General features: G+C 54.2%; 1 protein-coding gene across 2 annotated transcripts; it reads left to right on the plus strand.

Annotated features, from left to right (window-relative positions):
- Positions 1 to 3,489: 3,489 nt before the first annotated feature.
- On the plus strand, positions 3,490 to 56,696 carry PCDH1 (protocadherin 1). 2 transcript variants are annotated; one of them, XM_074883925.1, is made up of 6 exons: positions 3,490 to 3,789; positions 9,587 to 10,401; positions 12,006 to 14,198; positions 31,078 to 31,297; positions 53,750 to 53,792; positions 55,749 to 55,877. In XM_074883925.1, exons 1-5 carry the CDS (start codon positions 3,726 to 3,728, stop codon positions 53,773 to 53,775), a joined length of 3,318 nt encoding a protein of 1,105 aa, XP_074740026.1. In that variant the 5' UTR covers positions 3,490 to 3,725; the 3' UTR covers positions 53,776 to 53,792; positions 55,749 to 55,877. The 2 variants fall into 2 exon arrangements, with proteins under 2 accessions (XP_074740026.1, XP_074740025.1); XM_074883924.1 differs by lacking the exon at positions 53,750 to 53,792 and having other exon boundaries at positions 55,749 to 56,696.
- Positions 56,697 to 69,880: the final 13,184 nt, after the last annotated feature.

Here is a 69,880-nt window from a genome sequence, read left to right on the forward strand (position 1 = left end):
CGTGTTTCCTCCTCATTTGCAGTGATATTTTGGGTATGGTGGACCCTGAGGAAGGGGATGAGCTTACAAGGCTGGACGAGGAGGCCTGTGATGCTCAGCCCCAAGGGTCAGTCCCAGGAGGAGCTTTCAGCGTGGCAATGGTGGAGTCCATGTGGCCCCGAGATGCGAGATGGGCTGAGTGCCGTGGGAGGACAAGAGCTCAGGGGCTTCCCCGGCTTGCAGGATCTTTCATCCTCCGTCACCACAAAGCCGGGCCAGATCTGCTTTTGCAGCAGCCCACAGAAGCTGCCTCTGTTGTCTTATTTTTGTTATTTTTGAGAGGATATTTTAGCGCTGAGCACATTCCCTCCTGTTGCCATGGCAGCCGTGACAGGGGTTATATACCGTGAGAAAAATACCAAAATTAATGAGTGAGTGAAAGTGCAGTCGAGAGAAAAACAAGGTTAAAAAAAGAGTTAAAACAGTAATAAAAACAATCTCCCAATAATTCGGCAGCAAGCGTCCCACAGACAAGACAGGCAGTGACCAACCGAGTTGTTCAGCCCCTCCATCAATCCCGGCGCAAGGGTCGGCCACCCACACCCCGTGGCCAGCGCATCTCCTGGCCGCGCTCCCCAGCACGGCACAGTGCGAGGGATGCGCCTCTCCCGCAGCATCCTGCTTACGCTCCGGATCGGGCTGAAACCGCCCAGCCCCTTCCCCCGCAAAACTGCAGCCCTTCATTACTCGGTAGGCATGTGGAGAAGTTCTTTAAAGTGCTCATTTCCTTGCATTTGGGTTTTGAGGATCTTTTTGTTTTTAATTGTAGAAACAAGCGAATTGTCAGAACATCTGTGTTATTAGCATTTGCTGCCCAAATCCGCGCTACTGCTTCTCCTGTGGAGCCCAGAACTGATGAGAGAGAGAACAGAAGAGCCTTTGAACTCCTTGCAGCAGACGGCAGCCAGGTTGCTGCGTGTGTGTGTTGGGGAGGGGGTATTTATTGTCTTGTAAGGTTCATTTGCTCTCCGTGTTTCCCTTTCTTCTTGCTTTCCCAGAGATTTAGCTGGATGCTCTTCCCTCGCAGGCTTTGTTCTTCTGACAAGGCCCCACCGGCACCACGAAGCAGCTGTCTCTGCATGACGCCAGAGCATCCCAGCACGGGGTACCTGCTGCGCAGGGCAAGCCAGCGCCTCCAGCAGCATCTCCAGGCTCGGTGGCACTGCCAGAACTGGGGCAGGTGGGTGGGAAGGATCTGGAGGGTCTCACGAAATAACTCAGCAGCCAAAGCTGCAGTTTGGTGGTTTCCCTGCTTTCTGGGAAATGGTAGACACAAGGTAAGGACCGGTGACTCATACTATAACGCCCAAGCAAAGAGAGGACAGGGAACGGCAATGCCAGCATTAGGCTTTCCTTGGTGTCAGAGGGCTAGGAGCACTCCATGAGGAGCCCGGCCGCTTTCACAGGCAGTGGGCAGAGGAGGAAGGTGGACAGACAAATCACCGCTGCGATGCCAGGCCTCCGGTGGCCTGGACATGGTGTCCTGGACATGGTGTCCCGCCAGCTGCCCTGGCCATCAGGTGCTGCAGCACTGCAGCTTTGCCAGGCAGCTCCTCTGGGCTGCAGAGGGGTGGCTCCTGCGGCTGGGGCATTTTTCCCCTCCACGCTCTTAGAGCCTGGACCTGCCTCTCAGAGACGTGCCTGAGCAGAGGCTGCAGATGGCAGGCACCCGTCGCCCCCAGATAGGTGGCATCTCGTACAGTGCGTGCATGCACAGCTTCCCTGGCTGCTCCCTGCGCTGCCTATCGACTCCCTGTGCCTCTTGCGAAATGGAAACCTTTGGTCACCAGTGAGCTCTTAAGTTTGCCTTCACCTTGGATCCACGGGGTCACTTCCTCCCTTGCTCCCTTTGCCTCAGCTCTCCAGCCCTCCAAGGAGGGCTGCCAGTGACTAATTAAATCTCACGTCGTCTCCAGAGGGTTTAATTCCCTCTCTCTGCCCAGATCTCCGGCTCACACTGTATCAGCAGGGTAAACCCTGACAAACCCCACAGCTCCCTTCCCTGCCCTTCCACGGTGGGCTTTGACCTTCCCTGGGTTCTCACTTCACATCCTCTGCTAAATTGGCTTCATGAGAATTGACACCTAGAAAAAAAACCCCAACACACAGCCGTAGAGAAGCCGACATCTCTGCACGAGCGGCGATGGCCCTGCTACAGGGAAATCTCGGAGGAGAGCGGGGTTTTTCGCCCAGAGGGGATGACTCTCCAGCCCTTTTCTCCTGCCCAGCAGGAAGAAGCGCTGCCAGGGGCTGAGCTGCCTTTTTACGGGGGAAAAGCGGGGCGATTTGGACTGAGCCGGGGCCGGGGCTCCCCCGAGCCGGCCGCCGCAGCCTCTAGATGGTGCAGTCAGCGCAGCCGAGCCCAGCCTGTGCGGCGGGGGCTGCGCAACAGGTCTGCGTGGCTCCGCGCTCCCGTCCGCACGCCGCGGCCGAGCAGAAAGGACTTTCCAGCATCCTGGCGAGGAAGGTGCACTACAACCGGCCGGGAAGGCGAGTGCTGCTTGGTGAGGGGCCCTGCAGCCCCATGGGGTGCCCGGTCCTTGGCGGGGTGTCGGGAGCCACCCCGGCATCTCCATCTGAGAGAGCCTTTGGCAGAAGCCATCGAGGGAAGGGGCACCCCTGGAGCACGCTGTCCCCAGGCCCCCTGGGACTTGCACTCGCCCTGTCTGAGCTCCCATGGGGGCCAGCGGGCGAGTTGAGGACCCAGCTGAGGTAGCCCAGCTTGCGAAGGCATCGCCAGCACAGCCGGGAGCTCGCAAGTTGCTCTCTGCTCCCGAGTCCCGACACCCAGCAATAAAATCGTGATTCACCAAGGTGTGACGGGAGGGGACAGTTGCTTTTCCAGGCCCCACCACCTCACCCGGGCAGGGCTGCAGGAGCCATTACTTCCAGCCTGCCGGGAGCCCTGCTCGGCTGGGGGGATCCGAGGAGGGGTGGGCACAGCCCCCCCGGTAGGCTCGCTCCCACGGAGGGGCCCTCTCCTTAGCACAGGGGGTGCACTGCCAGCCGGGGCCCCTTTCCCCACGCAGCGGGGCTGCGGGGGTGTGAAGCGCCGGCTGGAAAAATAAACGAGTGAATTAATAAATAAGAGCACCGAGAGGAGAACGAAAGGCGAGAGCCGTCCCACACGTGTGCGGGCGAGGAGTGGAGGCGTCCCCGGGGTGAGGGGGTCCCGGGGGGGTGTGCGGGAACCCACCCCCTTCTCCACCGACGCGGGGCTTGGCGCCGTGCCTGCAGCCCGGAGCCGGGCGGTGCGACAGGAGGGCGGCTCTGCCCGGCAGCCGCTGCCCGCTCGTCCCGGCCCGGCTGGGCTCGGGATCTGATAAGGAGCCGGAGCTCCACCTCCCCGTGGTGGCGGAGAGAGGCGGAGGCAGCGGGGGGGGGGGGGGAAGGGGCCGTGCCTGCGCTGCGCTTCCCTTGCACATCCTCACACACACCGAGGGACGGAGGCGGGCACGGACGGAGCTGCCCACCGGGGCTGCCGCCAGCCCTGCCGCCGCCGCTCCGCCGGAGGAGCCGCAGCCCCGGCCGGGGGAGGGGGGCGGTTCCCACGGGACATTTTTTCTTTTGCCCCCCCTCCTTTTTTTCTTTTCTTTTTTTTTTTTTAAATTTGGTTTCCATCCGTGGATAACGATCGAGAGGAGCCGGGGGGGTGGGGGGAGCCGGGTCCCGGCGGGGAGGAGGCGATGCAGACGCCGCTGGATCAGCGCGCAAGGGGCCGGCACGGAGCGCAGCGCTGTCCGCATCCAAGTAAGAGCTGCGGCAGGGCCGGGAGCCCCCGCCCGCGGCCGCGGAGAGCTGCGGAGCGGTGAGGGATGCCCCGGGCGGGAGCTTGCCGCTGTGCGGGAGCGGGGGGCCGGGCGGCGGCGGGAGCGGCGCTGGCGAGCATCCCGCTCCCCTCCGCGCCTCTCCGCGCCGGGGGGCGCGGACGGCGGCACCGGGGCGCGGGGCTCCGCGGGCAGCGGCGGCGGGCGGCTCCCGGTTGCCGGTCCCGCCCGGCGCTGCCACTTGTTGTGCGGCGCGGAGCGGGGCCAGCCCCGGCCCGGGCAGGGTGGGTGCCGTGGGGTGGCTGTGGGTGCGCGGCTGTGTCGGGGTGAGCGCGTGTGGGTTTTTTTTCCCGTCGGGGGTGGCCGTGGGGGGGTGTGTGTGTCCCCCCCTTCCACCCCTGGGTGTGTGCGCCCGGGGGGTGAGCGCGGCTCGGGGTGCGCTGGTGCGTGGGAACGAGAGAAGTTGCGGGTGAGGCGGGAGCCGGCTGGGAGCGGGGCTGAGCGTGTGCGGGTGGGTGCGGGAGGAGCGGGCTGAAGAGCTCTGGTGGGCGCGCACGCCCGTGGCCGTGACGGGGTGTCTCTGCGTGTGTGTGTGCGTGTGCCACTGGGGTGTGGGATACAGGCGTGGTGTGCGTGTCGAGGAACCGGCTGCGTTCGTGTGCGGGGAGCGGGGGGTGTGTTGGTGTGTCTAAGAGGAGCGGGGGGTGTGTGCGTGTGAGTGTGTCAGCGGGGTGTGCTTGCCTGCGCCTTAGAACCCCCCCCCATTTCCCTGCCTGTACGTGAGGCTGAGTGTGAAGCCGGTGCCAGCAGAGCGGCTCCCGTGTGTGTTTTCCGCGGGTGTCTGCGTGTGTGTGTGTGCGGGGCTGGCGGGAGGCGCCCCGTTCATCCCGCGGGGCTCGCCGGGGAGCGGCGGAGCGGGGCGCTCCGTGCCCGGAGCCGGCGCTACCGGCCGCGGGAGCCTCCGCCCGGGCAGCCCCGCCGAGGGCCGGGGAGCCGCGGCCGCAGCGGCCGGGCAGCGCAGCCCAGCCTCCGTCCTCCCTCCCAGCCGGCGGGGGCCGGGAGCCACGGCTCCCCCCGGCACCCTGCGGGGTAGGGGGGTCCCGTCTCCCCCCTCCCCGAGGCCTCCCCAGCCCCTCCGGGCTGCAGTCCTGGAGGAGAGCCGCTCCCGCCGCTGCCGGCTCCCTGCGGCCCTGCCGGGGTGTTTCAGGCCCGCGACATTTTTGGCTCCCCCCAGGACCCCCCTCCAGGCCGGGATGGCGAGCGGGATGGTGGCAGGGAGGGACAGAAGCCCGCAGGAGCCCGGAGGGGCTGTGGGGGACCCCCGGGGTGGGAGGATGGGTGCTGCCGCCCAGGGGAGGCTCTGACAGGTCTCTGCCTCGCTGGCTGCCGGAGTTGGAAAGGATGTGGAAGAAGGAGGCAGGAGGAGGGAGGGCCCCGGGCTTCACCCTCCTTTCATCACTGTGCAGCTCCTAAGAGATGATTTTGGGGTAAAGCTGTTCACAAGCAAGTGGGGTTCCTCGTCGCGGGGTGCTCCGGCTCGGGGTGCTTGGGCCCAGCCTGCATAAATGCTGAGCAGCCGCAGTGGCAGCCGGAGCCTGAGGAAACCGTGGGACGTGCCACAGAATGCCCAGGGTTCAGCCCATCCGTGCCTTCGATGCAGGACTGAACACCCGCGGCCGTTTTTTGGGCGATGTGGTCCTGGATCCCAGCCCCTCGCGCGCGGTGGAGCCAGTGGAGCCGTGCTTAACATTTGCTGCTTGCTCGGATGTTGCTCCAGCTCCGAGCGTCAGAACAGAGCTTGAGGCGGGGGGTGGGGGATTAGGACTTGTGTGCTCAGTGCAGGGTTTGGATAGACTTGCAAGCATGGCTCCGAGCCACGCAATCAGCCGTTGGGAGCAATAAGAGGGTGGACTTTGGTGCCCGTTCCCGGAGCGGTGCTGCCTTCTGTGGAACAGGGCCAAGGGGCTGTGGGAATCACAGGGAGCACAGGCTTGTTCAAGCAGTTGCTTAAAATCTCGGCGCTTTATAACCTCTCTCTCATTAAAGCTTGCTTTTTTTGGGGGGGGGGGGGGGAATGGCTGGATTCTGTAGGATTTTGCATGCCACTGTCCTCCGAGAGCTTCCCAGTCATGCATTAAGCAGCATGACTAACACCTCTCTCATGTGGTTCAGTCTCTCTCACACTCTCCCCGTAGGGAGAATTGTGTGTGCGGAGGAATAGTTGTTTTGGGAGGGGTTTTTATTTTTAAGTGCTCTGTGCTCTGCCAGCAGGTCGGAAAAAGGTGCCTGGCACCAGAGAAGAAAGTGTGGGATGGTCCTTAGATCCCATGGGAAAATAGCCCGATGCCTTGTACTGGCCCCTGGGAAGCCTCTGTCTCCTGCACAGACGTGCTTTTCCCCGGTGGTGGAGTCTTCCTCCTCCTCCTCCTCCTCACGCCCAGCTCTGGGCTCTCACGTCTGCGCTGTGTCATTCGCACCCCTGGTCGCCAAGCAGGATTCCTTACCCCGGCCAACCCAGGGCCTCTCATGCCCGCCGGCAGTCCCTTGCGGGGTGATGGTCCCGCTCGGTCCCCGGCCCCTCTCTCCCTCCAGCCTCACCGCTTTGGAGGTTTCCTTCACCTGTGGGAATGGGGCTTGGGTTCAGGCTCCAGCCTCCTTTTTGGAGCAGAAAGCGTGGGTGCTGAGCACCCTTGAGTGACTCCCTTCCTCCTCCAGGCTGGCACAGAGCTCCAGACGATGCCAGCTCCCAGGGCCCTCCCTCCCGGCTCAGTCAGGGCCATGTGAGGCATCACCCCGCACTGGAACTATCACCTTTACCTGTGATCTTCCACCTCACACCAAGGCTTAGTCAGGATGGCGCTATGTCATCGGCAGTCACAGCCCAGCCTAGTGCAAACAGGCTTGTGCAAACAGTGGGCTCAGGTGCCTCTCCCGGCCCGGGCATCCTCCGGGAGCCGCTTCCCAGCAGCTGGGGCTGCCCATCTTCCCCTTCTCCCTGTCCTCACCGCACAGCCATTTCCGAAGGGAGCACAGGGCAACAGCGTGGTGAAGCTCAGTGTGGGTTCGGACACCCCGTGAAGCCAGCTGGACACATGGGGGGGTCTGGTGTGAGTGCACATGCATGCTGCGGGCGGACAGATGTGTGACCCATCTGGGGCGTGCACACATACGGTGCAAGTGCCCCCGCACAGGGTGACATCACACAAATGCACAGCCGGTGGCGACGGGGCGTGCTCACATGCTCCCCCCGCGCAGGCAAACGCGTTGCCCAGTGCACACACACGAGTGCTCGGTGCAGGAACGCAAACTTGTGTCTGGTGCACAGGCTGTCCCGGTGCAGGCACGGCTGTGCTCCTCGCATGGTGTGCACACGTGTGGCATGCCTGCGCGCCCTGCTACTGCATGCGTGTGCACATGTATGCTTTTTCCTACGGACACGCAGTCGTGCTCTGAGCAGCTGCCCATACACCCAATGCTCACAGTGCACACACAGGGACGCGCACCCTCAGTGCAGACACACACGTGTGCACGTACAGGCATTGCTGGGTTTTGCCTGTGTTGATGCAGAGATGCGTTGTGCTTCTGCTCAGCTTCTTACCTCCTCCATCCTCATCCCTGTGCAGGGATCGAAGAAGTCTTGTTTGCCCGTTCCCTTCCTCCTGGGGACATACATCTCAGAGGTGTCTGCACACAGCGCCGGTCTGGACAGTTATGCATGCCCTCAGCAAGGTGGAAATGCCTCTTCTCTGCATGAAGGATGCTTGCAGGAGAAGGGAGGCAGAGTCAAGCAAGGCTTCAGGACCATAGTTTCGTCTCCAGAAACAGAGATGTATGTTCACCTGCGGAGGGAGAGCTCCTCTTCCATGCCACAGATGAGGCGCTTGTCCGTGGGGAGGCGAAGGGGTGGAGGAACTGGGAGCTGCTGCCTTGCAGGAAGTACAGCTCACAGGTGGACAGTGCACAATGCTCCACTTGTTGAGGATCTGTACAATGCTGGGGTAACCAGGAATTAGGCACTTGCTCCGTGGCACTGTGGAGGGGAGATGGTGGAGGAGCTCTCATCCATCCCACAGGCTGGGTGCAGAGTATGGAGAGAGGGAGCGATGGGAGTGGCGAGAGAGGGTTGCTGCTGTGGGCCCATGGCAGATGCTTGTGCCTGTTGATTTTAGGGCATCCAACCACTGGGATTTCTGGGTGCTGGTGAGCTGGGCTGCACCCCTTCACGCTCATGGCTCAGCAGAAGCTGTGTGGGTGCACCTGGACCCTGGAGGAGGAAGGTGTGTTCCCAGAACAGAAAGCGGGGGACAGGAAAGCTGGTGGCCAAGCACAGCACCAGGCAGGGGCATGGTGACAGGGCATGTGGGCAGCGCAGAAGGGGAAAGTCTCTATGGGGCTGGCGGTGCACCTGGCACTGCCTCTGCAGTGTGTGCATACTGGGAGGAGGTTTCCAGTGGCTGGGTGCCTGCGGTGCAGCGCGTGCAGTGTGCGTCTCTGCAATGCAGGGGGGCAGTACTCGTGTCACTGCCTCTGCAGCGGGATGGGTGGACGTTGGCACTGGGTGGGCAGCGTGGGGCTGCCCCTGTGGGGCAGGGTAGGCACCCAGTGGGTGCGTGCAGTGTCCCAGTCTGGAGTGGGAGGGAATGGGAAGGAACAGTGTGTCTGCAGTGAGCGAAGGGAACAGTATTTGCTGGCGCAGGGTGTGGGGTTGCCTAGTGACTGTGCAGCCGAGGGGAGATGCTGTGCCTACCATTGCAGTGTGCTGGGGCTGTGCAGTGCCGCTGCTCTGTGGGGAGGCACAGGGTCTGCCCCGTGGGGGAGGTCTGCGCTGCAGTGCAGCGTGGGCAGTGAGCCCGTGTCCCTCCAACACAGTGGTGGGCAGTGCCCCTCTTTCTGCGAGGGGCACAGGTGGATGGCAGTGCCCCGCGTGCAGTGCAGGATGGATGATGCACGGGGCTCCTGCATCCCTGCAGTGCTGGGTGGGTGGTGCCTTCATCCCTCGCAGTGCGAGGCTGGCAGTGCTGCTGGGTCGGCAGTGCAGGGAGGGCAGTGCTGCTCTGTCCCTGCTGTGGCAGTGCCCTGGGTCCCTGCAGCGATGGATGGGAGGTAGCTCTGTGTCGGGGCAGCGCCCCATGTCCCTGCAGTGCCGGATGGGTGGCAGCCCTGCACCCCTGCAGAGCAGGCAGAGCCCCTGCCCCCCTTTTGGTGCTCCTGTTTCTGCAGGGCTGGCAGATGCATGCAGTGCCTCTGTGTCCCCGCCGTGCGTGGCAGGCAGTGCCCCTGCAGTGCGTGGCACACAATGCTCCTGTGTTTCTGTGGTGAGAAGCTGTCTCTGAGCCTGGCCGGCTCCCATCGGGTTGCTGGCAGCAGGCTGCGTGCCGTCCACCCTGTTAGTGTGCCTCGTTGGGTCTAATTACAGTTTGCGTGGTGACGAAGAGGGTGGACAGTGGCAGGAGTGGCTTCCTGCAAGTGACAGGAAGCCAGGGCTGAGGTTTCAATGACTGGGTCGCTCCCTTGAGCAGGGTGTTGCAGGAACTTTGCAAGCCAGGACCAGTCCTCCTGGGCACTTGCTTGCGGAGGCTGCCAAGAGGCCATGGCCAGGGCCAGCTCTGCCTGGCAAGACCCTGAAGCCCCTTCCTTTCGGGGGGCTGCTTTGGGACCATGTGCAGTCCTGCATGGCACGGGGGGTGCACCCAAAAGCATACACCGGGGAGGTGGACTGAGGCGGAGTGGTCCCAGGGGCCTGGGGCTGCCTAACCTCTGCTGTCTGTGTCTCCTTGCAGCTCCCCTGCAGCGCAGGATGAAACTGCTGGCATCCTGCCTGGGCCTGTGGCTCCTCTTCCAGCTCCCTACCCTGGTCTCTGGGACGCGTGTGGTCTACAAAGTGCAGGAGGAACAACCCCCCAACACCCTCATAGGGAGCCTGGCCTCTGACTATGGCTTCCCAGATGTGGGACACCTCTACAAGCTGGAAGTGGGGGCTCCGTACCTACGTGTGGACGGCAAGACTGGGGACATCTACACCACAGAGACCTCCATCGACCGGGAGAGCTTGCGTGAGTGCCAGCACCTCCTGCCCGGACAGCCCTGCTTCCTGGAGTTCGAAGTGTCCATCACTGACCTGATCTTGAACAGCAGCCCACGCCTGCTCGAAGGGCAGATAGAGGTGCTCGATATCAATGACAACACCCCCAACTTTGCCTCGCCTGTTCTCACCCTCTCCATCCCCGAAAACACCAACATTGGGACACTCTTCCCCATCCCCCTGGCCATGGACCGGGACTCAGGCCCCAATGGCGTTGCCTCCTACGAGCTGACGGCTGGTCCGGAGGCGCAGGAGCTCTTTGGGCTGCAGGTGGCGGAGGATCAGGATGAGAAGCAGCCACAGCTGATCGTCATGGGAAACCTGGACCGGGAGCAGTGGGACTCCTATGATCTGACCATCAAGGTGCAGGATGGAGGCAACCCGCCACGGGCAAGCAGCGCCCTGCTTCGCATCACCATCCTGGACATGAATGACAACGCACCCAAGTTCGAGAAGGCCCTGTATGAGGCAGAGCTCTCCGAAAACAGCCCTGTGGGGCACTCTGTCCTCCAGGTGAGTGCAGGGGCTTTCTTCTCCTCCCCAGCCCCCTTCTGCCTGGCTGCAGGAGGGACAACCCGGGGAGCATTTGTATGACAGCTTGCTGCCATGGTTCCTCAAGGGAGGAGGGAGCCTAGAAGGGTTGCAAGCCCTAAAAGCCCACAGTGTCACCCAGGGCCAGCGGGCAGGCAGGTCCCTGGCATGTCACATCTCCTCAAACAAGGTTGGAAAGGATGTGCGGGAAGGTGCAGCCAGAGCTGGGGCTGCAGGACACGACTGAGGGGCAGCAGCAGGACTGGCGGGTATGTGGGAGCAAGGCTCCGGGTTACAGGGAGGGCTGGGACCTGAGGTCCATGGGGAGTCTGGCTTCGTGCCAGACCAGTCTCAATGCTGCCCACAGACAAGACATAGACCCTTTCATAAGTTGCATTCCCATGGCTGCTCCATGGAAACTCGGGCTCACACAGGAGATGGGGGGCCTGCAGCATCCCTGCTGCCTGTCTAGGAGGGCTGCCCGTGACTCCAGGGGTGCCTTGCTGTCTGCAGGAGACAGGGGCTCTGCCCCGTCTCAGCCAGCGATGCAAACCAGCCTGGGGAGCCCGAGGGGGTGGATCTCGGTGGATTTGGCTTGGAGGGGGCATTGAGATGATAGTAGCCGACATCTGTTTATCTGCAGCTGCCATCTTAATAAGCGGAGCTCGGCCAGCTCTCATCTGCTTGCTAATTCTGATGTGAATTTTTTAAGAATTCATTTTTCACTGTTAAGAGAATGGAAGTTGGAAGCAGATAAGGGAGCCGCACGGCCAGGAGGAGAATGGGCTGAGACGCCGCTGCTGCCATTGCTCAGCTTTTATCTTTCAGGGGGAAAATGACTTCCGCCTTTTTTGTGAGTGGAGGTAAAAGGTGGAATTTACATTTAACAACTTTCGTTCTCCATCCAAATCTGCTGAGCAAGATAACGGCGGAGCAGCAAATGGTGCAGAGAAGAGGCTGCTCGGAGAGCCGATTAGGGAGGCAAATGTTAGACAAACCTCATCTTCTTTAGAAAGCAAATAATAGGCGTAGAGGCAGGTTTATGTGAATGCAGAGCTCCTGACGGGCGGGCAGGGACAACTGGTGCCGTGCAGAGCTTAGGCAACCCCAGTCCCCGCTTGGCTGCATCCCTGAATGCCAGCATGGAGCTGCTGCAGCATCGCACACCCTCGCTTCCCTCCTCCTCATCCTCACCTCGGCCAGGCAGCTGCTCAGACCCCTCTTTGGGGAGGATTTTGCGGAGCGGGCACAGCTGGAGACATCACTCCATGCAGCATGTCTCCCCGCAGCAGCATGGGTTCCTGGAGGATTCCCTGCGTGCCGGAGCTGGCCGGGAGGGGAGCATGGCCAACCGGCCCAGCCGGTTTTGCTGGAAGAGCAAGGAAAAGCCTCTGTGCTGGAGGGCCGCTCCCAGCTGCTCTGCCGGTCCCAGGCTCTTTGCCCCATTGTCCTTGGCCCCAGAAGAGGAAATCCTGGTTTTTCCCCCCCAGCAGTCCCCAGAGGAGGCCGCAGCAGGCAGCATGGCAGTGGTGGAGGGGTTCATGCCACCTTGCCATCCTGCTCACTGTTTGTCCCTCATCCTGCAGGTGAAAGCCAACGACTCGGACCAGGGCGCCAACGCCGAAATCGACTACTCCTTCCACCAAGCCTCAGACATGGTGCGCCGGCTGCTGCGCCTGGACCGCGCCACAGGGCTCATCACCGTGCAGGGGCCCATAGACCGTGAGGATGTCAACATCCTCAAGTTCTCCGTCATGGCCAAGGACAAGGGGGCCAACCCCAAGAGCGCCCGCACCCAGGTGGTGGTCACCATCAAGGACATGAATGACAACGCGCCCTCCATAGAGATCCGGGGCATTGGGCTCGTCACCCACCAGGATGGCATGGCAAATATCTCGGAGGACGTGCCAGTAGAGACAGCAGTGGCTTTGGTGCAGGTGTCCGACCGAGATGAGGGTGAAAATGCCGTGGTGACCTGTGTGGTGGCTGGTGATGTCCCATTCCAGCTGCGGCAGGCTAGTGAAACAGGGAGCGACAGCAAGAAGAAATATTTCCTACAGACCACCACGCCACTGGACTACGAGTCGGTGAAGGATTACACTATTGAGATTGTGGCAGTGGACTCGGGGAACCCGCCCCTCTCCAGCACCAACTCTTTGAAGGTGCAGGTGGTGGATGTGAATGACAATGCTCCTGTCTTCAGCCAGAGCTTCACCGAGGTGGCCTTCCCCGAGAACAATGAGCCCGATGACCTGGTGATGGAGGTGAGTGCCAGTGATGCTGACAGTGGCTCCAACGCCAAGCTGGTTTACTCCCTGGTAACGGACCCCTCTTCCAAGGGCTCCTTCACCATTGACCCCGACTCCGGGGAGATCCGGGTGAAGGCGGTGCTGGACCGAGAGCAGCGGGAGCGCTACGAGTTCTTGGTGGTGGCGGCAGACAAGGGCAGCCCCAGCCTCAAGGGCACAGCGTCTGTGGCCATCAATGTCATGGACAGGAATGACAACGACCCCAAGTTCATGCTGAGCGGCTACAACTTCTCAGTGATGGAGAACATGCCGCCCCTCAGCCCTGTGGGCATGGTGACGGTGATTGATGCTGACAAAGGAGAAAACGCTCGCATCCAGTTGTCGGTGGAGCAAGACAACGGGGATTTTGTCATCCAGAATGGCACTGGCACCATCCTCTCCAGCATCTCTTTTGACCGGGAGCAGCAGAGCACGTACACTTTCCGACTCAAGGCGGTGGATGGTGGGGATCCTCCCAGGTCTGCCTACGTGGGGGTGACCATCAACGTCTTGGATGAGAATGATAATGCCCCCTTCATCACTTCACCCTCCAATGCCACCTACAAACACATCCTGCCCCACACCAGCCCTGGTCAGCAGGTGAGCAAGGTCAAGGCAGAGGACATTGACTCTGGTGTCAATGCAGAGCTGACCTACAGCATCACAGGCGGCAACCCCTTCGAGCTCTTCCAGATCTCCCCACACAGTGGAGATATCACCCTGGAGAAGGAGATCCTGCGCAAACACCATGGCCTGCACCGCTTGGTAGTGCGTGTCAATGACAAGGGCAAGCCCTCGCGGCATGGCACGGCGCTGGTGCACTTCTACGTCAACGAGACACTGGCCAACCGCACGCTGCTGGACACGCTGGTGGGGCACAGCCTGGACACACCGCTCGACATAGACATCGCTGGAGACCCCGAATACGAGCGCAGCAAGCAGCGAAGCAACATCCTTTTCGGTGTCATCGCCGGCATCGTGGCTGTCACTCTGGTCATTGTGCTGGTCGTCCTGGTGCGCTACTGCCGGCAGCGGGAAGCCAAGAGTGGCTACCAGGCAGGCAAGAAGGAAACCAAGGACCTGTATGCACCCAAGCAGGCCAGCAAGAGTAGTAAGAGCAAGAGCAAGGTGAAGAAGAGCAAGTCTCCGAAGCCACCGAAGCCCACGGAGGATGAAGAGGAGACAGGGCTGCAGAAATCGCTCAAGTTCAACCTCATGAACGACTCTGTCAGCGACAGCCCCCGAATCCATCTGCCCCTCAACTACCCGCCGGGCAGCCCAGACCTGGGTCGCCACTACCGCTCCAACTCGCCGCTGCCCTCCATCCAGCTGCAGCCTCAGTCACCCTCTGCCTCCAAGAAGCACCAAGTGGTGCAGGACCTGCCAGCCACCAACACCTTTGTTGGCACCGGGGACAACAACTCGACGGGCTCCGAGCAGTACTCGGACTACAGCTACCGCACCAATCCCCAGAAATACACCAACAAGCAGGTAGGAGAGCTCATCCTGAGGCCGGCAGCGGCCCCCCCCCTTCACCGGGGAGCCATCTGGACAGAGGTGTGGGAATGAGCGTGGACTGGCCCCAAGCCCTGCATGCGTGGCCTTGGGGGGCTGGCAGAGGACTACCCCGGAGCCGAGCCATGGAGCCTGGTCATGGGGTGGGGAGGGGATGGGGTGGTGGGGGAGGGGGGAGGCCAAAAACTGTCAAAGCCCTTGTCAGAGTGCCCGGGGCTGGGTCCTGGTGGCGCTCCCTGGGTGATGGTGATGTGAAGGGCGCTGCATGCGTGTGCCTCTGCATGTGGAGCTCCAGGGAGGGAATCCCACCTGCCTGGCTCCCCTTTGGGGACTGGCTCTACGGGCACCGAGGAGGGCAATGCCCACCCTCCCATCTATCCCTCCACTTGGGCTGACTCGTGGGGAGGAGAGACTGGTCCTGGTCCTGCTCCTGCCACAGCTCTGGACATCCAGTTTCCAGCCCTGCCCCTGTCCAGGGAGCAGTGGGGAAGGCTGTTGCCAGCCCAGCTCTGCTGGTATGGCTGAACCTTTCACCATTCCTGCGCAAAGCCGCCTGAAAGGGAGTTCTGCACCCGCTGTGGCTGCCCAGGCAGGTGGGGCTGGGTGGAGGAGAAAAGCTCTGCCTTTTTCCCAGGATCAGGCGCTGGCTTCCCCCAGGCTTGGGCCCTCTGCCATAGCCGGTGCGGTGAAAACCGGGCTTCCCTTAGCACGAGCATCAGGCCCGGAGCTACGGCTCTGCGGGAGCCGTGCTGCAGCCACTGCAGAGGGGGAGAGTGGATCCGGCAGCCAGGGCTCTTCCTCCAGGCAGCCTGGGTCCAGCCGCGTGCCGGGGCTGGGTCTCGTGTTCGGGGCTGGAGGAGAGGGGCACTGGGGTCTCTGCTGCGTGCTGCGGTCGGGTCACTGCTCTTGGTCTAGCTGGGGGTTTCTGCTGCCTGTGGGGCAGGGTGGAGGTAGGTCTTGGCTGCTGACTGGGAGAGGCTGCTTGCTGGTGTGCACTGGAGCTTGGAGCTGTCCCAGGAGGTTGTGGGATGAGCCCGGAGCTTGCAGGACCCTCTTTCCTCTGGCTGTCTGGCCAGTTAGCTTGCACCACGTTTCTGCTTTGGCGCCCGTCGGGTCTATCCTTTACTAGCTAGGGAGGGAGAGGGGGGATGAGTGCCTGTGGCTTTGCCTTCTTCCTGGGGCCCCGTGGGTGAGGACCACCCACTCCCCCACCGTGCTGTACCCTCTGTGCCCTGTGGAGACTCCTGCTCCCTTTGTATCCCGGTGAGCGGCAGGCTGGGCTCCTGCCGTGGGGCTGAGCTCAGCTGCCCTGTTGGATTTGACTTCAATAAAGTTTTCTATTTTTGACCAGTTGTGCCTTATTTTCCCTGCTGCCCCTGAAGATGCTCTTGCTCCCAGCAGTTTCCCAGGCATATTTTCCACCTCCTTGGCCACCAGAGCACCCAGGCCCCACAGCTCCCAGAAGTGATGCTCCTGTGGGCCAGCCATCTCCACAAGCCCTCTACCGTGCCCCAGTGTGGCCAGTCCAGAGGCTTCATGGTACTGACCCCGCTCTCTAAATTGACATCTCCCATCTCCAGTCACTGCCTGGCCCTCTAAGGAGACAGCTTCCTCAGGGACATGGTTCACAACACACGCATGTGCATACACACACACGTGTACGTGTGTGGATGTGGAGGCAGTCTGACCAGCCAGCCTGGCTTTCTTCTACCCCAACATCTCCCTGCATAGCTTCTCCTGGTACATCCCCCTGTCCTTTTGAGACCGACTCAGGTCCCAAAGCCAGAGCATGGAGGAACAGATCCCTGCCGCACAGTGCCTGGCTAGCATGACCCAAATCCTGTCAGCGAGGGCTGGAAGATGCCTGCCTCTCACCCGCTACAGTGCTGGAATGAGGACGCGGTTGCAGATGGAGCCTCGATGTGTCAGCAGCAGTGGGGGGAAGCACACGAAGGAAGGTGCTCCCCCCACCCCGGGATGCAGTGGGCACCTTTGCAGTGAAGGAGAGGTCCTCCAAGGCAGGCTGGTGGCAGCAGGGCTGCGGGATGGCGATGGAGCCAGGCGGCCACGCTCCCCATAAAGATGGCTCTGCCCCTCCTGTCGGGCAGGTTGGGGGCGATGCTGCTGCTCTGGGTCTTGCTCAGGCTCTTGTTTCTAGTGGGCTGGAGAGAGGATGGATCCTGGTAGGCAGGAGTAGCACAGCGCCCCTTCCCCAGGCCCTGGATGAGGCCGTCCTACACCCCCTTCCCTCCAGCCAAGCATCACATCTCAGGGACCCCCTTCCTGGCCACCCCTTCCTCTTTCTCATGGTTTTTCTTTCAAACTGGGGCAGATATCCCTGCGCCCATCGCACCAGCTTCACCTCTTTCCCAGAGGCTCCAACTGGCCACACCAGACTGCTGGAGAAGAGGAGCTCTGGCGCTGGGAGAGATTAGATCATCCGGGGAAACCAGTGGTTCTGGCTTCGGTGGTTTCAGCCCTGTGCCAGCCTTGGCTCTCACAGCCTCCTAGTTTGTTTTGCTAACAGCATAAGGTTTTATCTTGAACCGTCCAGGAAGTGTCTGGGCCTCCTAGGCAGGCAGGGCTGGGACCTGCGGGGAGATGCGATGGCTGCAGAGATGGAAAGGAGACACCAGCAACCACCTAAATAACTAGTCCCTGCAGGGCTGGGCAGGGCAGTCTGGGGGCTTGGCTCAGCATTGCTATCTGCTTCCCTTTGGGAACTTTCTGAGAGAAGTTTCCCTTCCTTTCTTGTCCTTGGCAGCTCTTTGATGAACCTGGGGTGAGAATGCAGCCTCTCAGATGCTGACGTGGGGAGCATCTCTTTCTTCTGCCGTCTCCCAGGCTCCATCCTTTGGGGGTTTTTTATACTGGGGGGGCGGGGAGAAATGCTACATCCTTTCCTGGCTGCATAAGCGTAAGACTGCCTCGGGTCCTTGCAGTCCCCCACCATCTGAGAAACTGGCTGGAGTGGTGTTAACTTCAGCGTGCTACTGTGAGCTCAGCAGAGGTGCCTGCACCTGCCTGCAGGCTCAGGAGCACCGTGCAGTATTAATTACTCTCTGCGGGGGGGGGATAAGAGGAATATTGTACCTGTAATGGATAAAAATGAAATTGTCTTGTTTTAGAATTTTGCTTAGAGTCTCCATAAATTGCAGGTTTAGGTGTCGGCAGATGTCTGGGAAAGTCTCTTACTGTCCTGGGTCAGTGGATTTTCTCAAGGTCGTTCACGTGGAATGAGCTGATAAATGGATCCAGCAAGGAGCTGCAGATGGAGCTGAGGGTTCATGGGGGACCTGCCCTGTTTTTCCCCAGTTTCAGAAAGACACTATGCTGGCAGCAGTTCCCAGGCACTGCAAATCAGCTCCTGCTCCTGGGATCAATTGCATTTGGTTCAGATTTGGCTCCGGCATGCAGAGACCAAATGAGGGAGCATGTCAGTGAGGTCCCGGGGGCCGCAGGGTCGGGGCTGAGCCCTGGCTGTGCTGGGGAGAGTGGCTGGGCTCTGCAAAACAACTATGAATGTAGGGTGGCTTGTGAGCATCAATGGGGTGCTTGAGGGAGCTGGGGGGAGGGGGCAAGGGGTGGGTCATACACCGTGATGGCTTCTGGAGAGTTGGTGAGGATGCTGAGACCCCCATGAGCAAGGCAGGAATGTGCAGTGATTCCTGGCAGGTCTGTGCTGGGGGACTTGGGTTTATGGCAGGGAGGGGTGCCTATGCCTGGGAGAGCAACATGGGGCATTCGGGACCTCAAAATGAAGAGCTTCAGCCACAGGAGATGAGCAACCCCGCGGTACAGCCTGGCCTGTACAGCCAGAGACAGCGTGGGTGTGCGCAGGCTGTGCTGCAGGGGGAGGTGACAGCGGGGTGTACTCAGCCTGCTCTCCGCGTGTGGGAGGTGACAGCAGGGTGCTCACAGCCTGTACCCCACGCAGGGGTGGCACGGAGGGGTGTGTGGTCTCTGTGGCAGGGGGTGGCGGAGGCACGTGTCCGGGCTGTGCGGCAGTGGTAGGTGATGTGAGGGGGTGCAGCCAGTCTGTCCTTCACGAAGAGGTGGCACAGGGAGGGGTACAACCCCTGTCCCCAGAGGAGGTGGCAGTGGGGTACATGCAGCCTGTACTGCAGTGGGGTGAGGCACAGAGGGGTTACACACCACGGGGAGAGGTGGCACAGGGTTATGTGCATGCTGTGCTGTGCGGAGCGGTGGCAGTGGGGTGTACACAGCCTGTACGCGGCGGGAGGTGACAGCGGGGTGTACATAGCGTGCAGCCTTGGGTAGGTGATGACTCCTCTGTAAGCAGCATGTCTGCAAGGAGGCGGTGGCACTCACTGCCCTGATCCCATCGAGGAGAGCATTGGCTCTCCTGCCTGACAGTCCCTGGCCACACCAGCGCTTGGGACCTCATCCTTTGCTTCCTTGAAGGCTCACCCAGCCTGTGCTACCTGCCTGGGGCTCCTCACATGGGGCTGGGCTGCCTGGGTGGCTTGCAGCTCTGGCTAGTTCCCCTTTTTCCAGCCTGCTGAGCCAGATGCTGCTTCTTCGTCCCTGCCCTCCTCTTCATCTTGCTTCTCAGACCCTCAAGCTTTCCCTGCCTGATGCCCTTGGAGCCAGCGTTGGTCTGTGGTGAACATGGGTGCTTTCCTAGCTTGGATCTGGTGGACTTCTTCCCCCCCCCCCCTCCTCTTTTCTTTCACAATAATATCTGCTCCTCTCCATCCCTCTTTCCCCATCTCTCCCCCTGCTCTGCTTGGGCAGTGACCTCGCCCTTCCTTGTTGCTTCCTTTCCCCATCAGTCTGTCCTGACCGGCTGTCTGCTGGCCCCAGCACAGAGAGATGCTGAGCCCTCTGCAGCACAGGGCTGAGTCCCCGGCTGGCTTCAACAGCCGAGCTGTGGATCCTCTGTGCGATGAAAGCGCTGGCTGTGTGGGCAGCCGCCCAGTCCAAGCCGCGCTGATTGATATTCCCAGCACTGCTCTGCCCGCTCGGCCGGGCTCTCAGCTGCAGTGCTGTTCCCTGCCCGCACAGACCAGCCTGGAGTGGGGCCCAGCCCTGCAGCCTGTTAAATCTGTCACCCAAGCCTGGGGCAAAACCTGATGCTGCACTGGGGTGTGTCCTCCGGCACTTTGTGGGCCCTCCACCCAAAGAGCAACCAGGAGGCCATGGATGGGATAAAGGGCGGAGGGAGGGGGATGCAGCCGGTGGGGGTGGAGGGTGGGGTGCTCCCGGGTGAGGACAGAGATGGGATGTTCTGGGACGGGATGGAGAGGGGGCTGGGGTAATGAGAGGGTGCTTGATGTAGGTCAGGATGGGGTGGGGTGTTGCGGGGGAGAGCAAGGGCTAAAGGATGGGTGGAACAAAGGGACACCGAACGGCTCTGTCCCTGGGAACCATGTCAGCCCAAGGTGGGGAGGGCAGTCCTGGTGGGGTGTGAGACAGCGGTGAAGAGGTGGATGGCGTGCACTTGTGTCCCTGGAGCTGGTGTCCACCCCGGAGCCCCGGTGTGAATTGTGTGCAAGAGCTGTGCAACTGTGCACAGGCTGACTCACATGGAGCTGTGCTGGGGTGGGTCACAAAGAGCAGGAGCTCCCCTTCATGGGTTGTGGGGTCTTGGACATCCAGCCCCCATGGTACCCTGCCAAATCTCTCTCTTGCTGGAATGTTCTTTTGAACGCTGCCCCTGCAGCTGAGTCCTGTGCCAATCCCAAAGCACCTTCCTCCCCTCCACCCTCCATCCCCATGCATACCTGTCGTGTGAGAACACCTGCCCATGAAACCCCAGGCACAGCCCATCTCCATGGGAGAGCTGTGCTCCTACCTACTGCCCTGCAAGCCGGTCCATCCAAGCTGCAGTTACACAACCCAGGCTCTGCCCTTGGGAGAAACCAAGATGGTCAATGGAGATTACTCCAAAAGGGACTCTTCCCACAATCCCCTCCTCCTTCAGTGCCCCAGGAAGCACATAGTCTACTTGGCTGAGGCAGAGAACATGGGTGAGAAGGAGCCTGGCTGCTCGGGCACAGGCCACCTCTGGCACCTTGGTCCCCCCCTTCTTGTCACCACTGATGCTAGCTGCAGTGTCCATCAGTCTGACCTGGGTGGAGCTTGGTCTTGGTTTCACCTCTGGGAGCCAGGGTCACCTGCGACTCAGACCCACTCAGCCTCCCCCAGTAGGTCCCCCGTTGACCTTGTCTTCTGTCTTTCTGGACTTTTCTGGAGGTCTGTCTGCACCCTTGAGGACCTGCTTTCCATATCCCACCAGCAGTATGTTTCTTTTTCTAGTGGGGTTCCCGACTCAACCCTGTGGTTGAGAGCACACAAGGAGTAGGAGGTCAGACAAAGGAACAGAAAAACAACTCCCCAAGATCCCTTAAAAACGTCTCCTAGTTGTTTTGCATCAATGTCTTCCTGTGGTGTAAGCTGTTTACTGCCTCACTCCTTCAGATGCTCACAGGAAAGAGTGGGTGGGAGAGTAGGTTTGTGGCAGTGACCTGCTAGGAGGGCAGGAGAAACCTCGTACATTATCTCATCATTTACATCCATTTTGGCACTCACAGCCATGCCTGGTGGATCCTGTCCAAAGATCCCTAAAGATGCCCCTGCCCTGGGAGGTAAACACCCTTCTGAACACCTCTTCACTTGCAAAATACCGGCCTCCTGATCTGCTATCTAAACACGGCACGGCTGGGCAGCCGCAGATCTTGGCAGGTTTCATCAGAGCTGTCTTTAGAGCCATCATTTTGGGAGGGCAGCGAATCACCGCCTCTCCCTTGGAACTGATCCTGCTCCGAAGTTGTCGGAGCAGAGTGCCCTGATTCAGCTCCTCTGAGACATCTCTAAAGGCCCGAGCAACCTGAAAGCCTGGAGCTATTTAGCTCCCACGTGGCCTGGTTTTCACATGCTCCAAACTCCCTGGTGCTCCTGAGCAGCTGCAGAGCTGCTGCCAGCGAGGCTCTGACAGATATCCCTCCCTGCTGTGGGGGAACTTCTTGTCTGAGCTCAGGACTGAGATTGTGCTCTAAATGTCTTGCTAATGTGATGTCTGATGTTCCTCTTACACTAATCTGTTAATCTTTCTGCTTCTTCATCAAAAGCACTCAAGCCCAGTAGAAAGCAAAATCAGTATTTCAGATGTTTGAAGAGCCCTTCATTATTATTCAGTCTGGGCAAGACCTTTTGGGGTGTTGTGATTCAAGGCCCTGGGAGTGCCTGGAGGAGCTTGGGCTGTTTTTTTCCGAGGATTTCAAGTAGATCACAGTTTATTAGGGACTATCAGGATGTCTCTTGCCCAGAGAAGAGAGCTCAGAAATTTTCTCTAATGTTCAGGAAATTTTTCTTGAGTCACAATCTGCAAGGTTTGTCCCAAGGACTTGACAGCTCACCCAGGATTTGAGGGTACGGTAAAAGAAAGCTGTCCTCAGCTCATCCATACCTTGGGTCATGTGCCAGCAAGAGCTGTAGTGCCAGACCAGTGCAGGCAAGACAAGTGGCCTTAACAAGCCTTACAATATTACTTGCCTTACCTGTTTGATCTCTCCAAATGAAGGCTTGTCTTACCCAGTATCATCATTCATCATTAGGTGCAGGTTGGTTGCAGACCACTAAAGTGAGGGCTCTGTTAATGTCTAGAGTGTGTTGGTGCACAGACTTATGGAATAAACACAATACCTTAATCACACAGGAAAAGCTTCTGCCCTTTGCCTATGGAAATAGAAGTGGTTAGAAAACAGGGTTGCCATCAGAGGAAAATTTTCAATTTGAAAACAAATCAGCAAGAATTGACAATTTTTTTTCTATTTTGGTTCAAGTCAACGGATATAGATATATAAATATATATTTTTTTTCCTAATAATTTCCAAAGGCACGATTCTGACTGGCCTTTTTAAATTTAGCTTCATAATTAATACTTGGCTTGAATTCTAAAGTGAAAGTAACATTTGCAAGAGCATCATTTTTTCATTTTTGCATGTCAGCAAAGATATCCCCCCTGCCCCAACTTTGAAACAAGAAGCTCCCTTGAAAAATGATTTGATTTCAATGAATTGACATTTTTTCCATGCAAAGTCTTCCGCTGAAGCATTCCTGGTTATCTCTCTTTTTTTTTAGAGTCCTGAGTCTATGGCTTGGGACCCCCCGCTCTCCCCAGAGTTTTCAATACTATCTGTCAGCTCCACTGGGTGCAACTGGAAGCCAGATTAGCTCATTATTTTCCCAGCATTATTTTCCCACTCCACAGCTGTTGGATTCCTCAAGGGCTTTATTCAAGTGTTACTCCCGGTCCTGGAACCTTTTTCTCCCTGGGATCTTCAGATGGTTTTAATGTGATTATGAGACCTCCTTCTGTGTCCCGAGCAATTTCTGCTCTATACCAACTATCTACAAAATGGCTCTATTGTCAGCTTGAAGGTGATAGACATTTCAGGACACCACGGTCAGTCCAATTTAGACATTATTCCTTAAAGATTATGACCCCTTTAGATTTTTATGATTCACCCTTCAGATGATTTATTTCCATATTTTCCTTTCCAGTCTTCATTTCAACCAAAGAAAAAGCCAAATTGCACATCCTTGATGGGCTCGGAGCTCTGATAGGCTGAGAGGTTAGGCAATCTCTGTCCTGAGGCTGTCTAAATGGGTTTCTAATTGTGTTAGATCTTGCTATGAGTTAGATAAATTTGATCTGACCAGGCAGGTTGGCACCAGGCTTTGGCGGCTTCTTTGAGCATCATGCAAATTTCAGGAGGCTTCAGGGCACCTGTGTGGAGTCAGCCCACATTTTACCCAGATTTATTCATTAAACAGTGCCTCGGGATCTGATGTCCATTTTAGAATGGCTGTTCTGCTATCATTATTTCAGCAGGACTTGTAGCACCTCTCTTGTAACTGCAAGGTCAGCGCTTGCTAATTGTTCAGCAATGGAAGCCATGCGAACAGCCACTGTGAAGAGTGAGCAGTTGCTTTTCAGAGAATACCTGGTTTTGGGAGGTGTGATTCACATGGATTCCTGTGTGTCTTTGCTCGAGCTGTGGATTCATTCTGTAGCTTCATTTGTCAACTGTGAGAGAGCTGAAGGATTGTTGGGAACAACCCTCACTTCAGACACTGGGATGGGGATGGACACAAGGATTTGTGGGCAGAGCACAGCCATCAAACAAGACCTCATGAACATCAGATGGACCAGAACTGTCAGCCCCGTTGCTGCAGCCTTGTGCAACCACAGTAGCTGTGAGGGAGGTGACCCTAGCAAAACATCAGACTGGTAGATCAGAAAACTGGACCTTTAACTCTGCTAGTAGTCCTGTCCAGAATTGTCAGTGCTTGTTTGGAGACACCACCTTCAATGACGAAATTTTGGGAAGGCTTGAACTTTTTTTTGAATGCAGGAGGGGTCCTACAGGTGTGCACAGACCACACTTCTTCTTAGAGCTGGGTTTACCTATCTCCCTCCCTTGTCTGTGCTGGATGGAGCTCCAGGCAGGTAGTTGTCCTGCCTGGTTGCTCCATCCCTCCCTTGCCCAAAGCAGGCAGAGTCCCTGGGACCTGTTCCCTTGCTCTGCAACAGCTCTTTCCTCAATTTCTTCATTTTGTGGTGAAGGGGAGCAATCCAGTACTGCTGGGAACTGCAGCTCTGGGGTGGTTCGGTCCACTTTACGAAGTGATAGTTAGCCCTTGTGCCTCCGAAAATCTGGACCTGGAGATGCTGTGTCAGGGCAGGGAGCAACCTCTGGGGCAGACAGGATCCTCAGACCACGAAGGAGACTGGAGGGACACAGGAGGGAGAAGAGCAGTCCTTGAGGGGCAGAGGGTTACCGTAGGTGCCAGGAGGCTGACCCCAAGCCAGGGCAGCATTTGCCTTTGCTGCTCATACGCAAACACTCTCCCTTATCGTGCTGCTCTGCCTGGTCCACATAACGTTGTGAGCTCTTCACATCACGTGCAGGTATGGCAGACCTGGGCATGAGGGTGGGTGCAGGAGGAGTGGGGGGATGCTCTTGGAAGGTTTCTTCTCCAAAAGTCAGTTCAGCGGCCGGACAGTGTGCTGCTGGGGTAGCACGGGAAGGGATGGGAAGAGCTATCTGCTCTCTGACCTCACCCCAGCAGAAGCACATGCTGTTGTTCAGATAAGCTGTAAAATGATCGACTGCTTACAGTCATGAGATGAGCTTGTGTCCTGTTTCCTAGAGCTAGAACATTGCCCTGGATAGTTCTTGGCAATTCAGGTCCAGCTTTCCTCGAGGCTTGCCCTGGTTTCCACGGGCATAATATTCCCCTCAGCCTCCTGCTCTGAAGCCTGTGTTGCATTGTGCTGGAGCCATGCTCCACTCCAGACATGACGCTAGCAAATAAAATAATTCCCACATGCAGCAAAGTCTCTGTACATGAAAAGCTGGATCTGCATAGTGTGGGGCATGGTCCCTGGGATTTTATTTTTTTTTTTTCAGTAACCAGGGATGTTGCATAGCTCCAGGTTGGTTTGTAAAGGGAAGGGTTCATGAATTAATCTGAAGTTGACTAACTCATGTGCTACAATGGCTCCCTTGTCACTTATTTTTATATTCTGGGCATTGGGTCTGACATTGCCTTTCACTTTCAGCCCTGTGAGTTGCTGCATTGTGGCGGCTGTTGGGGAAGCAAGCTCCTTTGGCAGCTGGCTGAAAGGCCGTTGAGGCTTCTGGCATGTGGGGAGGTGCAGGAGCAATTGGAGGCTGCCAGAGAAGCCCATTAGCCGTGGATCCTGCTTTCAGATCAGCAGCGAGGTAGTTAACAATTTTAATATTTCCATCACTCCAGCATTAATCGGCGCTCTGGGGGGGGGGAGCAGGGTGACTCACCTCTGGGGGGGCTGTTGCACTGCACCATTGCTGTCAGCAGGAAAAGGGTGCCCGGGGTGGATTTTAAGGTTTCCTTTGTGAACAGCACAATTTCTGGTCTATCAGATGGAACTGCATCTCTTGCCACTTGGTCCATGCCATCTGCGCAGGGGGTGATGCTGTGTGTTTTGGGGGGATCTGGTGCAACACCCCACAGCCCTATTCTCTTGTAGCACTGCTCTCATTTTGGCTGAGTTGTTTTCCCTGGGTTTAGCAAGGACAATCAGCTTGGTGCGGTCCCGATGAGAGCTGGAGATGTTTGTGATGAAGGGAAGAGGCAGGAGGGAGCAGAGTGGGGCTGAGGAGGGAGGGGGTCCCCTTAGTACCCTTCCAGCATCCGTGGGTGGGGACCCTCGTGGTAGAGGGCATCAGGACAGAGCAGCCCCTTGGCAGGCACTGGTGCTGGGGGGTTTTGGGGTGTGCAGCCAGGACCAGACAGGCTGGGGATGGCTGTTGAGGAGACCCCGAGAAAATTTCTCATCAGAACAAGTCTCTGCTACTGTCAAAGCCCCAAAACTAGAACCGTGTGTGTGACCCTGCCTTCCCTGCTGCAGAAGGGCTGTGGCAGAGCTGGAACAGGCACAGAGAAGGGCAGCAAAGCTGGCCCGACCTGCCCGGAGTCTGCAGGAGGACGGGGCTGCACGTACTCGCACGCTGCAGCTCGCAGAGGACACAGCGGAGCAGGATGCGGCACGGATCTGTGAAATTGGAAAGGGATAGAGCGAGGAGCAATTACTCATGTTTCCTTATAACCCTGCAGGTAGGAGAAGTTCAAGGAAAAATTACCAGGCAGCAGATGTAAAACCAAAGGGAAGTGCTTTTCCACCCAGCACACGGGCAGAGAGTTCATTGCTGCAGGATGCCACGGGGGCCAAAAGCAGGCGTGGACTCAAAAAGGCGTGAGAGCACTTCACAGAGAATGGGGGTCATTAAACGTATGAGCTGCAAACGAGTCCTTGCTCAGGAAAAAAAAAAACTGAGCTGCGGCACAACAGAACCCCGCAGGATGTACCGGGGGATGAATGTCTTCATCAGAGCATCCGCTGGTGCTGGAGGCGGCCCGGTGCTGGGGCTCCCTGCGGAAAGTGGGGGACGGGGGCTCCGTGTGCTCCTCAGATGTACAGGCTGGCACAGGCATGTCTCCCCATCAGGAATACGAGTGAGCACTGGGGACACCTTGAAAGGAGTTTTTTCAGAGCCACAATTCCTCAGCTAAGAAAACAGACAGCTTTGCCCCAAATCCTATTCTAGTGCAGTGGCAAAGTGGAGACAGCAGTTAGAAATAGAAAAACAATAAATACTAGTGGGGAAAAAGGCAAAAGGGAGGGAGCCTAGAGCAATTAGGAGAAATGAGTAGTTATGGAGTGTAGAAAATTTGACAAGGAAAGCCAAAAACGTTGGGGGAAAAGCAATTTTGACACACTAAACACAATAAGGAGTACTTTAAAAAATGTGTTAGGAAGAGGTGGAATCCAGCAATTGTCATTTCCAACTGGAGACTGCAAAATTGTTAATTATGTAGAAAAATGCACAAGTATTCAATAAATACTTCTAGTGATCTGGACTGAGATATAATGTAGGATTCAGTACCTGCCAATGTGTTGGTAACCAGCAAAGACATTCAAAATATCATCTCCTCCCAATAGTGATATTTGAAATAATCGGATAAAATAATTTGCACCAAAGAGTCTTTAAAGATCTAGAGTAGGAGCTCTCTGATCCTGCGGTGTTAATGGAGCTGGGGACTCCAGGATGTGGGCCACGAGGAGTGGGAGGGCAGTGATGCCATGAGCCAGCTGCAATAGCGATGGGGATGCTGTGTGCACCGCACACTGTCCTCACCAGCCCCAGGGAACAACTGGATTAATAGCTAAGGCAGGAAGCTCAATGATGGAAACAGCATTGACGTCAGTCAACGCAGTTTGATGGGGAGGGATACTGGGCAGTGTCATTACATGACAGGTCCAGTTCTTAAACCTTTCCTTAGGCGTCTGCTCCTGGCCACTGTGAGAAACAGGATCTACTCTAGGCATACCTGTGGGTCTGAAGCAGCAGAGCTGGTTTTATGTTGGTGTGAGATTACAGCATACAGCTGATCAGCTTGGAGCTTGATGAAGAGCCAAGTTGATAATGCGTTGTTATTATTATTATTATTATTATTATTTATTATTATTATTTTGAATTAACACTAGTCATTATAAGTAAAGCATTGTTAAATAGATGAAGATCTGGTTTATCAACAGCTCCGCGAAGAAAAGCAGTCGTTGGTTGGGAGTCCTCGTGGAACGAGGTTCTCCTAGAGGAGCTCTTCCACAGCAGTACTGTGCCTGCTACCATTCAACGTTGTAATCAATGATCTGGAAGTAAATATAAAATCACCGCTGATAAAATTTGCAGCTGACACGGAGATTGGTGGAGTGGGAGATCATGATGAGGATAGAGCAGTCATGCAGAGCAATCCAGATTGCTTGGTAAACCGGGCCCATTTAAACAAAGTGCATTTTAACACAGCCAAATGCAAAGCTGTACATTGAGAAATAGTGAATGCTGGTTTATATCCTGGAAAGCACTGACTCTAAAATGGATTTAAGGGTTACACTGCATGAGTAGCTCAGTGTGAGCACTTGTGGTGCTCCTGCCAAAGGGCTAATACAGCCCTCAGATGAAAAAAACTGAGAGGTAGGAGGAAAAACAAGGCTCTGCAGAAAGCCCTGGTGAGATGGCATCAGCAGTCTCACAGTGATCGCTTCTGGTGAGGAATGGGGAAAAACTCGGGCAGGTAAAGATGAGGGCCACAAAACTAATTCGCTGGCTTGCAGGTTGAGACTTAAGGAACCTGGTTTGTCTAACTTCTCAAAAAGAAGGTTGAGGCGTGCCTTGATTGCGCTGTACAAGGAACTTCTTGTGCAGAAAACGCTGCATGCTGAAAGGCTCTTTAACCTAGCAGAGAAAGGTCATACAAAACCCAATTTCTGTAAGTCAGTGCCAAACAAATGGATTCAGTCTTTCCGTGACTCCAGAACAAGGCTCTCTGGGTGGAGAGCTTCAGCCAGACACAAGCTACTAGGACTGTGCAGAGTACAAGGGGAGCACTAACCCCTGCCAGTGCCATGCTGTTGCGCAGTCTTGGAGGCTTGGAGGGGATTGGGCTTGAATGTGGATTGCCTTTGCCCTGCAGTGAGGAGAAGAGCCCTTCTAAGGGCTGCCAGGCAGGATCTGACACTTAAAGGAGGTATTTTTTAGGTAAAAGTGATGCTGTGTGGCAGGAGACCCCTCAGGGGAGGGATAGTAGCTGTCACAGGCTGAGTTTCTGAGGCCGTTTGTATTATTGCAGGCACCCCAAGGAACGCTAGCTGTTTGGGGTTTTACAAGCCTAGGTGAAAGCAGAAGCTTTTAGCTAGGGATGAGCCACAGCGATGGAGGAAAGAAGTTTCAGTCGGGGTGCAGGAAGAAGCTGTGGGCCAGCACTGCCTGCCATGGTGGGTAGTGACGTCTGTGCAGTGGAGGCTTTTTCAGGCTTTACACAGCTGCACAGCCCACAAAGCTGGCTGGGGGATGACGTCTGGAGGGTCACCTGCACACAGTTCTGCTGTGGGCAGGACTGCCTTCACCTCAGCTCCTCCAGAGCTGCGCACGAAGACCTCCTGAGAGGTGCTTGCCTATCCCTTCATGACAAAGATTGCACCGTCTGCTGTGGCAATCTATTGCACTTGGCTAAACCTACCACTGTATTTTTTTCCGTAGTGACTAACCTCGGTCTTCCCTGCTGCAGGTGAAGTCCATTCCTTCTTCTCTGTCCATGGTTAAAAGCAGCAGCTTTCTCCTTGCAGAAGGCTTTCATGAGCTTGAAGAGTGATGCCTTTGCCACCCTTAGCCTTCTCCTTCCCAGACCAGTTTCCTCAGTCTTTCTAGGTTTTGTCATGATTTCTAACAGCTGCTTGTTTCTATTCTCTGCTTAACTGGTGCATCTGTTCTTGAAAGTGGTGCCCAGACTGGACACAGCTCTGCCGCTGAAGTCCTGCCTGAACCCAGCAGAGCAGACAGATCCCTCTGTGACTTAAAGACAAAGCGCCTGTTTGCGCATCCCAATATAGATGCATTTTTTGGTGAGAGATTGACACTGTTGATGGATAGTCAACCCATGATCTGTTGTAACCCCCAATCCCTCAGCCAGCCTGCTGCTTGCGTGGTGATTATTTTTCCCAAGTGTGCAAATGTGACAGATATATTCCACATCTGTCATCCAAGCAGTTAATGAAAATACAGGCTAGCGATGGACTCGGAACACAACCCGAAGAATTTCATTTGATACATCGTCCCAGCTGAAAGGCCTGTCTTCAGTAATTACTTTCTGAATGCAACTTTCTAAATGCTTTGCATCCACCCTGCAGTAAATTGCACCTAAGCAGAAAAATACTATGCTGCACCTACACTGTTTTCCTGCATTACTTATGAGAATATTGTCTAAAATAGCGTCAAAAAACTTCCTAAAGTCAAGATATAACATTTACTGCTCCTCCTCCATACACAAGGCCTGATGTCTTTTCAAAGGAAGAAGTTCAATGGCTTGACATGTTTGTTTGTGACAAACCTACAGTGGCTGTTACTCATTTCCTTGTTATCTTGTAGGTACTTACAAAGAGTTCTTTTATCTGTTTCAGTATTTTTCCAGGAACTGAAATTAAGCTAACTGTTTTATAATTCTCCAGATCTTCTTTTTTCTCATCTTTAAAGACAGGAGCTATTTTAGCTCACTTACAGTCTTCTGGAAGCTCCCTGATTTTCTACAAATTCTTTAAAAAAAGTATATATTAAAAAAAAAAAGCCAAAAAAAAAAAGCCCTAACAGCTCTGAACTTGCTTAAATCAGGTCTCTAAGCACCTGGGGTGAATTTAATCAGGTTCAACCATCCTAAAAGCAGCTAGCTTATCTAAATGCTCCCTGTGTGTTCCTTCCCTCCGTTAGTCTCAATTCCTTCCCCTTCCTCGTTGGTGCTAGCTGTGTGGGATGCCTGATTGCCACTCAGTTGTAGTAAAGTCATCAGCAAAAAAAGGTATTCAGCCTAAATGGTGTGTTGGTTCCTCTCTCTCCTGATCACCTTCAGATCCCCATCAAATAGCTCCTTCCTACATTTGTGGGTGATTTTGTGTCTTTTCCTCTCTCTTGGTGTTTGTGTTTCATTCTCTGCACTCATCATACTGCTCTTGCCCTATGAACTTGTGCTACCCTTTCCACTCCTTGGTAATCATAACAAAGAAGGATTGTATGGAAGGATTTGGAGGAGGATAATGGTGTAGTTTAATGGTTGTTTGCAGGGAACTCCTCCTAAACACAAGGCAAAGCTGGGGAGAGAAAGTGTGAAGTAGGGTCTTTGAAATGTTTAACAAGCAGACAAAAGAAGCGATGGTGATCCTTGATGGAGAACCTCTTAGGATGAGAGATGGTGTCAGACCAGAGGCTGAAAGGGGAGGGATGATGTCACCATATCTCTGTGCTGGGCAGTGATCCCATTAGAGAGGCTCTTGGGTGGGTTTGGCCAGGTGGGTGTCTGAGGAGAGTCTGAGTGCAGAGTGGAGACTTCAGATGAAGAGTGGGGTGGGGGCCAGTGATTCAGGATGCTGTGCTAACAGGGGACCTTTCTGGAGCCTGCCTGTCATGGGAGAGGGCATCTGCCCAGGGTTGTCTCTGGGTGGAAGAGGAGGCTGGGGCACGAGCTGTGGAGGGAGGTGTTGGGTCAGGGGAGCACAGGTACCATGCCAGGCGTGCTCCCTGCATGGGTGGTGTCTGATGGGATGCTCTTGGCTGGGGTGGAGCCCAGTGCCGTGTCTGTCGGGCTGGCTGTGGGGGGGCTGATGATGGACACTGCTGGTGTCAGGAGTGGTGGACAGGAGCACTCTGCCTCTGTTTAGGGGTCAGGTTTGGTGACCTCCCTTTGCCTTCATCTGCTGGGTGGGTGATGCAACAGCTTTTTTCTTCTCTCCCAGTTACCTCATCGCCGAGTGACGTTCTCTGCAGCCAGCCAGGCTCAGGACCTGCAGGATCCCTCCCAGCACAGCTACTACGACAGTGGGCTGGAGGAATCAGAGACCCCAAGCAGCAAATCATCGTCGGGGCCCCGCATCGGGCCACTAGCCCTGCCTGAGGATCACTACGAACGCACCACGCCCGATGGCAGCATCGGGGAGATGGAGCATCCTGAGAATGGTATGTGCTCGCCGCATGTGTGCCTGCCCCTCCCCAGGGACCCTGCACCTGAGGCTCTTCATCCCCAATGCCGCACCTCCCTTGGTGTGGGTGAGATGGGGTGAGGAGCTCGGCTGGGGCAGGCTTGCCACGCTCAAGTCTGGTGGGGCTGGGAGACTGGAGAAGAGGTGAGGCTCAAAACAAGAGAGAAGCAAGAACATGGTGGGGAGGGGAGAGGTGGGTGAGGGAGAGGAGGTCTGGGGGAGGCTAGGAGATGTGGGAGTGGGAAGAGTGAGGGGTCATATGGGTTTGGCAGGAGGCAGATGGGTTTAGCATGAGGTAGGCAGGGGGCCCAACAGGATGGTCCGAGATGGCAGCGCAGGTGGCATGCAGAGGGGGTTGTAGCCCAACTGATGATGAGCTTGTGTACTGCAGTCAGGTGGTCCCATGGGTGCTTCCCTCCATGGCAGGGTAGGGATGTAGGGACAGATGGGATGTGATGCAGCTCTCTGTGCTGTCGTGGGAGTTTCCTGGGGAGCAGAGGAGTAGAGCAGGTTTAGTGGCACAGACTGTGGTGAGGGGATGTGTGGAGTGCAGGATCAGAGAGTGTGGTGGTGGTAAACCCGAGAGCGACGTGTCCTGCCTTCATTGGGCCCTTCAGGTCACCTCCTGCTTGGGTCCACCTTAAGCTGAGAACCCCACCAGAGGTGTCTGCAATCTCACCGCGGGAGAGCTGGCTTTCCCCTGCCCTGGCGCAGCTTCAACCCCAGTTCTGCTCCTTGTGCTGCCTCTGTGCTGCCTGCCTGACTACCCTCAATGAGCCCACTCCCCAAGCTGTCTTCGCTGGCCAGCTTAAGTTGCTTCCTTGGACTTGGCTCTGGCTGTGCACATAACATCTACTTTCCTATACCTGCTGCCTTCTGTGCTCTTGTACTGAGGGGAGGTTGCAGTGGAGCTGGCAAGTTCAAAGAAAACCTCTGGGAGGGAAAAGGAGGAGATGCAAAGGGTCTCCTGAAGTCTCCTCCTACTTCTGGGAGCACTCTTGACTTTGGGACAGGTCTGTATGTGGTATGAAAATGGCTGAGAGTGTGTTCAGCTGGTCTAGGGAGTTGCAAACCTGCTGGGTCCCCCTATTAAAGAACACATGGGCCCTGGGGTAATTTGTCATCTTGAAGGTCTAGTGGAACATCTCTTCTTTCTTGCCAGGTTAGTTCCTGGAGTAACACTGGAGTTCCCTATGCTACGACCATTGAAGCAAGGCATGGTGGTGCCAGGTCTGGCAGGGTTCTCAAATCTATTTTTTGCTCTTGCAATATGAGGCACACTCCTGTCTAGGAGTGTTGTGCAGATCACTTTCTTCCCAAGAGTACTGGCCAGTCAAGTGGGAAGAGCATTATGGAGAGGTTCCTGGAGTCCTGGCATGGGATGTCAATACTGGACTTCCCAAGTGCCCTTGACTACCAGGCTGTGCCTCCAGAGAGGCTTGAGGGGCATGTGAGCAAGGACATGCCACATGGTTGTGCTGAAGGATATAGTGGGGCAGTGATGATGATGGGCCTGAAAGAGGAAAGTTTGAGACCCTGAAGGTGGAAGGCAACCCAGAGATGATGAGGGAGGATCAGGGCTAAAAGTAGAAAGAGGAGAGAGAGAGAGAGAGAGAGAGAGAGAGGAGGACCCGGAGGGTCTGCAGCAGGAGATGGAGGGAGAGAGGGCTGCCTGTAGTCCTTGGGATGTTCATTGTTAGCCCGATGGGGATGACCAGACCCGAGGAAGGCTAGGGGACACTGCCCAGAGCAGTGGCTGTCACAGGGACAGAGCAGCCAGGCATGGCTCCCTGCCCACAGCATCACAAAACCCAACCTGCCCTATAAATTGGGCAGCTCCTTCCCTTTGCACAAGAGTCCCTGTGTATGTTCATAGCTCAGAAGGACAGAAATCACCACACACCCATCCATGAACAAATCCACCTGTGATACAGACATGTGCAGAGGCTCCCAGGGGATAACTGTGACCCTGTTCTGCTCACCATCCCCCAGCCTGTCCTGGCTTGGCTCCCTTCACGTGGCAGTGGTTGGGAAGTCAGGCTCCAGTGCCTCCAGCAGCTGTTCTGACCTATATAAACCAGGTTCAGTGCAGAGGCCATGGCAGGCCAAGGCTCTGGGGAATTCACCGGTCAGTCCTGGTGCTCTGCAGATAATCTGGCAAAGGCAGTTCAATGAACTTGAAGGGCTGGGGTCAGGGTTGTGATCCCTTAAGCAGACTATCAGGGGACTCTAGCACCAGGCTAGGTGATGTGGAGATTAGGAAGTACTGATTGTGTTAGATCAGTTCATCAGAGTTGTGTTTCCCACGATCCACCTGCCCGAGATGTGGCACATCAGACCTCTCTGTGGCACAAAGAAGACCTCTCCATCTTGTTTGTCCAGAGAAGGGTAATGTCTTGCTTCCTGCAAAGAGTCTCCAGTGATGTGGGACCATCATGACCTTTCTGGGAACTGTCCCACCATGCCCTTGTCTTGGCATTTGCAGCTGCTTGAGCAGCACCAGCCCCTCAAAGAGATCAGATTATGTTTTTTGTGAAGCTGGGAAGACTAAGCCATTCTTGACCTTATATTAAACTGAAGAGATGAATTGAATCCCACACATCCTATCTTGCGGCACGAGTGCAAGACTGACACGACTGTGCATTTTCTAGGCTTTCATCTAGTTATAAATATCCAACATAACAGGGCTTCCATTGCTTTCTCCAGGAGATTATCCCTGCAGCCGAACCAATCTGATAAGCAAGTATGCAAGGCTATTTATAGCATTTCAACTGGAAGACAGATCCATGCCTTTTCTTTGTAGATGGTTCTTCACTTGATTAACACACATATCAGTGTCCTCCTTTTTTGGACACTTTTTACTGTGCAGACTGCAGTAAAATGCTGTATTGCAGGGGCTGAGCCAGGTCCTTTTCAGGAGGAATTACGATGTTTCTGATGAAGACTTCTCCAGTATCTTGGCACTGATGTGCCAGCTCCTCAGTCATCCCAGGCATTTATCATCCCTGGTATTTTACCTAGCTGCCCACTGTTTCCTCCCCAACATTTTGCCGTGCTGTTATCCACTTCTGTGGGTTACACTGAGCTGGGAACTGAGCTTAGTCTCCCACTTGGCCACCCGTTGCTTTTGCTAAAGACATCTGCTCCCCCTGTATCACAGATTTGCTTTAGTTGGAAGGAGCCTGGGAGTGATTCTGCTCTGCAGAGGATCTGCCCTGCTATAATGCATGCAGAGCTTGCATTATGAAAGTGCCAGTCTCTCTCCATTGATGATGGAGAGAATTTAGCAAGATTACAGGACCAAATACGTGCAATTTAGGAAACATTACATGAAGGCAGGTTCACTCTGTCCCTGTGTGGTATGAAGGTACCTGAGATGACGATATACTGGATGAAGTATTTCTGAATTACGTTCTTCAACCCACAGAACAGGGGCAAACATGTAATCTGTTTTATCCCCATTATTTAAAGTGGGGACCTCGTGCCATTTTTAATGCATGTCATTACAACCCCGCACTGAATATGCAATTAACAATCATCTCATGAGCTTTCGCAATGCACTTGGTGCAGTAGTATCTGTACTTCACCGATGTTAATGAGTTTATCCTCTCAGCTCCCCTTCCAGGGAAGAAATTCCACTATAGGTGGGGAATGAAATAAAAAATTATAATCTGCATTTCTGAGATGTCTGCTAGCTTTGGGTGACCCCTGGATGAGCTGGCAGCTCCTTGGTCTGCTCTTTTTGGAGGGCGAGAGCCACCATATCATCCCAGTGCTCCTGAGCCATGAGGCAGGTCTCCAGCTGCTCTTGGACAGCAAAGCTGAGGCTGCATCGGCTGCCTCTGGGCAGCTGCTGACGTACGAGGCATGAGCAGCATGGCTTTGGGACTTTGTGGCAGAGCTGGATGTAGACCTCTCTCTCCTGGTTTACAGCCATAGGCTTTTCTGACAAGACCAGCCTTTTTCTCATGGTTTCCTACCTCCTCTGTACACCTCAGCACAGCTTGAGCAAGTGAATTGAGATACCATTTCCAGAATTTGACTGCTGGACTTAATAAAACCCTTTCAGTGCAGATTTTTCATGGTTTCAAGAAAGATTGGTAGATTGATGCTTTGTAAAGCCAGGAGGAGCAGCTTATCTAAACCCTGCATGACAGGCCATAAAATTTCACCCTGTGATTTCTGCGTCTCACCATGGCTGAGCGGGAGCACTCCTTTGAAAAGATCCCATTTTGATAGCAGATTGCAAATGGTGGCAAGTGTGCGAGACCCCTGGTGAGCCCTTCCAGATTCTGTCTGCCCCCAGTTTCACAAGCCTACACTTAAACTCTGCTTAAGGTACTCTAGCTCCCATTTCTTTCCATTGAATCTTACGATATTAGAAGACACCTGACTTGATGCATACTTGTAGATCACATGCAAGCAAGTCAACATTTAAAGTTCTCTTTGATACACTCAAAAACTGAGTCAAGTCCCTTACTGTGAGCAGAGCCAAGGCGAGACATTTTGGCAGCTGGGTCTCTCTTCCTTTCCTCCCACCCTTCCTTGTGCTCCTCCCAGCCATTGCCATCTGCTCGTGACGCCACCACAGACCTGCAGACCCATTCCTGGGCAGCAGCAACATCTGGCACATCTTGGATGTATGTGCTGCTTTTTGGCAACCCTTGCAAAGGCAGCCTGGGGAGATTTTTCCCTCCTGCTCCCCTTTGCTACACTTCTGATTATAGTTCAAGTCTTCTGTTCCTTCATAGCATTTTTTTCTCTGCATGATCACCAATTTGCCAGCAACCTTCTAGCGGTGTGGATGTGCCCAGCTGATAGCCCACAACTCTCCAGCAGCACTCAGTGATATCCACAGTAGCACGAGGCACAGAGATAATGTGACTGCTAGTGTTTGTCTTCATAGTCTCATGACAGGCATGTATGTCCATCACCTGCAAGCAGAGCTGCTTCTGGCTGGCACTGGGCTGTGTGTGCACCCTGCAATATCACAGCACTTTGAGAAGGTGTGTGGCTCAGAAGAGGGCTCCCAGTGGTCCCTTCTCACTGCTCATGGTGATGAGGTGGATTTGCAGCAGTGGATAGCCACTATCTCCTGTCTTCTGCTTAGTGTCAGTCTGGTCATGAGCTTCTTTTTAAGGTTCTCCCTGCTATTGTTGTTCAGTTCCTTCCAGCCAGCAGACGGGACAAAAAAAATTACTTTCTGTCTCTTCCTCTGGCAGAGTGAAGTCTCTAGATCTTAAAACCTATTCTTCTTTTTTTTGCATTATCTTTAAATGTCCCTTTTGTCTTGATGAAAGTGTTCCAGGCACATGTTCAGTCTGCGGATTTTTTTTCAAACGTACTCCGCAGCATTTTTGCTTTGTTGCAGAGCGCTGAGGAATGCTTTTTACTGGGTCCCCGTCTGGGGTGTGGGACTCGAGCTAGCTCTGCGCCATTCCCGGTCAAAGGCCTGTGAGCCCAGATCAGTTGTCTGGTACACAGACCTCTTCTGTTACTGAAAGATCTTACACCTTGTGGGAGAAAACTGAAGGTATGGTGTAGGATAGGATAAATGCTGCTGTCCATGAAATCAAGAAAGAAGGTCCTTGGCTGTAGACCAGTCTCCCATTTGCTGACTGAGAACCAGCAGGTCACGCATCTGACCAGCTGAGGACCACTGGGTTGGGTCTGACTGGTGCTTAGACACCTCTCTAGCTGCAACATTGTGGGATTTTTTTTAACTGATATGCAGCCCTTTCCTATTTAACACTGAGTGTTGACATCAGGGCTGGAATTACTTATTGTAGATGTTTTGTCATTACCAGTAGTTTCCAAGTCCTGCTCTTGTTTAGGGTATGCATAGTCTCTGTGACAATCTTCTGCATGAAGACTGCATGTCTACTTCTACAAATTATGTCTGGGTTTCTCAGTGATCTTCAGCTCTACAGACATCTGCATTTCTTCGTAAGAAATTGCGAGCTTCTCCACTTTCTTCACTTAACATTGGTTCATCCCCAAAGACAATTTCTGATTTTCCTAATCACTGCTGAAGAGAGATGTGAGAGAAGATTTTTATCACGAGAGACAACATCCGACAGATTGCAAATGGTCATGGATTACACCATCTTGGTTTCGACATGCCATTTCTGTATGAGCTGTAATTTCAAACTTGTTCTCACCCTATTTCTTATTTTCCGTATTTTCCAGCAGCTGTGCCTGGGTAAATTCTCTCTTATGAAAGAGCCATTCAGGTCAGAGCAGTTGTGTCATGCCACATCAATCAGGTCACCTTTCTTAATTGTACCGAGGATCCCAGGGTAAACAGCATACGGCTGGTTTTACTTCCCCAGACTGAGTAACAAGTACATTGCTACTAGCTAGAGAGAATGCCTTTAATCCTCTCAAGACCTTCTAAGAAGGATGCTACTTGGTTCAGACGTCGTCCAAAATAGCTTTAATAATTTATTTGACAGTGTCTTTCTTGTCTCAGAGGATTATGAGGTAGTACACATGTAAGATTGTCCTCAAGTTCTCCAAAGATCCTTAGCAGATTCTGGACATCTCTAGAGGAGTTATTTGAAGGAACCAAATTTCCCTGTTGAATTCTGATTACTTTTTTCACCCCTTCTGTCCCTGAACTGTGGTTACATTACATGATTATAAAAAAATCTAGGCAGGACAGTTGTTCTGAGGCAATGCCCAAGAGACAAAAAGCTTTATATTTCAGTAGGAAGGTGCCTTCTCTTGCAGAATATATAGGTCCCTGTGGCTATATGCATGTCTCCTGCATTCAAGATTGGGTTTTTTTTGAGTTTTCTGCTATTCCTTGTGATCCTGGGATGGGATGTGACATCTTCCATTCCCTCTGGCAGGATGATGGAAATCGGTGAATGTCATCTCCCTTCTTTTATGTCCTTCACATTCTTCCTGCTTTGAACCTACCGGATGAAGAAAATCCTGTCATTTTTCTTAATATTTATTCTTTCTTCCATTTGGAAGCCCTACCCAACATGATCCTCTTCCTGCACTGTCATGAGTGCACATCTCAGGGAGGTGACCCTGCTCTAAATTTGCTGTTTTATTGGGCAATACTGCAGAGACCACAGGCTTGGAGAATATGCTGAAAGCTAGCCCAAAACTCACCTTGCTTTTTGGAACCACTCTGTTCGCTAGGCGTGGTCAGCCCCACAGCAAACTTTGAGACTTTTCTTATAGCAACCAACTGCAAACAGATGGGAGCATATAGTTTTTGTCTAAAAACTATAAACGACCTTATGCAGGGAAGTTGACTTCTATGCTCCCAGGGAAAGGAGGGCTTCCCGGTCTTCCGGATGAGGGAGATGAAGCAACGTCATGTTCTTTCTCCAGTCCAGGGCAGGAACACTTTCCGCCACCATTTCATCTCAGCAGGCCTGGGGCTGGGTCATAGCTCTGACCTGGCAGGACATGCACTCCTACTGTCCTAGTGACACCAAAACAGGGAACTTCACCTTCCAAGGTGGCTGACACTCAGTCTCCACAGGACTTCTTAGGTTTTTTGCTTTTGCCTGGCAATGGCTGAAAATGTCCATGTAAATGGTCATGCATAGCTATTCTTATCTGGACCAAATCTAAACACACCTTCTTGTATAAAGTCTCTTTTCCAAAGAGTAGTTTATGTCATCCTCAAACTATTCATGTTCAACTCAAGTTTGCTAAACTGTGTTAAAGGAAGAGGCTTTCAGATTTACATCCACAACAGGAACAAGAGGGTGGTTCCCTTCTTTGTTTGTACCATGTTGCTCTCCAGAGAGAACATTTCCTCAGAACGAGGGGTTGGATGAAGCTCCTTCAGACTCGTCTTTTGTCTTTTCTATAACATTTTAAAATATGCATTTGGACAGGGCTTGAGACCTGGTGTCCTGCCTTTGGACAAGGGCTCTGGAGCAATTGCAGATGGTCCATGTGACATCCATGGGGAAGAGCCAGCAACTGAGTTATGAGCATTTCTGTTGATGAACCTGTTAACTACAGCCAGCACCCCATGTGTTTTGTTAGCAAGAGTGCCAAAATAGGCAGCTCCTCTCCTCTGTGTCTTGGTTTGCTCATCCCTGTCCCTATGCCATGTGCTCTGTTGTGCCAACACAGCTGTTTGTCTGGCTGCATGGCGAACTGGACTGGGGAGCTGATCAGGCTGAAGTTTTGCTGGATCACTTTTTTTTGCCATATTACTCTCCAGTCAGAGCAATTTTCCTAACCTGACTATTCTGTGGCTCCACAAAGAGATGAGCTTGCAGAAAACAGGGATTTTGTAGAAGGGCAGTGAGCAGCCAGATGAGGTTGGCGTTCATGTTTAGAATACGTCTAAACCAGAAAAAGCGACCAAGTGTAAAAGCAATAGACAACTAGGATCCCTCAGCAGTGCCAGACTATTTGTTGTTTTCACAGACCTGCTTCCTTAGAAAGCTCCTTTTGAAGTAATTTGACATGCCATTTCCAGCTCCTGTATGATCTAACTCAGTGACTTCCCCTTTATCTGCCTCTGAATGCTCCTGAATGTCTCTATAAACCTTCCTGCTTGGCAGTTCCTCTTCCCATGTAAAGGGACCTGCATTAGTGTGGGATTTAAACTTAATGCTAGGGAAGCTTGTGAGGTCTCCCCTTTGAGCTTCTTGAAGACTTCACACTGCATTTTGTTTCTCATAAAAATAGCATGTGCCTGAGTTTAAAGGATCGGTCAGGTGTAGATCCTTCAGGTGGAAAATCCCTCTCATGGGCATGAGATAGAGGATAAGGGATTCATTCCTGTCCCCAGTGAAATCAATGTGAGCTTTGCTATTGAGACAGGTCAAATGTCAGTCTCAGTTGTTCGCTCTTCCCCAGGATTTTATCTTTTGTGCTCTCAGTATTAATGAATCTCTCTTCCTGTCTCCTTCCCACAAGCTCTCATCCATCCTGATTTGAAGTCACCTCCATTAAGTGGTTGTAACGCTAGCTCTTTGCTTTACTTGCAGAGAGGACACTCCATAAATCTAACATTAGTCATGGCATCTGGCGAGAGATACCAAGGATAGGCTGCTTTGACTCAGAGGTTATCTAACCGTATCAGCCCCTGCGTTTGCCTTTCCTTTCAGAGAGCTGAGGTTCCCCTGCAGGAACCAGGGCTCATTTCATGTCAGCTGATGCAACCATGCAGTCAGCTCAGGGCCAGTGCTGACACAACAGAGAAGCCACATAGTGGTCAGCTCCTTCTTCCTGGGGCAGTGTGGTTGGACCTGGGCTCTTTTTCCAACATCTCAGCCCTCTCCCCAGTCTGAGCAGGACAAGAAGCTTTCAACAAGCAGCAATGGAGGAAGCTTATGTGCTTTGGCTGGCAGGCTCCATTTTCCCAGGCAGGCACATCTAAACAGGTCTTGGAGGCGTGCAGTGTGACAAGTTGTCTGTGTTTGTTGAAACTGGAGATGACAGTGGGATGGAGAAGAGGCTGTGCCTTTGCATCAAGTACAAGGCTTCCCAGATAATCTTTGCAATGGGCTTCAGCCTCACTCCTCTTCGGAAAGGAGGGCTGCACTTCACTGATGGAAGAAGGGGACTGCCCAGGGTCTGATGGATACTGACTCCTACATGGGTGCTCCTTCCACCACTGTATCACTAAAAACAAAGACCCAGATCTTGTTCTTGGACTTTGAAGCCAACTGCCCCAGCACAGCTTATGTCTACTAGGCTAAACTCTTTCAGTCAGTGTTGCTTCATCCATCCTGTCCATTGAGAAGGGTTCCTCCACAGTGCTCACCCCCAAACTGCACCAGGGCTCTTGTCTGACAGACAGCTGCTCTGAACCAGGTGAAAACAGGCTAACCTCAAAGTGAGCTGGACAATGAGAACAGTGCTTGTGGAGGGTCTTGGAGATGCTTAGATTTACACTAAGGACCCATACTCCAGTGTAAGAAAGACTGGCATTATCAGGTTTATCTTATTTCACTTTTAAAATCATTTAGGGTAAACAGTCAAAAATGCCATGAGTGGGGAATAAATCAGCTTATATGGCTCATGTATGAGAGAATGTGTGCCTCTACTTTAGTCTATCTGTGTTCGTATACTTATTCAGATATAAAAAGTAAAACATTCTTACATGGATGGCCATAAACCCTCTGTACAAGAAACACTGTGCGAGGCTGAGGAAGGGATCCAGCAGGGAAGAGCAGTATGCTGGAGTACACAGGCAAAAGTTCATAAAACCAGCAATTCTCAAACAGTTATATGTCCATGTCTGTTTTAAAACAACCTTGCTTGGAAATGAAAAAACAAGGAGGCAGTGAGAGAAAGGAGAGGGTTAGGATATGGTCTTTGTTCAGGGATGTGTCAGAACAGCATGTTGTGTTGTTTTATAGCTGCTGAGGAAAGAGAAGATGGAGTAGGGAATGTAAAATGACAGAGAGTGAGTAGATGTGATATTTGCCTGATGTATTTTGCTGGTAATTAGTATAATACCAATTAGACATAAGTAATCTTTTTTTCTTCTTCAGCTGTATAAGTTATTGCTTGAAAATATGCCAACTAAAACCAAGATATTAAACTTGGAGGGGTATGGAGATTTCTGTTCCTTGAGGATCTCTAGATGAAATTACTCAGACAACAGGGATCTTGACAAAAGCAAGACTTATTATATCTAGAAAGAAAATGAATAAAAGCAAAAGAAATTGTGTATTCCATGTCTAGTGTCTTGCTGCTTATTAGCCACACAGGAAGGGGCACCCACAGAGATGCAGATAAATCAGTGAGAGAAGGCAAATATCTCGCCTCTCCTGAAAACAATGCTACTTTGACGTTATTGTTCACCCTATCAGTTTCCCTCAGCAGGCAGATCCCAAACCCTTCCCGTGTTCAGGAAGTTCCCCGCTGCAGGTAAACCCTGCTGCCCCCACACACTTTATTTTTCATTCTCCAAGCCCTGTTTTGTCTCTTTGCTAACTCACATCATAAGACACAGGACTCACCTTGTTTTGCCTCTTGGTCCCTTGGGACATAAACCTCCTTAATGATGATTAATGGCTTACGTCAGAGGGTCAATTGCTGATCCCAGACCTCTCAAATCACAGATCCTTTTGAGGTCTTTACCTGTCCAGTTCTGGGCTGCTGTTTCGAACAAGTACACCGCTGCTTTGCTCAATGCCACACACATATTTTCTATTGCTATGGACTATGCATAAGAAGCAGACCTGCTATTACCATCTTCTCCCTTTTGAAAAAAAAACTGTAAAAATTATGCCCTTGGACTGATTCTGCAAGTTTCCATACATCTCTGTTGGACCATGAAATCAAAATCTTCTCATGATCATCCTGCTGTTCCCTTGTGTCGTGCTTTGGGGGTGACAGAGCTGGCAAATCCCCTTTGCCAATCTGCCTCTAATGCAAGGCGATGATGTATCCCCGTTGTCCTGCCAGGATGTTAGGCAGCAGGTTTAATCCTCGCTTGTTCTTTAAAGCCTGTTTTATTCATTCTGCGCCTTTAGGACTGCCTCTGGCGGGTCTCCCTGGAGTGGTGCAAACTTTATTGCATCTAACCTCCAGCAGTCTGTAAACTGCAGCACCCAGGGGTAGCTGGAGGTTGATATTCCCTATTGGAAATGATTATCCTTTTTCCCACTCTCCCACAAGAGCACCTTTCTGCCATCCTAATAACAAACATAGGGCAGAGCAATTCATCAGCATCTGGGTTTTTTTCCTGGGCCTTCCAAACAAACCATAACCAGTGTGCCCCGTTCCTAATCCTCCCCATTTGCATCAGCACACTGATATCCTCCTATTTGTTCAGCAAACTGCGTTGGTGTTGATACTTCCTATTTTTACATGAGGTGGTGACTTCTCCCTGGCTGTGGCCATCAGCACTGCAAATCCTTTCAATGCTTCAGTGGGGAATCATGCCAGCAAGATGGCAAGTGGTTCAATTCAGAAATGTTAACCACCTGGGTTGATTTCTTGGCATGTATTTTGGCTGCACCACAGGAAGATTTGACCAGTGCATATGCCGCTTCTGCCATGTGCCAGCCACAGAATCTCTTCCCATTTAGCTTCCACTGCAGATTTTCAACCTCTGAGCCTGTGGGTGTTTGAGGCATCAGTAATGTGCATTTTCAGCTGGGTTTATGGCATGTGTCTTCACTGCAGAGAAATGGGCTGGGTAGTTCAGAAGTTTGGGCTCTCCTGCTTGGGCTGCTCTTGATCTTTGAGCAATCAGCAATCAGAGACCCTCATTTGGTGTTGGATCATTCCTCCAAATTTTCATGACCATGCTCCCAGTCTAATGCTCACAAAACTGCTCTATGCTCATGTGCATTTGGTTCTCTGTGGCTGGGTGTGGTATTCGGGTCTGTGTGTGCATCCTCCATCAGCAAGCAGACATTTCCTCCTCAGGGCAGTCCAGGAGCATCAGCTCTGGATTTAGTGCCCATCCCCGATCCTTCAAATATCCACCACAAATTTCTGGCAAGGATCTGGCCTCTTCCTCCTCCATGTCTGCATTATGGTTCAGGCAACCAGCACATTTTTACAATCAGAAAAGACTGTACAAAAGCTGAAATGACAAGTGAATGTGTTCACTTTACTCTTAAGCAGCCTAGGAAAGATCTGTGGAAAGAAAACAAAGCATATGCATGCAAATCCATACTGTCATTTCCTCTCCCAGTTTCCTTGGGGTTTGGCTTGACTCTCTTCCAAGGGCTCTTCCTTCTCTCCTGCTCTTCTTCTCTCCAAGTGGTCTTTGTTTCCAGATCCCCTTGTTGAGGCAAGCCCTTTTCATAAAGTTGTGATTTCTTTTGTCAGTTAAACACCTATGTGACTTCAAAGGCCTTGAACAGCACTTTGCTGTGTGGCTACTGGCCCCCCTGCAAGAATAATTTCCCCTGATTCATTGTCCTGCTAGTGAAAGATTATTAAATTGTTGATGGAGCTTGACAATGGTTTTGTTCAAAGGCAAACATGCGTATGCCAGTTCTTTTCTCCTTGACACAAGAGCTTTAATACAAGCGTACAATGAAAGGCAGCCACCAAGGAGCAAACACAGAGAGTGCTCATAAAACCAGACCAGTATTCCTAAGTCCCTTTGCACATGAACTGGTGCACCTTGCACCTTGCACTTCTAGGCTGCGCATGTGGCTACCCGCTTGCTCCCATCCGTCACAAGCCCATAGGTGAGGTGAGAAAACTGGTCTTGCTGAAAATTAATTTTTAAAAAAATTAAAATATCACGCGTTCATTCTTACTCATATGATTAGGACACTAGGAGGATTGAGGAAGTAGTGGGTGAGTGATGGTGGGAGAGGACCACCCTTTCCAGGAGCAGTGGAAGGGTTGTACAGTGTTGGCATAAGGCTGAAACAATTGCTCTATTTGTCCTGCTCAGAGCTTGCCAAGCACACACATACATCTCCCAACCACGCTGCGCCTTTAGAGCAGCTTTTGGAACCTGCAATGAGGATCATTATATAGACTGCGCAGCCTCAGGCTGCTTGACATTTTGTATTATACAGACTTATTTTCGATTGCTTATCACTTCAGCAGATTTCCAGCACTAAAGCTTAAATTTTCCATGCTGGGTTTCCCTCAGGTTGATTTCTTTTTCTTTTTTTCTTAAGTTTTAGCAGAGGAGTTCCAGCTGTTTTTTGAGAACAAGACATGTTGTCTCAGTCCTGCTAACAAACTGGTTATAAGAATTTCTTTTCAAGATCTATTAGCTTAACCATGCTTTGGAAGAGAGGTGTGGAATTGGTCATGGAAGCTGTCAGCATCAGTTGGGGGTTGTTTGCCCCAAAATGGCTGAGTCTCTCATTGAATGTCGCCAGCATGCGTCCCTGCATAGCTGCGCCCACACACTGTAGTGTGGCCTTCAAACAACAGCATTTCTCAGGGCTTATGCATCCTTGCCCTCCCTCAGAGTCCTGGAGCTTGCTGCAGTTGCTGTTGCTTGATGGATATCCCTCCTCTTGCTTGATGGCATCCCTCCTGGACGTGGCCTTTCCCCAGTACTCTGGGGGTCCACAGTTTTCTTTGGGGTGCTGGGTACTGCATGGCACGGGTTGTTCCTTGCCTATGGGAGGGCTGAGCATGGCTTGCGCTGCCGCTGAGGCACGCAGCACGCATGTGCTCTGGTGTCAGGGTGCTCCTGAGCGCACCTTGCCGAAAGAGCTGCCTTGGGGCAGGGCGGGGAGTCCAGGGTCCTGTTCCTGCTGGGAGATGGAGCTAGCCTCTAGTGCCTCCCAGCCTGCCTGTGGTGGTGGCAGCTTTCTTGGCTCACTTCCAGGCTGAGATCGTGGATGTCCATCCAGAGCTGAGAGGACCCTGTGTCCCCTCATGCACAGCCCTGCAGCTGGCAGACTACCGCTGGGGCTGGGGCTCAGTCCCTCGCTGCCCTCCCAGTCCCCGGGCTGCCAGCACAAAGGCACTCTTTCTTTATCTTTTTCTCCCTTTTACTGTCCTTCCCGGGGCATGTTCCCTGCCCTTCTCCCGCTTCTTCCCTGGCGAACTGGCAAAGGTTGCCTCAAGCTCCAGTGCCCTCCCTGATTAGCTGCTGCCAGGAAGGGAAGCACGACTGCAGCTTTAATTAAATGATAAGGGCAGAGCCCCGGAAGTGGGGAGATAAGTGCAGCGGTGTCTGCCACCACACTTGCCCAGGCTCTTTCTAATTAGCTTTGAGAAGCTCTAGAGAGGAAGATTAACCCTTGGAGGGAAGCTGGCTGGAGTGGTGGGCTGCAGCAGACAGAGGGTGCTGAGGCCAGCCCTAGAGGTGGGGGGCTGCAATTCACCTGGAAGCATGTGTGGGATGTGGGATGGAGGGGACCCCTCCATGCACTCCTCCTGAGCTCCATGCCTGAGCAGAGGAGCTGGGTCAGAGAGGATTAGACCCCTGCCTTTCGCAGGCTCAGGCACAAGGTAAAGCTCAAGGATTAGCCACTCAGGTTCCTTCTGTAAGAAGCATTTTCTGCTTTAACACATTCTCTGCCTGGCACCTGTGGGGTGACCTGGGGCATGTGGGGTGCTGCCCTTGCCCCCCCATTGCTGCCCAAAGGCTTTCAGTGCAAGCCCCAGCCTCTGGAGCAGTGGCAGGAGCACAGGGCACAGCCATGGGACAGGTCCCTAGTCCCGTCCAGAAGCCATGATGTGTCTCAGTGATGGTCTGAGAGGGGCGGAGGGAGATGGGGCAAGAAGACCACTTTATGTCAGCAACCCATAACAATATGGACCAGGAACTTCCCAGGACCTGGTGCCACAAGGGCCGCAACCTCGGCTCTCCTGCCGTAGATGCAGCAGACCCCAGCTGGAGATCTCTGGAGGGCTGGGCAAAGGCACCTCAGCTGTAGGCACCCTGTAGCTCAGCTGGCGCTTAGCCAGAGCTCTCACTGGCAGGGGTGGCCTGGCCCCTTCTGGTCACCCCGTCCCATCGGCTGGCAGCACATCTGTACCCAGGGCATGACAGGAGGCTCTGGGCCACGCATCCATGTGTTCCTGGGGACCCCATGTCTGGACAGGGGGACAGGTCAGCCCCATAGACCCAGGCTGGGACCCCCACTGGGAGAGACTGGGAGGAATCTTATGCATGGGAGGCATCTGCAAAGACAAGGTGAGGATGTGGAAGGAGCAATTGTGTAGGTATTTGGGTAGCAGGAATGTGCATACAAGGCATGCATGAGCTGACAGCCCCTGGGGATAGCAGGTGGTGTTTGGCTTTGTATTTACATAACCGTCATTAGCCCTTGCAAGAGAGGACTCAAAAGCCAGAAGAGCCTTGTGCTCTGACCTGCCCCTCCTCTTTGGGCAGGAGGGGAAGAAAGGCTGCTGCTCTGCTGGCCACAACTTGTTAAGACCTTTGTGCACTCCTGAAGGTACTACAGGAGATGTTACTCACCTGGGCTGGATATTGCAGGAGCAAATAATGAGACTGGGAAGATGGTTTGGTTATTGCATGGTTTGGTTTGGTTATTGCGTGACTCCTTGACCTTTCTGGTGGTGAATTTCTGTTGTCTGTAGGTGTCATGAGAAGTTCTTGGTTGGCCAGAGGACAGTGTTTAGATATTATAGGAACTGGGATTTCATTTTGGAGCTAGACTTACTGTGTTTTATGCAATGCGGGTGAAGAGGATTGCCCAGTAATGCTCATTACTTGACTTTGTTTTCAGTGGCTTGAAGTTTTGGCAAACTTTATCTGCAAGGACACAATTTTTCATAGTGGACATGTGCCACTTACCAAATATTTTGAAAAGTGGCAGTGAAATCTGTCCAGATATTTCACTTCCGAAAGGAGGTAGGAAAGGAAATTGTCAGGTTTTTTTCTCAGTAGTAAAGCAATCCCCCTACCCTCCAGACCCAGGCTTTAGAGAGGTAATTTTCTGTGATCTCTTGACCCTTTCATTGTACCTTTCCCAGTTTCTGCAGCTTGTGGGGTAGAGTTTCACTGGCAAAGCCTCTTCTTCCTGAAAAGCTTGTTATATCTCCCAGGTGGTTCTGTCCTCTCCCCTGGAGGCACAAAGGGACCCTAGGGAAAATATTTTCCACCAGAGCATAATTCTGGTCTGCATCATGAGGCAGACTTTCATGAAACGAATTAAGACTTCATGAACAATCCTAATTTTGGCATTTCCTAACCTTTGAACCCCATAATCCTATTAAGGTAGTTCTTAACATAATTATTCAGTAATTTAATGTATTAATTCCGCTTTTTATAGTGCAGCGAAGGTTGAAGCCCCACTGTGCCAGGGTAGGAGATCATGTAAGTGGCACCACAAGCACAGAATCTGTTATAGGGGGATTGAATTTGTTTTGCTGGATATCTCAGGGATTGCAGGGAAGCCAGGGGGCAGATAGTGCTTTTGGGAGTCTTGTGGGTGCCATAGCCTGTTGCTGAGCCCTGTGAGCTCTGCCTGGTCCCTGCAGGAACACGGTCAGTGGCCAGAGCCATCTGTCTGGGTGCCTCTGCTGCTGGCACAGGGTCCGGATCACCTCCCGTTGCTGTGACGATGTGACCGTGGGATGCCTGTGCTTCCCAGTCAGTCTGCCACTGTCGCACAGCCGCCTGCAGTTTGCAGGCATAACAGCACTGGGAAGGTGGTCCCTCAAGCTCCAGCTACAGCGAGCAGGGGAGAACATGTCCTCTGGGAGTCTGGGCTCATGCCCTCGCTGCCAACCAAGTGGTTTAGCACTACCTGTGCTGGTTGAGGCTGAGGCTGGTGGGGGCATCTGTCCACATTAATTACATGCTGGTTCTGCTGTGATACCCTGGGCAGGATCTGGGAAGTCGTTTGCTTTGATGCAGTTAGTGTGTGCTGTTGCAATATACTCCAGAGGCCATGGTTTGATCCACACGTGCATCTGGGGGCTGACAGGCCATTAACTTTGGAGCAAGCTCTCTGTACTGGTGTTTAGATACTATTGTTTAGCATGAGGGGAGAGATGCTCAGTGCTGTAGGGTCTGGGGGAGATGACTGTGCACGTTATATCTCTTGACTCTAGTGCCTAGGAGAAATCCATCTGTGTGCTGGCATCAGTCTGAGAATCTTCCTCAGTATTTATTGTAAGAGCGGGTGTTACTCGTTATTGCCCTGAGAGCTGTAGGTGTGGCGTTGAACTGCAGTAACCACCTTTATGGGCAGTGTCGGGTCGATCTCAGATACCAGAAGCCATCTGTCTGCGTGCTGTAGTGACGGTGTTAAGTTTGGAAAGCCATCTGTCTGGGTGTTGTAGTGCTAGAATTGGTCCCCAAAGCCGTCTGTCTGGGTGTTGTAGTGCTAGGAATGGTCCTGCAAACCGTCTGCCTGGGTGTTGTAGGGATGATGTTAGCTCAGTCTAGGAAAAATAGGGGCTGACGTGGACTGCAAGGAGCTCTCCGTTTGTGTTTTCAGCTTCCGATATTTCTGTACTCATTGATCTCTGGAGCATTGCTGTGGAAATGGGCAGCAGTCCAGCAGCCTTCCCCAAGGCCTGGAAAGTGAAATTGGTGTTGTGCTTGTGCTGCTCTGGAGGTAGAGGGCTCTGGTCACGTCCAAGTGTGATGTGGGAATCAGAGGCCAGAAAGGAGATGGACTGAGGAGCTGCAGAAGGTGAGCTTGCTGCTCTGGTGCCCTGTGTCCAGAGGGTGGGCATTCCCTGATGGGGATAATGCACTGGCTGTGCCCACCTCATCTGGGGACCTTGAATGGGGACCTTGTGCCTGGGCTTTGCAAAGGAGATCATGGCTCCACAGCTACCTACAGCACAGCTCCCCTCTCCCAAAAGCCTCTGCAAGGGGAAGATGTGTTGGGAAGGAGCCATTGAGCTCCTGTACACTAAAGGAAGCTCACGCTGAGCTGGCCAGGAGGGCAGAGGGTGTTGAGCATCTCCTGCTGACAGTGTGGGGAGACTCCTCCAGGCTGCTGGGTTGGGCATGCTGCTGTGGGGGAAAGGCATGGAGAGGGGTAAGTCAAGGTAAGCAGTGCTGGATGTAAAGTCATGAAGAAAGGAGTAGAATAGAATAGAATAGAATAGAATAGAATAGAATAGAATAGAATAGAATAGAATAGAATAGAATAGAATAGAATAGAAGTAGCAACGGGGCTGCCAGTATAAGAAAACAATATAACAATGGGATGTTGGGGCACACTATCCATATAGCTGTACTGTTAGGGTGCAGTGAAGAGAGAACAGCCCATGAAGCAATGGTGCCTGGAGGAAGCAGCACTGCAGGGGAGTGGTATCTGGAGGGAACAGCACTGTAAAACATGGTACCTGGAGGAAATGGCACCATTAGAGCAGCAGTGCCTGAAGGGAAGACAGCAGTGGGGGGAGACAATACCTGGAGGGAGCAACAGCACAGAACACCGTGCCTGGAGGACGTGGCACTGTGGGGGACCAGTACCTGTAGGCAGTAGCGTTGTGGAGGAATGGTGCTTCCCGGGAATGGCGCTGCAGGAGAACGGCACCTGTAGAGAGCAACGCTGCGGGAGAGTGGTACATTCGGTGAGTGCGCCGGGGGGGACGGTACCTGTGGCGGACGGCGCTGCAGGGGAACGATACCTGTAGGTAGTTGCGCTGTAGGGGAGTAGTACCTATAGGGAACAGTGCCATGGGACAATGTACCTGTCAGCAGTACCGAGGTAGTGGAGTGGTGCCTGTAGGGAACAGCGCTGTAGGCAATGCTACCTGTAGGTGTAAGCACTCCAGGGAGTGGTACCTGGAGGGAGCAATGGTGCAGGGGAATGGCACCAGTAAGCTATGGTGGAGTAGGGGAATGGTGCCTACTCTCAGGAGCTGTGCTGTAGGAAGGGAGTCATTGGAAAGAGCAGCGCTGGAGAGGCTGTTCCCATTGCATAGATGCTGTAGGGGCAGGCAGGGAGGACAGTGCTGCTAGGATATGATATCATGGGAGGTCACCACCATAAGGGATGTCCCAGGAGTGGTCTGCAGAGCCCTGAGGGCTTGATGTGGGAGAAGGGGTGTTTCCAGGTACCCACACCAGGGCAATAGAGGTGGTAAAGATGCCTGTACTGGAAACACTGCATCCTTCCCTGGCTGAAAGACAACCATTTTGAAGAAATACCTTGCACCCCAGCCCTCAGTTTGCAGCTTGGGGCGTGCTCCACCCTTCTGCCCCCTGACCAGGGCTAAAAGAGGTTCAGTGCTTTTGGGCTCTGAACAGGGGTAGGTGGTTGAAATTACCGTGCTGCCAGGTAGGGAAGATGAATCTTTCTGATCTAACACTTCAGGAAAGCATCCTGTTTTACCTCCAAGCTGCTCTTCCCACACTGTCATATTCCCCATTTCTCTGTACCACTGAACCTCTCCGGTCACTCCTAGCATGTTGCACTCCCCTTCTCCTCCCTTCTGGGCTTCTCTGCATCCTCTGCTGTGCTTTGCTGTGTCACGTCCCCACAGTCCAACTGTCTTCCCTCCCAGAGCTGCTCCACTAAATCCCCTCACCCTCATCTGGCCCCCCGTGCTGTATCATCCCTGCTCACCCAGCACTGCACACCACACAGTGCTGATGTCTGACACGAATGGAAGACAGGGAGAAGCAAAGCAGACCGCGGACATTGCAGTTGATGGCAAAAAAGAAGCGGCTGAGGCTGGCTCTCAGCCTCTGCTTGAAGCTATCTGGCTTGCAGTGGGCGACTGAACCTCTGCACATCTACTGCAGGAGGTGGAAGTGCCTGCTGAATGAGGCTGCTTGCTTTTGTCTCCTGTCTAACAGTACTCAAGTGCGCTGTTGAAATCCCCCACTAAGAGCAATAATACTATTAGAGGAGCCTTTGCAAGTGGCTGCAACAGGATGTGTTCCTGCACTGCATGGGGATATATAGAGAAATAATTAGCAGCGGCACCAATATGTGCCTCCTCCCGGAGGAGACAGCCTGGCACAGTCTCCTTCACAAAGAGCAGAGGTGCCCTGGATGTCAGGAGATGAGAACAGCCACACCAGCATTGAGAACAGAGCCATGGCTCGAGAGAGCTTCCCCTCCTCCAACCAGAACAAGGGCCCAGGGTGCATCTCTGAATGCATCTCAGTGTATAGCCCCAATCGTGCCCCCTTTTCATCTGAAAAGTTCAAAGGGATGCGACTTTTACTACCCCGCATTCATTCCTATGCAATGTGCTGAGGCAGCTAACAAGAGGATGCCAGAGAAATGCAAAGCTATAGAAAGGGGGGAGCCAGAAGACTGAGGGCTGTGAATGTGCAAACAACCATGCAATCCTCCTGGCTGTGAAGTACAGACTTCTGGCATGGAAATGCTGATAACAGGATGGGCCAGCCCTCCGAAGGAGCACAGTGAGAGGGCAAAACTCAGGAAAACACAGCAGCTGCACAGACATAGCTTTTACTTTGCATGGCCAGGATGCCATGGAGGAATGAGATGCTGGAGAGGGCATGGCCATCCTCTTCATCACCTGGGAACTTTGTCAGATTTCAAGAGTTTAGAGTCACAAAACTGCATTCCTGGGGTGGAGGAGGGATCTGAAATCCCGAGCACACTTCGTAAGGTGCAGTGGGCACCTCAACCCTGAGATGAGGTTTGGGCACTGCCTCCTCACCATACTGCAGGGCATCCAGAATCAGCACTTTGTGGGCAGAATTTCCACCAGTGTTTACCCCCAAAGAAAGATTTCTGCTTGTCTGCGGTGGCACATCAAAGTCCCTGAACCACCATCATGTGCTGAGAATTAGGCTGTAGGGTTGTGTTTGCTCTAAATCACAGCTATTCAGGAATTACACCCTGCCCCGTTCCCGGGCTCTTAAAGCAGAGCGGGTTGTGCTCATGGCACATAATACACTTCTTTAGCAGCAGAGCTCCGATGCCAGCATCTCACTGCAAGCGAAGGGACAACGCTGGAAAAAGGCTTTAATGCCAGAAACAGACAATGGGAAAACCAGAATAAAAGACCCTGAACACAGCGTTCCTGCTTGATTCTGTGATTTCTAAGCTGCCATTGGCACAAGGAAATCACCATAGCTTTGTTCACTGGAGAGGTAGCTTTTATTTTGGTCCTGCCAGTACCCTCCATAGACTCAGCAAAGCACCTTCTGCTAGAGCAAGAAGTGATGGCACTCATCCATTCCCCATCCTGGGAGCGCGCCTCTTGAACAGAAGTGAAAGACAGTGTAAAGCAACCTCAAACTGACGAGGCTGGTGGCCAGTGGGGCATCCTGCTGTCCTGAGAGGAAGACCTGGTGGATCATCTAGGACACAGGCTCCAGGCTCTGCTTTGACTCGCACAGAGTAGAGATGAAAACTGAGCTGTCTTGCCTCTGGTTTCGTATCTTGCTTTCTATCTGTAGCTAGGAGAACGAAATGAGGCAACTTTCCACATGCTCAGGAAATAGGACAGCTGGTCTGTGGCCAGCCCTGAGAATGACCCTAAAGACATGCACTGGCAAGCTATCCTTTCACACTGGCCTGTGCGGGCATCTTGTCCCTTGTGATGCTTGGGCTCCTGCTTTTGTACCCTGCAGTGTGAGCATGGCTGTCCCCTGCACTCAAGTTCATTTGAGTGTGGCCGTTTGTGGTGTGTGAGCACGTCAGTGCACATCCAGCTGGGCTGTATTTGTGTGTGTGTGTGTGCACAGTGCCATGTGATGCACTGCCCTGGTCCCTCTGTCACAGGGGCTTGAGGTGCCACAGGACAGGTGGCTTCAAGCTTTGCCGCAGGTTCCCATGTGAGTCCTGCAAGAGCCAGCGGGCTCCAGAGAGGCTGGGTTAAGGCTGGAGAAACTAGTGAGAGGTCAGCAGTGGTGGCCAAGCAGCCTCAAGGAGGCTGGAGCAGGGCCAGGAGAGGCCAAGGGACTCCTGAAGGCAGTGGGTACCAGAGGGATGCTGTGGGGCTCAGTGCAGTGTGACGGGGAGGGCTGGCAAAGGCTGAAGGGTCCAGGAGGATCTTAAGGGTGGGTGTGGAGGCTGGGGGCTGTGCAATGATGTGACCCTCTCGTCCTTTTTCTGCTCCTCATTAGAGTCCCCTGAGCGGAGCAGGCTGTGAAGGGGGTCTGCGCTGAGGTATGTCCTTATGGCTTCTGCCAGGATATCAGAGCTTACGTGTGTGCCAGGGGACGGGACACAGGAGGCGGCTCCGAGCACAGGGAACAGCCTGGGTGCCAGAGCCTCCGCAGGAACCAGGGGGAAAAACTGGGGTGCCTCAGCCCCCAGAGGAGCTGAGAATCTGGGATACAGTCACTGGGGGTTGTTCTAGGGCAAGATATGCTGATGCACTGGTTTGCTGCTAACTTTGCCCCTTCTTCCACGCCCATCCCTTTAGCTCTCACTTATGACCTTTGTCAACCATTCCTGGCATTGTATGGAGCCTTCTCCTGCAGAAACCTTCCTCACATCCCAGGGCTGTCTGTGTGTGAAAGCTGTGCCAGGGTGATTCAGGGACGCCTCTGTCCAAGAGCCCTGAACTGGTGGCAGGAGGGACATGCTGACGAGTGCAGAGCCCCAGCACGATGTGAATAGCTCCGGTTTGCTTCTTCCCAGGGCTGAGGGAGTGCCAGCATGTCTGTCCTTTTTTTTGGGAGGAGGGGATTATGGGTACCAGTATGTATCTGGTGGGAGGGGGCATGCCCTGAGCTGGTGAAAGCCCCATATGTCTCAGGTCCCCAGAGCTCATTAGTATCTGCCTCCATCAGTCTGCAGGGCTGTTTGTCAGCAATGCAGTGGAGCGAGCTCCCGGATGGAGAGATGGAGAGGACTTCTGTGTACCAGAAGGGATGTCTGCAAGTCAGAGCAGTCTCAAGGTCATGAGCAGCCCTCCCCTTTCATCTCAGCATTAGCACCAGGCTTGACCTGCAGCAGGTGCTTGTGGTAGTGAGCAGTGATGTGTCCCAGGCAGTGGCAGGGGGCTATGCTGTGCCCCAAGTTGGGGTAGATGGCAAGGAATGACTTGTGTCTGGGATGGCTCTTGGAGGGACACTCACCTCTGCATGGAAATGCCAAATTTCAACCTTTGAAGACTCATGACAGGTACTCCCTGTGTAAAGGATGCATGGCCAAGGCTCAGGAAAGCCTTGTAGTGTCTGGGGTAGAGGGTGGCTGGCATGTGAAGTCACCAGACCATGAACAGGTGTAGCTAGTGGTCAGAGTTTCCAAGCTATGCCAGGACCAGGGAGATACTGATGCCCTCAGATACCTGGCTCTCTCAGGGACTGGTGTTTGGTGCACAGAGAGGCTTGGGCACTCCTGGGACAGGGACTTTCGAGTATCAGATATGTCTAGCCTCTCTGGGTTTGCCCATGTGTACTTTGCTGTGCTTGGGTATTTCAGGCTCCGCAGGAGACCAGCCGATGTCTGAGGACTTCTGTCTGGGCTTGGGGTTCCTGTTGATGAGTACCTGCGGAGGCTTGCAGGTGGCCTGGCATGCCTGATGGTAAACAGGGCAGGACTGCCCAAGGATGGTGCTCAGGAAACATGGTTGTACCTCAGGGCAGTGTTAAGGCACTCTGTTTAGGGCAGTTCCCTGTCTCTGCATGGTGAAGCTGTCAGTGCTGGACCAAGGGAGTTCCTGAAGCCTAGCAGGGTCCAGGTGGTGCTCACAGCTGTGCGGTGATGAGTCCAGTGGCAGCCTGTCTCCTGCTGTGAAACCCCTCCTGTGCAATGCTGGTGTCCAAAGAGGGTGGGCTCAGTGAGCTCTGGCCTGTGTTCTGCCTCCCTTTTCTGTACACGCACACACTGCAGGGAGGATGTTTGTCCAGCAGGAGCTGGGGCTGTGAGCTTGGACGGGAGACATCGGCTGCCAGGAGCCTTGGGTTCACCTCCAAGCTCTGCCTTCACTCCCTGGGTGGCCGTGGGTCTGACTCCTTGGGTGGCCATGGGTCCAGCTGTCCCTTCCCACTGTGGAAGGGTGCCGGTAGGACGGAGATGTCCAGGTTCTGGAGCTCGTCCCTGTGCTCCACCCTCATGTCCTGAGCCGGTGGTACGTAGGTGTGCGTAACGATGCTCTCGCTTGCTTCTCTGCAGATCTCCGGCCTCTGCCCGACGTAGCCATGACTGGGACCTGTACCCGGGAGTGCACAGAGTTCGGCCACTCCGATACCTGCTGGATGCCCGGCCAGTCCTCCCCCAGCCGCAGGCCCAAGAACGCCCTCAAACTCTCCACTTTTGTGCCTTACCAAGACAGAGGGAGTCAAGAGCAAGTCGGGAATGGCAGCCCCAGACTCTCAGAAGAGCGCAGCACCAAAATGGCCAACCTCCGCCTGCTCCCCACGTACAGTGCCTTCTCCAATAGTAGCCATGAGCCCTGCAAGGACTCTCCCATGGAGGAAATTCCTCTCACCCAGACCTCGGACTTCCAGCCAGCCACCACCCCCTCGTCCCAGACCACCAAGAGGGAGATATACCTGTGAGGCTGGGCGTGAGGGGCAGGGAGCAGACGTGCTTCTGAGGCCAGCATCCAGAGGAACATTTTAAACTTCAATGCTTTATCGCTCCAGCGGCCGGTTCTCCAGGCAGTGGGCTCTGCGGACAGCAGGGCAGGGCAAGGCAGGGATAAGAGGAGCACCTTTTTAACCCATTGTTTCCTGGGGCCAGGGGGTGGGTGGGAAGGATGAAAGCATCCGAAACCCGATTTCCGAGCACTTGTGGGTGCATGTCTCCGAACTGCTGCGTCGCCGGGGAGGGCTGGGCAGGCTCCTGGTGCGGAGGGCACGGCTGGGGAGAAGGGCTTACGTACCAAAGGTCCACGCAGAGCTGGTGGAGTTCCTGGGGCATAGGACGAGGGGTGTCCCCGCACACGGGGAGCGAGCTGCCTGTCTCTTTGCTGTAGACTCCTGTAAATACGAATCTTAGGAATGACATTCAAGTCCTGCCTGATTGAAACTTTTTATTGTCCTTGAAGCAAAAGACCTTTAAACAAAAACAAAAAACACAAAAAAAAGGAAAAAAAAAAAAAAGAAAACAGAAACAAACCACAGGGAGCAAGTTCCAGCTTTGAATGGTTTGCTGCGTGGAAGAGCCCGCGGGAGCGCAGCGTCCGGCCCACACTCATGTTCTATATTGTAAATAGAGATGTGACCAGTCCCTGAAACAGCAGCTGGGGAGCTGGAGGAGAGGGGCAGTGTCCTAGCCGGACTGTAGGGACATCGCTATTTTTCAGCCTGGATCTCTTTCTGAACGTTGTCACTGTGCCCACAAGCTGCAGGGTCCCTAGGGACTGCCCAGTGCCATAGGCAGGGTCTGCTTTGGGGGGGGTCCCTGGTGGTGGCCCTGTGCCCAACAGGTGAAGGAGAGATGGGGAAGCCCCCAGTCAAGGGACCGGCTGGGTCCGGAGAAGCCCTCAAGCTGACTCTGCTGGCAGGGAGGTCGTCATCGGCTGTGGCGTCTCAGCCCATCGCCTTGTGCCTCCTCCAGGGCAGGGGATGCCCGTGAGGCCGGCTGTGCCATGCCTTTGACCTCCGCCCCGTCCGCCTGTAAGCCACCATTGCCTTTGTGAGGAGGAGCTTTGTCTCAGGGTCACACCAGGGGCCACCGAGCCCCTGCCCACTGGACTCCCGCTGCCCTTAGGCCACAGGGCCACTCTCACGGGATCCAGCTTTCTCTTCCATTGTCAAAGGTCGACTCCCTGGCAGGTCCCCGCTGCTCTGGCATCCTCGGTTCCCTTGCAGGGTACCCAACCGGGGCAACGCTGTGCATGCAGTGTGGGGAGGACCCTCTTGCCCCTCAAGGGACTCCCCAGAGGGGGACGCCTGGGAGCTTTCCTGAGCCTCTCTGCTTCCTTGGGAGCCAGGGCACAATCCTGTTTTGGGGGACTCCAGGTGCACCCCTGGCAGGAGGGGTCCGTGGAACTCGCACTCGCCTCATTCCTGGGTAGCCCTTCCTGGTCCTCCCCCAGCAGGACGTGGGGAGGGGCTGTGCTGCACCGTTGTTCTTCCCATACTCGCGCGCGCATCGATCGTCTTCATCTCTGGGATCTTCCTTAGGGAGCGAGGCCAGTGGTAACTGCAGGTTGGTTCCCCCCACGGCTCATCTTCGGTCCATGCAGTCCATCACCGTGGGGCTCACAGATGGCTCTGCTGAGCTCAACTGACATGGGGACACCGCAGGGACAGGGCACCCCAGCTGCTGTGGGTCAGAGACTGCCCTGCCATAGCTGTAGTGCCTGTCGGGGTGCAGCACACCGGGGGACCACCCTGCCCAGCCTCCTCCCCTCCTCCAGCATCCCTCTCTCTGAGCAGCTCCTCTCCCTTTGCTTCGGTGGCAGTGGCAAAAAGCAGCCAGGTCCTGGTGTGGCTCCAGTTGACCTGAGGGGATGCGGCGCAAGCCGAGCCCGGGTGACAGGGGAAGGGTGGCAGAAGGCGCCTGCTTGCACCCGCTCCCTCGTGCCCCAGCCTTGCTCCACACCTTCCCCGGGCAGCACCGCACCACACTGCATCACCCATGGCCCCAGCACCTTGGGGTGCCACCCGGAGGGGGCAGGACCCTCCTCCTGGCCTCCTGCTGCTGCTCCCCACCGACTGGCCGGGGGTCCCTCGAGGCGGGCGCCATGCTCCCGGTGGATGTCCACCCACCTGTCTGGGCATCCCTGCTCTACCCCTGCGTGCGGTGGCCGCCTGGCGGGGCCCACGTTCCCCTGGTCTGGCTGCCTGAGCAGGTCACGCTCCTGAACTTGTTTTTATTGTAGCTCTGTAGTTTCAGGGCCAAACTGGGCAGAATGTGCAATTTGGCCATGCTGGCCAGGATCTTTGACTCCACTGCCAACTCGACTGCTCATGCCTCCCCTCGGCTCAGGCAGTGGCAGTGTCCAGTGCCCCTCTTGGGGACCCCGTGGGAGAGCGACGTAGCCACATCTGAGGGGTGTTTGTCCAAGACCAGCTTCCCTTGGACCCTCACCTGTGGGTGGGCTCCCTACCTTCTGCTTGGGGTCACCAGAGGGACCCTGAAGTTTGAAGCCCTGTGGCTGGAGTTGCTGTCTTGTCACCTGGCGATGTTCTCAGTGCGAGCATGGTGCAAGGGTGGGGTGAGTGCAGAGGGGGTCCCTGAGGGGTGGGAGGGCTGGGTGCTGGGTATGTGTGCTGTGGGGAGGGAGAGTGGGGGGGATGAGTCTTGTGGGGGTGCACAGAGGGATGCTGGGGTTGGGTCTTTGTGGGGGAGCACAGTGGGGAGAGGGCATGGGTATCTGGGGGGTGGGTATCTGGGGGGTGGAGAGGGGATGGGTATCTGGGGGGTGGAGGGGGGATGGGTGTCTAGGGGAGCATGGGGAGGGGTGAGGGTGGGACTGTGGCAGAACAGAGGGGGCACTGGGAGTGGGTCCTCAGTGGGGTGCCAAGGGGTGGGAGGCTATGTGGGGTGCAGTGAGGATGGGTCCCTGGGGAGGAGAAGGTGCTAGACATTAGTCCTGGGAGAGGGATCACTGGGGATTTGTCCCGGGATGAAGTAGACAGTGTCACTGGGGATCGGTCTTGGGGGGAGAGCGAAGAGGTGCTGTTGGAAAGAAGCTCATTTGCACAATTATAAGCCAGAAGGATAAAGCCTCTGTGCACGTGGGGAGGGGGGGAGAAGCTCCCCACGGGCTCCAGTCTAGACAAGCACAGGGAAGAGGAGGGGGGTTCGATGCCTCTGCGGAGGGGTTCACTGTATCTCACACTGCACTAGGACAAGCCAGGGGTAAAACCAAAGGTGGGAGCCAGGGAGCAGGCGGGCTGCGTGGGAAGGATCTAAGTGACCCCTTTGTAGCTCTTCAGTGTTGGTTCTATTTATACGAGATTTCATTTCCTTGCTTGTGATGCCTTGTTTTTTGTACAGTTTTATGTACATGCAGGTGTAGCTTTTCTAAAGGAGAAATCCTATGGCAGAGTAAAGTACCCAACTATTTTTCAGATGGTGACCTATGTCTAAGGCAATGCCTCTTGCTAAGGTTGTATTGCTCTCAATGTGTGATGCATTTCCCTGTGCGGGGAAGGCTTTGGGCCTTGGGCTTGGTTTTCCCCGGGCGCTGTGAGCACAATTGATTCCCTTGTAATTCTTTCTGTTCAGAGCAGTGAGCATGACACCGTCGTGATCCCCTTTCTGTTCTCTCCTGTTCTGTTTGTTTGCTGAGCTGTCAGATGACCAACTCCATTGTAATTAGCCCTTCCTAAAGCTTTACAATAAAAGTGTGAAAACCCAGGTGCCTGTGCCTGACAGATTCTTCCCATGTGTCACATCCTTGGGGGTGGTTCGGGGCATCCTCAGGGAAGAAAGCACATGGAGGCAGTGAAGAGCCTTGGTGTCTGTGGGGAGATGCCTGCTCCTGCTGCCCTCCCCCATGTGCAAGAAGCCCTGATGTGGCCGGTCTTGGCTCCCTGCTCTTGTTTTCCAGACTAAGGATGTGTCCGCACAGGTACGAGCAAGATGACCCCCACAAAGCAGTTTGCCACAGACCAGTCTCCTTTATTTAAACCCGAAATGTTTTAGTGAAAAGACACCTTCAGCCCCAAGGCTGCCTGCACTTGTGCCTCTCACCAGATGAGATATGAACCACAGAAAGTCCTGCCAACCAGCTCCAGAGTCCCTCTTACCTCCATCGCTGACCTGATGCCATTTCCCACCATTTCACCATCTCCTTTACTAAGCATGGTTGATTTTTTTTTTTAGGTTATTTAGACCCTTTGGAAACAGCTGGGCCACTTCAAACCAGGGCACATTTGTGGCTGCTTCCTACTGCAGCTGAGGGATCTTGCTCAGGTGTGGCTCTTGTGTTTTCCTGCTTGCCTTTGCACAGGACTGCGCTAGGAAAGATCAATAGCTGTACAGGGCAGTTTCTTAGCTCAGAGTAGAGATGCTTCCCTCATTAGTCAGGTTACATACGGGTGTGATGTGCCTTGGCGGTGTTAGGCTCACAACACCATGCCTCTCTCTTTGCTGAGCTGCAGGCACTGGGCTTGCCATGGTCGTAGCACCAGGCAGAGACAAGACTCACCCCCAGCTTGGAAGACACTGGCAAGTGTGCCTGGGAAGGAAGAGTTTCCAAATGAAGGTGTAGACCATCGGCCATTCAGTGGAGTTTTATACAGACTACTTTTCTACCATCCCCTTCTCTCTGGGCTCTGCTCTGGGCCATGCAGAGGGGAACCGATGCTCCCTGCTCCCAAGGGATCATGTCCTCATGTGTGAGGGGGTGGGGGGCTCTCAGCTGCCCCTCTGTGCAGGCACACACCAGCCAGGCAGCAGGGATGTGCCTCCAGGGGTCCTGGGAAACCAAGTGGCCTTGCTGCCTGCTGATGCCCCATCCCAGGGAAAGAAGATCCAGATGTTGAGGATGGTGCCAGACTGCCATGGCTGGCACAGGGGGGCAGGTAGCACCCACACAGAGCTGTCAGCACCCACCTGCCCCCAGGATAACCAGGATCAGCAGAGCATCTTCCTAAGAAGAGATGCAGTCCCAGGACCTCCCTGTCTCTCTGGAACATGTCTGGCCTTGTGCCGTGCCCTACAGTTGCTCCTCAAGCTCCCTCCCCCTCCCCAGTCAGCCCAGGCTGTGCAGACCCTCCGTGTCCCCCCATTTGTGCCTCCTTTTCTGCCTCTGCTCTCCCTTTCTCTGTGCCCCAGCATGCCTCCTCCCACCCACTCCCTCACCTCCTCCGTTCCCTCCTTGCCTCTCCTCCCCTACTCCACTGTGCTCCCCGCAGAGACACTCACTGTCCTACCCTCACCTGCCAGTGCAGCAGCGTCCTCCTGCACATTCCTGAGCATCACATCCAGCCAGCTATGTGCTGGGCTGGAAACTGTTTGGTTTCCATGGCAACACGCATCGATTAGCGGGTGGGAAGAGGCCTGGTGGATGCTGCTGGTGAGGATGCCGTGGCTGCCTGGGGGTTTGGACACAAAGCTCCCCAGTCAGTACTGCCCTCGGGATGGGTTTCTGTGTCCAGTGAGCCCCGCAGGTGGACATGGAAGGTGCTTCCTTCAACCCAGGATGGTCACACTGGGCTGGACCTCATAAGCAATTAAAATGGAGTTGAGTGACGTGGCCTCGGTGTCCCTGCCAAGTCCACTAGTCCTTGGAGGTTTGCACAGTCTGGGGCTCCACAAGAATTACTCCTAGCCTAAGGTGGAGGAGATGGGAAGCTGCTCCTCCTGTCCACTCCTTGGTGGCCTCCCCTGGGGTGGGGGAATCTGCAAAGAGGGGTGATGGTCTTCCTGGCTGTCTGGTGGGGATGGTGTGTGAAGGGACATGGGCTTGGCAAGGAACCGTTTGCTGCATAAGCTTTGTTCTGACCTGGGTTTTTCAAGTACATCTGGTTTAATAGGGTCCTCGGCTTACAGCAGGAACTGGGAACGTGCCAGGCCAGGGACATCCATTTTGATGGAAAACTTAATTCTTGTGTCTCCTGAGGGCCTGACCTTGCAGCTTCAGCTGTCCAGCTGCCTGCACAGATCTGGCAGATTCATTTTCAGTGCTTGCATGGTAAAGTGCATGAGGTTTGGGATCTCATTCTTGCTCTAACCAGGAGTGACCAGGTGCAGCAGCACCATCTTCCTCATGGAGGCTGCCTCTCCTGAGGCTTTGTCCCAGCATGGCTTTGCTCAATAAAAAGCACTGTGAAGTTTAAAGCAGTGTTGTCAGCAACCACAGAAGATCTGTGCTTACTTGGTTCCTTGTCTCAGCTCCTCACTTGTAATGGGCATTTCTGCAAGCTAGAAACAGGGAACCAGGTGGATATCTCAGAACTGCCTGATCTATTTTCACTGAAACTTTCACTGAGATGGTTCCAGGACCAAGCAGATTCGGTGGGAGGACAAAGTGAGCCAGCAAAGCTCTGCACAGAGCTGGCTGAAGTGGCCAGACAGTGAGTCCCCACCAAGGTGGCTTTCTTGCTTGGTGACCCACAGGACAGCACAGCCTTTGCTGCCTACCTGTGCCGTGATGGTGGCCACAGATGCTCTCCTGGCATGGGAGCAGGGTGCTGGGCCACTGCTGTGCCAGCTTGATGTTCGGGGTAGAGGTACAAAAAGAGCTGAAAGCAGTTTAAGAGCTGTCACCATTTCTTCTGGCAGGGGATGTGTTTTATGCCATGATGCCCACAGACAGCTGTGGACAGCTGTGGAGCCACAAGAGCAGGGCTGGCCACAGAGAAGGCAGCGGTGGGCTTCAATAACCATACCCCAGGGTGAGATTCTGTGAGGAACAGAGCCCACTGTGCGGGAGGAGCGGGACCATGGTGTGGGGAAGCTGCAAAGCCCTCCTCCCTCAGCTGGCTCTAGGCTGCAGGGAGGTTGCCCCTGCCCTGCTCATCTCTCCTGTGTACTGCTGTTAGTAGGATGAGCAGGGTTGCCTCTGCTCGCAGCAGCCATGGAGCCTGGCCCTTCATATGTTGCGCTGGCCTCTGGGGAAGATTGGATATTGTGCTACAGGAGAAGCCCCTGTAATCGCCCACAGGATGATTGGGATTTGCAAGCAGCTCAGGGGAGGCAGGGGGGCCCACCCTCAGGCAGTTTGCCGCAGTGTCTCTGGTTGTCTGGCAGTATGATGAAGGGGATTAGGAGATTTAGAGCAAGCCCAGCCCCCTCTCCAGGGGGCTCTCGGAACTGAAGCCCCAGCAGAATACGTAGCTCAGTTTATTCCCGTAGGCAGATTGATAGAGAGAAGTCTGGGGTGCTGCTAACAGCAGCTAATCTAAGAGCAGGAGCTTTTCCCCCTCTGCTAGCAGGGAACTGCATTGTCCAAGACAAGGAGTGTCTATCAGTTTCCTCCATGGCCCAGCACCGTTCACCCCACATTGCTGTTCCTATCCCTTTCTTGAGCTGATCCCAGCCCCTCTGCAGTGTTGCAAGCACCCTTTAGCCCGGCGTGAACCTCCGAGCTCCCACACCAGGGTGGCCTGGCACCATGTTTTAATCGCACAAGGAGACACGGTTGGTTGGACCGCGCTCTTCCTCCCCATCTGCTCGTGGCAGTCGTGGAGCTGAGCCTGGCCCACACAAAGGCAGACACTCTCTCAACAAGGGAGTGCTCACGGGGGCTTAGTGCAAAAAGACCTAATGGGATTAGCACAAATGGGAGCCACACTCTGTTCCAGCAGAGAGGGAAGCATGCCTGCCCTCCCTCCCTGAGCTCGCCTTTCCCTCCTCGCCTGTCCATCAACCCTGAGCAGGGTGCCAATCACCAGATATCTCAGTACCCATACTCCTCAGAAAAAGCAGCTTTCTAAAACTCGCTGTCCTGGGCTTCTCCAAATTAACAGATGCGATGCATCAGATGTCTTAGCTCCCTGAGCCTATCTTTCCACCCTGATCTCATTATGGACAGCCAGCTTCTGTTGCAGAACCCGGCTGAGTCCCACTTTCACTTGTGAAACAGCCCCAAATTGCAATGTTACCCGATTTGACTCTGGAGAAAGTTTTTTCAAAAGGCTTTAAAATGGAGGTTTGCAATGTCAGGATGGACACCAAACCCTTCCTCAGTTCTCCCTTTTTGCAGCAGCCTTGTCACAGCTCCAGTGTTGCAGGGAGTCAGGGTGTTCTGGAGCCCCACGATGCTCTGCTTGTCTTTCTGGGCCTACAGGGGAAGGGTCTGGAGGACCATCAGCAGCTACCTTTGGTTAGTTAGCATTGCAGTAACACTGAGGCTCCCGGCATAAACCACTGTGGTGTTACACATGGCACCATGCAAACATGGACCAGAGGTGTTTGATTCTCTGGCATTGCCACACTGATGTGATTTATAACATGTTTCTGCTGGGCTGTGGGCAGTCAACCAACCCCACAGCAGACACCTTCCCCACCAGCTACCCTACCTGGGAAGCCCAGCTGCCTGCGAGAGGACAGCTGCATGTGTAGATTGAACCTGGGCATCAGGGGTTGTAACTCTCCAGCTGAGACGAGCCCTTGGAGATGGCACAAAGATGACTGTCAGCTGGAGGGGGCCTTTAATTAGGCAAAGTTGTAAGTGGCTGTCACAGAAGGCCATTGTGGGCAGGGTGGTGTCCTGGGGGTGTGATGCTAGCCACCCTCTCCTGGCTGCTGCGGCTGGAAAAGGATGGAGGGATGCCACTGCAGAAACTGCTCCTGGGTCTCTCACCATGCAAGAAGGTGTCTGTGGACACCTGCGTGGCAAGATCATGGAGGTGAGCTGCAGCAGCATCTCCACACCCATCAGAGATGAGCTTTGAGTCTCTTTATAGTCAGCAGGGGAAATTCATGGATGTCTTGCTGCTGTGTCTCCCAGCCTTGCTTCTCCTCCTGCCCTATGAAATAATTCCACATCTGAGGAAAAGGCTGCACAGGCTGCTTTCCAGACTCAGAAAGATAGCAGGGAGTGAGTGACTCACTTAAATGGCTTTTCTAAAGACCACACAATCCTGGGATAGTCTTTCATCAATGGTCTAGCAGATGAAAGGCTCTTCCAGGACTCTGTGTCACCTTTGGGCAGTATCTCTGGAGTCAGCTGAGGTGGGTCAGGCCTCAGTTTCCCTATGAATATGTGGGTCTGATCTGGAGAAACCATCGGGGCAGGCTGCTCGGCCTATTTACAATCTGTGGCCTGCATGATGATGTCACAGCCCAGCAACACATCCTTCACTCAAACATAAGCCACCTACAAAGCTGGGGAAGCCCCCAAAGCTCAGTGCTTTCTACCCAAGCACAGTGGAGGTTTGCAAATGAACAATGTCCATCATTAGGAAATGGAAAACAAAGGTCATCTTGTCTTGCCCACACACTAAACACATCACCCTGACAGTGCATCCCATGTGCTCCACTTCGAGCAACCACTTCCACCTGCCCCTGAGTGAGGACTGCCTTGCTGCAACAAAAATCGAAGCCAGCAGGAAAGCCTTGAAGGAAGCAAATGGCTGTGTGTCAGCTGTGCTCAGCTGTAACTGTGCCAGGCCTGGGCAGGACAGTGGAGAAGGTGATGGGCACAGCTGGAAATGCATAGAGCTGGGGCTGAGTTTGTGTGCAGGGAGGGATGACCAGGGGAAGCAACGAGGCAGGAGGGAGATGCAGAGCAGTGAGGTGGGTGGGAATGTGTCAGAAGGGGTGGAGCCTTCTTTCCCTACCTTATCTTACCTCAGACTAAAACCTTCCCCCATGTTCTCCATCCCATCCCACCCACTACTCTGCTCCTGGTCCTGACCAGTGTTTCTGCTGTCTCCAGTTTCACAGCAGACCTTCTCCTCTGGCCCTGGCAGGTCAGACTCCTCCGTGCACACTTGGCGCACAGATTGAGCAGCTCCCACGCACCGTGCTTGCTCACTGCAAGCAGACCCATCACTCACGTGTGGGAGGCCTGACGGCACCACACCCCCTGCATTATTTATATCACAGCCCAACAGCCACCTCCAAGCCCGGCTGTGAGGGCATGGCACTCCTTTCCTGGGATAAGCTGTGCTCATCCCAGCCCTTTCCAAGCTTGCTGGAAAGGATGGCATCTTTCCCAGGTCCTCTTTGGCTGCCAAGGTAAGTCTGCCATGGCACAGTTCCCTCACCATGTGGACAAGCTCATCCAAAATGCTGACGACACCAGCTGCATCCCAAAATGCTTTGCTGGGTGTAAGGTGGGTGGGGAAGGACTGGCCATTTCTAAAGAGCAAAAAGCAAAGGAGAGGCTGTTTTCCCCTGCCTTGCGTAGCTCTCTGTAGCCTGAAACCTACTGAATTATGCTCATGACTCAAATTTGCAGGAGATGAAGAGATGATAAAATCCTACTTGCTGTTGCAGGGCTCCGCCTCCAGCCCGATGAGATGCTGGCATATGCTCCAACAGCACAGCCACCAGCAACAACTGAGCGCGGCAGCAAACCGGAGGCAACGCTTGAACCCTTCACAGATGTTGCCCGTCAAACAGCCTTTGGGACACAGTGAGATCCCAAATGGGTCACATAAAATCAGCCACAGCTGAGCCTTCTGCGAGCTGGTTTTCCCCACTCCTGGCAAAGCTGAGCACTTGTTTCGTGAGATCCTCACCCTGTCTAGGAGCTACCAGGAAACACTAGATACCACAATTCTCATGCTGAAACTGTGGGCTGTCTCATCCAGCTTTCTCACTCCTGTCTGTCTTTATCCCTTGTGTTTGTCCTCCCATCCTCTTCCTCCAGGGCAGCCCTGTACCAGCCCCTGAGGACCCCCGAAGCCTGCCTTGTGCCTGGAGAGAGGTCCTGGTCACCTTGGCAGCATGTCCCCAGTCATGGTGACCTAGAATGAGTCACCAGCCAGAACCTGGCCAGTCTGAGGTCTGCCCTTCCCCATTCCTGTCCTGTGGCACCAGACTTTTCTCAGCCAGTCTGAAATCAGCATCCCACCTCCCCAAGCCCAAACAAAAGACAACAGAGCTCCCACATGTTCTGGAGCTGGACTCAGTTAATCAACTCCTGCCTTGTTTGGAGCTGGACACTCTGGGAGTTTTCCAGGGCCAGAGGTCAGTGTGGCAGGGGGGGGATCGATGCAAGCGAGACACTGCTTCAGCAGCAATCCTCCACTTACCCTGTCAGCTCTTGTTTAACCTAGCAGCCGGCAAGGCTCAGTGGAGACAGCAGAGGAGTAGGAGGCTGAGCCTGCCCCACCAGCAAACATGGCATGCAGTCCTTTTTGTGACAGCTTTCTGTAGCCTGGCACTGAGTAACTCTCTCTTCCCCTGACCCATAGCCTCCCTGGGACAGGAAGGGTGTCTGAGCAAGGGCTGGGGTGGAAGGAAGCACAGGGAGGCTGGCTATGAAGAGGGAGGAGCAGAAAGGGCATATCCATGCTTTCTCAACATCTCAAGTTCTAAAAGAAACAGAGAAGCAATGCCAGGACCAGCCAGCCTATGTACCTGCTGCGAAGATGGACAGAGACCAAGTGGCATGTGTAGATCCACTGAAGAAAAGACAGTGTTGAATGGGGTAGGACAAGCTTTGTGGGGTCCTGTGTGCTGGGCTGTACAGCTGGGTCTTGCCCACTAACCCAGGCAAGGCAAACACCTTGAGGGCAAACCTTCCTCCAAGCACCCTCATCCTTTCCCCTTCCTGGGACAAAGGGGTGTCCAGAGCAGCCTGGGTACCATGGGGGTGTGCGGCACACTGCCTACAGCACATATGGGGCACAGTGACCAGCATCAGTATGTGGTGCTTGGTGTTGCCCACACATGCTGCCCTCCTCCCTGCACAGCTGAGAGTGCTTTGTGGGGCTACCAAGGGGGCTTTGTGTGTGTGCAAGCCTGCGTTGGCAGAGATGCTCTGTGTGTGGCCATATGGCCCGGGGGGGGGCGGGCCGTGCATGTGGCCAGCCACAGACCATGTCCCTGTGTGTCCTCCCTGGGCACGGGGCTGGGGGAGCACAAGCTGCCTGTGCTCACACATGCAGCCACAGGCAGGTGCGTGTGCTGCATTCGGCCAGGGGCGGTTATTATTCTTTATTAGTTTTCCTGTCCGTCTGACATATTCTTTATCACGCTGTCTCAATCTTTCACTCGTCCTCCTTCTCCCCCTCAATCATCCTCGATTAGTTTTTCTGTCTGCCTCCCATTCCCGTATTCTTCATCAGGCACTCTCTCTCACGCCCTCCCCCACTCTCCCTCTCCTCCCCTCTCTCCATCTCTCCTCCACGCAGCTTTCCGCCCTCCTGTCTTGTCTCCCCTGCTGCTGTGGGAGACCGTGAGTGTGGAGTGGTCAGGAAGTGTGGGGCCATTGTGGGTTTTTTCCAGAAGCTGGTGACTGCTCAGCCACCGGCCCTCCGAGCATTCCCACTCCATCTCCATCGCTGCCCCAGCTGCCAGGCACTGGGGATTTTCCTAGCTGCCAGAAGCAGCCTGGGGATGCTGAGTGCCTCTGAGCCCTGCACCAGCGCGGATGCTGCTATACTGCTGAATCGGTTGCGAATTAAGCCCCTGGCTCAAAGCAGCTCAGGAGCCGACATCTCCTTCAAGAAGGAGCAAGATCCCCTTGGATGCTTGTGCCTTGCTCCCACTTCCCCATGCCTTTCCTCCTTCAGTCCATCCCAGCATGCATCCTCCAGCAGTGAAAGCACTTGTGCCTCATCCCCATTCCTCTTCCAGGCTAGTAGTAGAAGTCCCTGAATAGGCTGGTGCTGTAGGACTCATCTGCGTGACTGAAGGCAGCTTGCCAGTTGCCAGAAGAGGCCCTGGCTGACAGCCCCAGGCCAATTCACAGCCTTTATTGCCTCTTATCCCAGCGTCTGCAGGGGTGCCTCCGCCTGCACAGACCTGCAGTCACCAACCACACGTCAGGGAGATCAGAGCAGGCATACGGCCATGGGGTGGGATGGAGTTGCATGGCCAGAGACTATGGAGACCAAACAGAACAGAGCTGCTGGTGGACATCAGGCTTTGAGGCATGGGGAGACAGCACTGCATGGAGGGATGGTCTGGAAGTCACCTTTGGCTAAAGACAAGGGATGGATGAAGACATACCCTACATCCCCCAGCAGAGAAGACACAAATATTTTGCCTCATATCCCTCCCTTTGGGGGCCAGAAGGTGAAAGTCTGGGGTGCTGGAGGACTCAGGTAAGTGAAATGGGCTGGCAGTGGCTGCCATGCACCCAGAGGAATCAATCAGCCCAGACTAATGGCAGCTCTGTGTGGAGATTGTATCTGCTCAGTTTCTGCCCTCCCCTGACCCTGGAAGAAGGGTGCCTGCAGGACCGGGTGCTAGCTGCAGCTGGCATCTCTCTGCATCCTTGCCCCTGCCTCCAAGCATGGAGAAAATTGGAGCTGGAATTGTGGGAAAGACCCTCAATGCCACAGGAGCCTCCACTCCGGTGTGTGTGGATGGCAAGAGTGGGACATTTGGAACAAGCACAGTGTTTCTGCAGCTGGGCCTAGCACGGTGCTCAATTCTGGGCGTGAGCCATCCTATCTAGAGTCTAATTTCCCGACACTGTGCTTGCTCCTGTTGCTGGCTGAGAAGCCTTGTCACAGAGCTGCCTTTACTCTTGCCCACAGTGTCAGAAAAGCCCATTTCAAGGGATGGTGGGGAGCTGACTTGCAGATGGGAAGCCACATCGGATAGGAGACCTCATTAGCACCCAGCAAAACCCCAGGTCCCTCTCTGTACGGTGGCAAGCTCCCCTCTTGGCAGAGGGGTGCTGTAAGAGGCGATCGGTCCCGCATTGCATCCGCTGCTGATGCTGATGTATGTGACAGGCACGGGGGTTGCCAGGAGACAGCATCCTCCTCCTT

Source organism: Strix uralensis, chromosome 14, assembly GCF_047716275.1.
Source record: "Strix uralensis isolate ZFMK-TIS-50842 chromosome 14, bStrUra1, whole genome shotgun sequence".
In the NCBI taxonomy this organism is placed as follows: domain Eukaryota; kingdom Metazoa; phylum Chordata; class Aves; order Strigiformes; family Strigidae; genus Strix; species Strix uralensis.

Coding starts and splice junctions, on each gene's coding strand:
- PCDH1 (XM_074883924.1), top strand. CDS start 3,726: ATGCAGACGCCGCTGGATCAGCGCGCAAGGGGCCGGCACGGAGCGCAG. Junction 3,790..9,586: donor GCAGCGCTGTCCGCATCCAA/GTAAGAGCTGCG, acceptor GTCTCCTTGCAG/CTCCCCTGCAGCGCAGGATG. Junction 14,199..31,077: donor AGAAATACACCAACAAGCAG/GTAGGAGAGCTC, acceptor CTTCTCTCCCAG/TTACCTCATCGCCGAGTGAC.